The sequence below is a fragment of the Equus przewalskii genome, chromosome 6 (assembly GCF_037783145.1).
Source record: "Equus przewalskii isolate Varuska chromosome 6, EquPr2, whole genome shotgun sequence".
In the NCBI taxonomy this organism is placed as follows: Eukaryota; Metazoa; Chordata; class Mammalia; order Perissodactyla; family Equidae; genus Equus; species Equus przewalskii.
The window spans coordinates 69,047,099-69,116,700 of record NC_091836.1 but is presented as its reverse complement, the minus strand read 5'-3'; the positions used below and the strand labels follow the sequence as shown (position 1 = coordinate 69,116,700).

The 69,602-nt window shown below is 54.5% G+C and overlaps 2 protein-coding genes across 6 annotated transcripts; one reads left to right on the top strand and one right to left on the bottom strand.

The window, feature by feature from the left end:
• Window positions 1-1,346: 1,346 nt before the first annotated feature.
• On the bottom strand, window positions 1,347-2,401 carry LOC103554860 (olfactory receptor 2AT4-like). Its single transcript, XM_070624145.1, is given in 1 exon segment — window positions 1,347-2,401. A coding segment is annotated over 1 exon segment (945 nt). The 3' UTR covers window positions 1,347-1,456.
• Window positions 2,402-16,504: 14,103 nt separating this feature from the next.
• SLCO2B1 (solute carrier organic anion transporter family member 2B1) lies at window positions 16,505-66,673 on the top strand. 5 transcript variants are annotated; one of them, XM_070624141.1, is made up of 14 exons: window positions 16,505-17,201; window positions 29,653-29,783; window positions 30,939-31,076; window positions 32,519-32,681; window positions 35,639-35,872; window positions 36,108-36,206; window positions 38,532-38,722; window positions 50,486-50,588; window positions 54,918-55,275; window positions 58,203-58,368; window positions 61,577-61,740; window positions 63,134-63,198; window positions 63,532-63,652; window positions 64,752-66,673. In XM_070624141.1, exons 1-14 carry the CDS (start codon window positions 17,186-17,188, stop codon window positions 64,930-64,932), a joined length of 2,130 nt encoding a protein of 709 aa, XP_070480242.1. In that variant the 5' UTR covers window positions 16,505-17,185; the 3' UTR covers window positions 64,933-66,673. The 5 variants fall into 5 exon arrangements, with proteins under 5 accessions (XP_070480242.1, XP_070480241.1, XP_070480245.1 ...); XM_070624140.1 differs by having other exon boundaries at window positions 58,188-58,368; XM_070624144.1 differs by lacking the exon at window positions 16,505-17,201 and adding an exon at window positions 22,898-23,060.
• Window positions 66,674-69,602: the final 2,929 nt, after the last annotated feature.

The window sequence follows — 69,602 nt, the reverse complement described above, 5'->3', positions numbered from 1 at the left end:
CCCATATCTAGGGTGTATGTGTGTGAGCTGTTAGCAGCCAACGTGCAGCTGCTAGAGGGCAGGCCACCAACTGTGTCTGCTACAGTCTACCCCTTGAACCTCTCGGATTCATTCACTTATCATGAGAATGTCACTCCATTTGGACACAGAGCTTCTGATTACTCACAATTTGGGGGGAAATTTCTAAAAGAAGTGCGATTAATTACTGCCCCTGCTGCTACAGTCAGTCCCAAGGCTGCAAGTGACACTCATCAACCCTCTCCTCTGCCGCCCATTCTAGATGCCCTTCTCCTTTCCCTTCACGTTCCATCACTGCAGTGGTCTAGATGGATCCTCTTCCAGCATGACCCAGACCTCATCCCTGACGGTTCTGAGCCCCTGGTCACTATGCCTCACCAGGCTGTGGTTGCTTTAATTGTTCATTTACGGTTAAAGTTGGTCATGGAAGAAACAAGAAATGCTCCTGTGCCTGAGTGCCAACCTTCCAGCCCCCGTTACATAAGAGCAGTCTTACTTCCTCTGGAAGATCAGGGTCAGCTACCCTTGAGAGCATGGTGACTCCTTTTTCTGACTGCTGGTCTACCTCCCTGATGGGCTGACAATGACCAGGTAACAACTGTAGCTTTAAATTTAGTGAGACTTACTGTGTCTCTTGCGGAGTCAGAACTGCTTAATCTACACAGGCTAAAATCATCGAGACTGGGGGCACAGATTCCCCCAGGTGGGTCACTGCAGGTAACGGTGAGTAGAGCCACTCTAACTTCCGCCTCCTGGTTCTTGGCAGGAAGCATCACTTTTTAATGGGCATCCAAGCCCATTAATGCAATCCAGCTAAAAATAGATCCTCCTCATCGGACAGGAGCATGGACCCCGTTACCACTCCCTGATTGGAGCAGCTGGTGGATTTCTTACGCAGTCATTTCAAGCCTCCGGCCCACCCCTGACAATATTGCTGATAAACCAGTGCTTGGTAACAAACAAGTGATATCAACATCAAAAATATAAGGATTTCTGGAGAAAATATTAACATTAAATTAAATGCTAACTTCTTGGCTCCCACAGCCCCTTTGTGTCTCTCCATCCTATCACCCAATGTTGTTTCTCTGGGTCTGAAGCTCTCACTAGACTGTGGATACCTCAAGGGCAGCAACTGCGTCTGGTTCATTTCTGTCTCTAGCACCTAATAAAGACTGGTATGAGTGACTGAACGATCAAATTTTATTCATCACATTAACAATTGATGAAAACTGTGAAAACTACAATTATATAGTGAAAACTATAGCACCAGTGGGAAGCCTTCTTAATCCAGTATTTGAGGACCACGTTTGAGATGTCTGCTCAACAGAATTAAGCATATTTAGGCTGCTGTAATTCATTTAAAATATTTATTGTGTTTCTATTCTGTGCTAGGCATTGTCAATGGTGTCCAGGGAGCTGAATGAGTTGCATCTAAGGATCAAGGACCCCGAGAATGCCCTGGGTCCCGGGGACATGCTACTTTGATGATGACTGCTTTGATATCCTTGTTCCTCAGCGTGTAGATGAGAGGGTTGAGGATTGGTGTGAGAATAGCATACACCACCTTGCCCATGATATGGAAGTTGAGGGGCAAGTCAGCTCTATAGGCCACGCAGGCTATGGCAATGGATGAGTAGTAGGTGCCAACCACCAGGACGTGGGAGCTGCAGGTGGAGAAGGCTTTTGAGCATCCTTCTCGGGAGCTGATGTGCAGCACCGAGGCCAGGATGTGGGCATAGGAGAGAAGCACCAGGAGAAGGGGCAGGAAGGACACCACCATGGCGATACAGAAGCCCATGAAGGTCTGGGGCGTGGTGTCAGAGCAGGAGGCCTGGACCACAGCTAAGTGGTCACAGAAGCAGTGGTAGACCTGGGCCACAGGACTAAAAGCCATGTGGGAGGTCTGCACCACTGCCGGGATGGGCAGGAGGCCGGCTGCCAGGGCAGCGTTGGTCTGTGGGGCCATGAGAACAGGGTAGTGCAGTGGGCGGCAGATAGCTACATAGCGGTCATAGGCCATGACCACCAGGATGAAGGCTTCAGAGCAGGAGAAGCTGTGGAAGAGGTACATCTGCAGGAAGCAGGCAGGAAAGCTGAGGAGGCGGTCCCCAAGCAAGAGTAGGGACAGCATCTTGGGGACAGTGGTTGTAGTGGAGACGATGTCCAGGGCCTAGAGGTTGATCAGGAAGAAGTACACGGGCTTATGGAGGCTGGGCTCTATCACCACAGCCACAAAGATCAGTGAGTTCCCCACCAGGATGAACAGGTAGATTAAGAGGAAAATCAAGAAGACAGGGAAGAAGAGGGATTTGGGAAGAGAGGGGATGCCCACCAGGTAGAAGATGGGTGAGGAGTCCTCTGCTCCGTTACAGGTGGCTTCCATAGCGAGTCAGGGCTGAACGTCTGCAGACAGACACTGGGAACATCAGCACATACCTGGAAACCAGAACAACCAGGGAAACATTAACTAGAACATGCATCTTTTTCTCTCCAACCATGGTCTCAATCCCAACAGTTTCTTTGTTCTTGGAATTTCATAGCACAACCAAGATGCCCAGGATGGTGAGGTGTCTAATGAGCAATGGTCGAAATAGCTGGTCCTGTCTGGTGGGAAAGAGAGGTGGACACAAACACTGGACGGGCTGGCACAGGGCAGGAACACTTACAAAGAACTAGGGCCAGTATCAGTGGCTGCAGGGCCCGGAGATCATCCTCACATATGGAATAAGTTTCTTACGATTAAAACTATCCCATAAATGAAACGACTGGCTTGAAAAGTAGTGCGTTCCGTCTAACAAGAGGTATGCAATGCTGGGGCCTTTGGCTGAAACATTACAGGGGAGGTTTAATGTTTGGATAGGAGCTAGATTGAAAACCTTTAAGCAGCCTTCTAATCCTAGATCCCTTGCTTCTTAATAAAAAAAAAGTATCGTAAATGAACCACATCAATCAGACAGCAGGGTTTGGGGGCAAATTTATTCCACGTGAGAGAAAAAGTCTTGAGAAGCATCCATTTATGTTCAAATAATTAAAAAATCAAGTAGTTTTTTTATTATTTTAAGTAGCTCCTTTAAGGATGTCTCTTGTGGCAGCCTCGCTCCTGCTACCACAAGTGAAGGAAGATTCTGGGTGTGGTAACATTGATGAAACACTTACCAGCTTTCGCCCACTGTCAGCAGCAGAATCTTGACCGCAGTCATTCGGCGCAAGCCCATCCAGCCCATCAGCAGGTCCTGAGCGGAGTTCCTTCACCTGAGACCTTGTGAAGACAACAGGATCACTGGCCGAGAGTGACGAAGCTAAACCCTGGAGGGAAAACTTACCTACTTTACTCTAAGGTTCCCCCAACTCTACTTACATCCCTCTGAGCCTAGAGGATCGTCAATGGCCCCTGGGAAAGACTTCCAGCTCCTGAGCTCCAAGGAACTGGTGGGAACCCTTCTTCAGGGATGGCTGAAGGAACCGTTTCTGTACAGCTCTGGCTCCAATTCCTCTTCCATGACTCACTCCCTTCTCATCTCAGTCCATGTGGGCTGGGATGCTGTGTCTCCTGAATCAGTGTTCTTTGTCGCTACACTTCCACACACGGAGGATTCCCCTTCTGTGATATCGTGTCTCAGGACTGATAGGGAGAGCTGCTTCCTCCCAGGCGCGCTACGGAATGCCATCTGCTTGACCCGAGAATGGCTTCCCTTTCTGTGTAGCTGCTGCTGGGGCTCTCTGTTGCCTCCGTCTAACGTGGGTGCCCTGTGACCTATCTTTGTATCCTGTCTCTTGCTCAGACCCAGAGACCAACCATCCTGATTTGCCCAGAACTGCCTGGTTTTAGCACTGAGAGTCCCATGTCCCAGAGAATCCTTCAGTCCCAGGCAAACCTGGACGTTGATCACCCTATGAAGGCAGAGGCATGGCATATGCTTTGGCAGAAGGAGGCATTTCCCAAATGGAATCCAAGTTGAAGACAGATTCTCCCCCTGTTGGGAAAAAACAGACTCCAGGGTACTTCCTGGGTCACTCCACATGTCTTTTCTCCTCCTGGCTGCTGCAGCTCGGCAGGTGTCACTGTTTAGCATCTCATGTCCCCTGCCCTGGGAACCTGCTTTCCTTCCTTGGCCCCAGTTCAGAGGGCACCACAGAGAACTGAGAAGTCTCAGAAGCAGTGTCAGGGGAGAAGACCAAGTGCTCTGCAGACAGTAACTCTGCTCCACAGAGGCTGTCGAAAGAGGTCACGTGCATCTGTGGCAGCCCAAGCCCCGTGAAGTGAGACTTTCCAACCCACAGAACTGAGCTGAGGGAAGCGTTGGATCGCTCTCTACCTTGACTAAGTGATCCAGGCCCAGGTTATGTGGACATTCAGATCACTGCCCCTCTCCCCCATGACCCCTTGAGCAATTCCACTTGGTTTTCCAAAACCACCTCCAGCTTCTTCCTCTTCTGAAAAAACCCTTCTCACGTCGCAGAATATGTAAGAGTAGAAAGGTCCCTGCAGATCGCTGAGCTCCTGGTGCTTCTTCACAAACGAAGAATCGGGCTGAGACAGGGATGGGGAGCAGCCCAGCTCAACAGCAGCTCAGCGTCAGACCTGGTCCTGGAAAGCACGCCTCCTGCCTCTGGCCTTGGCCTCGTTCCACCAAGCAAGGCCACTTGGAGAATTCAGAAGCTCTGGTTTCCACATGGGGAAAAATTTGGACAAAGGTTTTATTTTCCTCTCTTCATTTCTTAGGCTAATGTCAGAGAAAACTATAAATTGCTGTTTTGTCCTGAGGGATTTTCAAAGAGTTTCAGATGGACTGCTTACTAAATAGAGGTTCTACACGGCTAGAAAAATGCTCTTTTCAAGAAATGACTTAAGGAAGAGGTGGATGGGGCCCATCTGAATGGGCAAAGGTCATGGCAGCTGGGCCCCGTGGAGCGTCGTACACCTGGTGCCCAAGAAAACCCAGCTCACAGGAAACCCTCAACAAATGTTGTTTAAGAAATGAATTAGTGAATGAAAGGGCTAAACTGAACTATTTCCCCATAACAGACTAGTCGGCAGGGATTTTTATTTTCTTTTATTTTGGCATCTAATTTACACAAACTGCATCTCCCTGAAAGTTGCTGCAATTCTGAGAGGCTGGTCCCTCTGCTGCTTAGACCCACGTGAGCTGGTTGTGTGAGGTTTGCTGGGCAATCACAGAACTTCAGAGCCAGAAGCGTCCTTAAAAGAACACAATGTAGTCCAATCCCCATTTCCCCCTCTTTTTTGAATAAAAAAGCCCAGAGAAGGGAGTGACTTGCTCAAGGTCACACAGGGAGTTGGTGGCAGAGCTGCCCTAGAAGCCAGACTCCCGCCTCCCTGCCCGGGGCTCCTCAGGGTCTGCCACAGGAGAGGCGCTGAAACGTCCATGTCTGGAGGCCGCGGAGGTCTGGCAGCCACCCAGATCATTCTGGGTATTGTTGTCCATGTTTCCCTCACCGGCCTGGGGGTTCCCTGGGACTGGAGATCGGCTCTGACTCCTCTCCTATAAAACCAGCATGTCGATCCAGTCCAGCACCTTCCTTCTTGGTGTGTCCACAGGCAGAGATTGGAACATGGCTGTGCTGACAACCTCAAGGCTTTCTCTCCAGCATTCCTGCAGAAGCAGACAACGCTTGACTCTATGAGAGCTTCTGGCCCTGCTCCCTTCTTGTTGCCAATGGGAAGGGGGAGGCCCAGAGAAGGACCGTGACCTGGCCAAAGTCACACGTTAGCAAACCAGCAGCAGAGCCAGCCAGCCCCGAATGCTACACATTGGGGCAGAAAAATTTTAGCCCATCTCCCTTCTCTTAGAGCCCCTCTCATGGTGGGGTGAGAGACCCTAACTGCTTGACCCCCTAACCCTGCTGTCCCAGAACCTTGTCCCTCCTTGGGTAATGACCGGCTCCTGGCACTTCCTTTGTAGCCTTCCCACCCACGACCTCTGCAGGACAGCCCAGCTCACCTGCAGCCCAGGCCACTCCAGCTGCTCCCTCCTCTCCATGGAACTGCGCTACCTCAATGGGGAGGACCCGGTTGGGGCTGAGTTTGGTCCCATTAAACCCCCAGATCCTGCCTGTTCGTAGCCTGCAGGGGCCCTGCTCCCTAAGGTCCCCTGCTACTGGGGCCCTGAGTAATGCTTTTCTGGGAACTCCCAAGTGGCTGATTAGCAGCTCCCACTGGTCTTTGCTCATATTAGAACGACAGGATTAATAGTCCTCACTGGGGCGCAGAACGCTGCGGTCTATGGAGGCTTTCCCACTCGCTGAGCAACAAGTGGTATCCCCACGCGACAGATGAGGAAACTGAGGCTCAAGGTGTAAGGGACTGCCCGAGTCACACAGAGAACCAAGGACAAGGCAGGATCTGAGGTCTCAGATTTGCTAATCCAGTCTAACCTCTGAGACAACTGACCCCACTAACGAGAAAAAGGTTGTGAAAATTCTCTTTGTAGATTAAAGTGCTGTGCTGTTGCCCAGGGGATGGGGAAGTGGCGGGAGCTTTGAGTGTTTTGAGGGTAGAGGATCAAGGATGACAGAGCAGAGAGCCAGTCAGTTCCCCAAATCTTCACACTCTCTCTCGCGCTTGCTCTCTCCTGCTGGCTCTGGCTCTTTCTTAGATGTCTTATAACTCGAAGTCCAGCCTCCTCCAGGGAGCCTCCTGTGACTTCATCTTCCTCCAGCCTCCAGTGCTCTTGCTTTGGATTAACCAGGCCTGGCTGCCTAGGCTGCCCATTTTAAAGATTAGGAGAACTGAGGCTCATCTTTCATTCCACATTGAATGAAGCTGCCTTTGCACTGGGTGCCTGATCCCAGTGAATTGACACAGCCTAGTGGGGGCAGCCAGTGAAAAAACTGACCAACAGTCATATCCAGTGATCTGTGCTCCTGTAGAGTTGAAGGCCTCAGAGGAGGGGACAAAGCAGGCTTGCATCGCAGAAGACATCTTTCAGCTGGATTGTGAATTATAAGCAGATGAGGAGAGCTCTCCAGGCCAATAAGGCAGGGACAAAGTCAGGAAAGGGTGAAAAAGCAGGCGGTGTGTTAGAGAGGCAGATAGAAGTGTGCAGTATAGAGGGAGAGACCAGGAATCTCAAAAAATCAGGCAAAAGAGGTCGGCAGGGACCAGAGCGAGAAAGGTCTTGAACTCTAGGCCAAGGAGTAAGAACTCAGCACAAGGACACTGGAAAGCAAGGGCCGGCCTTCAGGCAGGGGACTAACAGTCAGCTGCATGTTTTGGAAAGATCACACCCGCCACCACGTGGAGAACCGATTCCAGTGGGAGAGGCTAGAGGCAGGGCGGCCAGCCAGAGAGCTGGATGGCAAGAAGAGGACTGGGGAGAAGTAACAATGATACTGATGATGGAAGCCGCTGCCCTTTACTGAGCACTTACTTGTGCCAGTGACAGTGCCCAGGTGGTCACACACTTCATTTCAGTTCATCTGAGCAGAGGTTTTACTACCCTTGCTTTATAAATGAGGAAGCTCAGAGAGGTTAAGTAACTAAGCCTGCTTCAGTCCCTCCTCTCGGCCATCACTGAGCTGCTGTTAGAATCCCATCCTTCTCCAAGGCCCACATCTTTTAACTATCAAGGATTAGAGAAATCTTCAAGAGGCAGAATAGTCAGAAGATGATGCTCAGCATTCCGGCTCAGGTGATAAGGCAGATGGCAGTGATGTTGACTGAGCTGGAGAACATGGTGGTGGGTGGTGGGCAGGGTAGGTAGGAAGAAGGTTTTGGAGGAAGACAACGAGTTTAGTTTGGGACATGTTGCATTTGAGGAGCCCGTGGGACATCCAAGTGGGGGTGTCCACAGAGTTTTGAGGGTTTAAGTCTGGAGCTCAGGAGAGACAGAGCTGAACTGCAGATAAAGACTGGGAGGTCTCTGCTGTGTGGGGTTAGGGAGAGGGTGTAGAGTGGGAGAGACAGAACCTTGAAGGAAACCAGCATGACACTGAGGCAGAATACAAAGAGTCTGCAAAAGATGCTGAGAAAAAATCCCAGATGAGTGAAGCAAAGGCGGGAGAGTATAATATCACAGAGGAGCTCCAAAGGGCACGTGTGGCCAGCAGCAGTAAAAGCCGCTGATGAGACCAGAAGGATGAGAGGTGAAGGTGTCCAGCAGATCGAGGAAGGAAGAGGTCACTGGTGACCTCAGGGTGAACAGTCCAGCAGAAGAGAGGGCGTGGAAGGTTGTGGGCTGGGTAAGTGGAGAGAGAGTGGACAACATTTTCGAGATGTTTGCTGTGAAGAGAAGTGGAGGGCTGGAGGGCGAGGAGGGGTCAAGGAGGATTTTGTTGTATTTTTAAACTAGAGATATTTGAGCAGATTCCCCACCATTTGTTGGTGGGAATTAGCCAGGAGAGAGGGAGAGGCGGAAGGAATGGGAGAGGAAGGGATGGTCAACCGAGGAGGAGAAGAGGAGCCTCTGAGCCCAGGGTCTGGACTCCTAGTGAGTCAGGTGGGAGAGAAGGAGGTGAAAAGAAAAAAGAGAGAGAGAGAGTGGATAGAGGCAAGACTGCAGATTTATGGTGCAGGTAGTGGGACAAGTTGCATGTAAGACAAGTGTGGTGGGAGAATTTTCGGAAGACGTTGAGGTTGGGGAGAGTTTGTTCTCTACCGAATGCGACTGGGAGGCTGCATGGTGGATCCGTGCTCAGATCTTGGTGCTGGACCAGTTTGGATTCAAGCCTGGCTTTTAGCTCTGAGACTCTGTTTCCTCTTCTGCAGAACGGGGTTCGTTCATTGAGTAAGTACCTCTCGAGTGCAAGCTCTGTGCTAGTGTGCTGCACATAGAGAAGAGGTAAGGGTGCGAGCAGGTGTCGTTAGCATCTCCCCCTAGACTGCACAAGCCCTGCGCCTCTCTCCTGGGACAGGGGCAGGGAGGCCATAACGTTCACATTCCAGGTCTCTGCCTTCTCTCCTTAGAAAGTGGGGGGCGGGGAGGTGTCCAGAAACGTCTCCAGGAGGGGCCCGCGTATCTCAGGCACATGTTTGAGCTCAGAACATAAGCCGGCCCAAGGCAGTTCCCCGCAGAGCAGGGCCAGCCGCCCTGCGCCCTCCGCTCTGGAAAGTCGGCAGTGGCGTCTCTCTGTCTCACCCCCCTGCTCCTCACCCTCACGGTGCGAGGCTCCGACAGACGCGAGACTGGAAAGGGAAGGTGCCAAGGAAGAAAGGGAAGTTATAAATACGTCCAAGGAGAGCCTAGGCTGCCTTCCTGGCCAGGGCAGGAGGCCCATGGAGCTCTGGGGAGCAGAGTCCAGACTCAGGGCCCACTTTGGGGACCTCCAGCATGTTCATCACCATCACCATCCTTCCCGCCACCAGGAGGCAGTACGACATCAGCTTTGGAGACCAAATGCACTTGGGTTCAAATTCCAGCTCCTCCACTTACCGCTCCACGTGGGCAAGTGACTTCCCTTCCCTCTGCCTCTGTCTCCCTTTGTGAAGGGGGCTAGCAGCACCAGCAATATTGGCTGGAGTGCACGTTTAGTGAGAAACTAGGTGAGAGGAATTTGCAAACTGTGAAGTGCTGTGAAAAACTTTTCTATTGCCATCATCACCATAGTCACAGAAAGCCACCCCCTGGATATCTTCCCCTCTGAGGTTTCTCACCCTGGAAGACTGGAGGCAGAGGAACTGGCTGATGGAAAGTTCCCTGAGGGTATGCCCAGCCTGGTCAGTGCTCACTGACCGAGGTCATCTAGGGAACTAGGATATGATCCTGACCACATCCGTTTTCTCCTGGAGGGGTCAGGAAACACTTGGGATGGAGGGTTGGAGGTGGTCCTTGATGGATGACCGCTAATGCTGTGACAAAGGGAGGGAGGGCAATTGACCATGGGGAATCACACATACGAAGGCTTCAAGACATGAGCGTGAGGAGGAAGGGAGGCTGGTAAGGCAGGTTGTAGGTATGTGATGAGGAGCATCAAACGTTAGGCTAAGAAATAAACTGGGCTCTGAGGAGCAGGGTTAGCTTCCATACGGTTAGGGCTTAGAAAGACGACTCTGGTAGAATGTGGAGGATGGATTAGAACAGGGAAACTGGAGTCACAGCAGAGTAAGGAGATTTTCCGAAGGTCCAGGAGAAATGAGGAGTGGGCTCTGAATTAAGGGGGAGGGGGAGGGGGAGACAGAGGAATGTGAAGGACAGAAGAGGTGCCACACCGGCTACGGGGATGGAGAGGGAGGGAGGAAGGGTCAGGGAGGGGCCTGACTCCATTGAGAGCGGGGGCGCAGAGCAGGGACCTGGGAGGGGCAGGTTTCCAGGCCCATGAGGAGCTCCTTGCTGAGCCAGATTCGCCTGAGGGACCCCCAGGAAGAGGTGAACATCAAGAGGGCGTCTGGACTGGAGCAGAATCTAGGAGTCACCAGCTGGGGTTCAAGCCCTTCCTGATGTGGGAGGGAAACCTGAGATTTGAGGAGGAAAGTGACACACTCAAGGTCACTTGGACAGTCATTAGGAGAACAGGCCTGGAACCCAGCCAAAGGGGCTTAGCTCAGTTCTTGACAGATGACTGAGTCCTTGAACTCGCCCTTGGAGGCAGTCATGTGACATGGTTCAGGATGTGAGTTCTGGGGCCAGACTGTCTAGGTTAAATCCCGGTGCTGCCTCTTCCCAGCTGTGTAACCTTGGTTAGGTCTCCTAATCTCTTTGTGCCTCAGCTTCCTCATCTGTAAACAGGAGGTTACAGTGGGTAGCTGGGAACATGAACTGAGTCAACGCAAGTAAAGGACTTAGAACAGTGCTTGGCATGTAATGAATGCTGCTCATAATTGTCACGTCCACTTTATAGTTCAGGAAACTGAGGCTTAGAAAAACGAAGTAACTGCCCAAGCCCGCACAGCTGGATGTTAGCAGGCTCAGGCACAGGGGACTCCAAAGACGGGGTTGGTTTGCTGAACCTTCCCCTGTGGCTATTTCTGGAAGATGGTTGATGTTTTGTAACTAAAGAGACAGGAGTGCCCCTCCTGAGGACCCTTAGGAGGAGGTGCTGTGGCCCTCCAGGCTCCCTGTGTGGGCCCAGCTCTGGTTCTGACAGCACCATGCAGCCCGTCTGCTGGAGAGCTCCACCCTGCCCTCACCGGACCCAGGCCAGATCCCTCCGCTGCCCCAGGCAGATACATCTGCGTCCCACCCAGAGGACAGAAAAAGGACAGACATTTAAATAAGGACGGCACCACTTGGTTGGTGACAGAATTTTAGACTTGAGTGTCGGGAACAGTTGGAGGGAGGGAGTCTAGGAAAAGTGTGTGTGGAGTGGAGGGAGTAGGTGTGTTTGGGGTGGAATGTGAGAAGGAGAGAACCAAGCAAAATGCAAACCGACGTCGCTCTGAATAAACAGCAGTGATGAAAACCAGGGAACCTGTTCCAGCCCTTCCCGGGACAGCTGGAACAGAGGCAAGCGGGGCGTCCTACTCTGGCCCAGACTGGCCCTGATGCCAGACAGAATTCCCCTTGCCTGTGCACTTCCCACAGGAGCATCTCTGGAGGGCCAGCCTGGCCGGGAAGCCGATGGCCGAGCTCACTCTGCTCCCTGCCCTCCCGTCTCCAGGCTCATAACCCGTCAGGAGAGGAAGTGACTCATCTTCCTAGATGCAGCTCAGGCGAGCTTCCCCAGCAACTGTCACAAACTCTGCCCAAGTCACAGACATGAATCTGGGCCATAACGGGCCCGTGGGTTTCTGCAGATAACCCACACGGTGTGGCTGCTTTTACTTTCCAGAGCAGTTTCCTCAAGAGAAGAAAAGCATAGTAAGATTTGTTGAGTGCTTATGACCCACCTACCAGGCACCGTGCAGAGCAAGTGCATTTCTCAGCTCCATCCTACAGCTGAGAAAACAGAGGCGGAAAGAATTAAGTAACACATGGGCACGGAGTTTCAGTTTCAGAAGATGAAAAAGTTCTGGAGAGGGATGGTGGCGATGGTTGCACAACAATGTGAATGTGCTTTAATGCCACTGAACTGTACGCTTAAAATGGTAAATTTTGTCTTGTAGGTATTTTACCACAATAAAAAGAAAAACCAACCCACAAACAAAGAATTCAGTAACACAGCTTCCCAAGTGAAGAAGCCAGGAGTCACAGCCGTGCAGTCCTGCCCCAAAGCCTTGCTCTTGACCTCCCACTATTTCGTCTCACTTGCAAGTGGAGATACTGATCTGGCAGAAGACAGAGAGACAGGGGCACTCCACGTCAGGCTGAGAAAAGTGGGTTGATCCTGAGCATGCTCAGGGGGCAGGGTTTAAGCAAGGAGGGGCATGGTCAGATTTAACGCTTGGGAAGTTCTCTCCGGCTTACAAGAAGGTGGGCTGGAGGGTGAGGCTGGAGGTGGGAAGGAGCGGCCCAGACAAGAACTGCTGGTGGCCTAGACCGGGGCAGTGACTGCACCCATGGGATCCTTCTGGCCGGTCTATTTCAACCTCCTCTGACAGTGGTCCTTCCAGCCCCCTTTCCCTGACTGCTGTCTTGGAGGACAAGCAGGTGGCCCAGACCTCCTCTCTGGTCCCCAGGGGGCAGTGTTGCAAAGCCTTCAGAGAGTTGAGGCCCAGGTCCCAACTACCTGCCGCTGAGTGGGCGGATGCTCGCTCCCCTCTGTGTCCTCTCCCAGCCTTCACCGCACCCCCTCCCCCACATCCTCTCTCCCAGGAGCCAAATTATTAATAACTGTAATCTCTCATGCCCCACACTTGACGCTTTACAAAGGCAGTGGTACATCCATTAGCTCACATGGTCCTTCCCCAAAGACAGGGGCACCGCAGAATGAGATCCTTCCTCTTACCCCCCAACATCATTTTACAGTAAGGAAACCAAGGGTCAGGCAGGAAATGGGACCAGTGTGTTGGTGGCAGAGCCAGGCTGGGGACCGTGGGCCAGCCAGTGCTCAGCCTGGACCTCCTGAGAGGGCACAGCCCTGCGGCACTCACGGACAGCAGCTGCTAACGACAGCACCTGCCTGCCGAGCCCCGATTTTGCCCTTGAGCTCCCTCCCACCTCAGGGGGCCCTCCCACTGATTTATTCCCACAGCGTTGTCAGTCAGGTCAGACGGAACTGGTACACACCTAATTTAGTTCCTCCTCATCCTTTGCCTCCAGAATTATGAGAGTCATTGCCATTGCCATCATCACCATATCAATAATGGCTCGTGTGTGCTCAGCTGTCTGAATTTAGCAAGCAATAATCCATCCATCAGCTCATCTGAGCCTCATGATAGCCCTCGGAAGGTATTTCACAGACAAGGGCACTGAGGATCAGAGAGGGCAAGTGACTAGCCTCAGGTCACCCAGCTAGGCCTCAGGGAAGTTTACAGTCTCCCGGGAGAGAGAACTACGCATATACCGACTTGAAGACAGGGCGAGGTGATCCAGTTTAGCGCAGCCCCACCAGGAGGATTCCTGTCACCTCAATTTTACAGATGAGGAAACAGTCTCAGAGATTTTCTTACTGGGTCAGGATTGAACTGTCTGACCCCCAAGCTCATGCTCTTTCTAGGGCACAGGGCTGCCACTGTCAGGGGGCGATGCAGAGTTTCTGGCAGAGTAGTTTTCTCTCCGGACTGGAGGTTGAGGCTGGTGGGAGGTGGAGGCAGCTGGACTCAGAGGAAGGCTGCTGTCGGGCAAAAAGGCTTCCCGAGGATGAGGCTCCAGGTGGAGTTTAAGCTGTAGAGAAAGTGCAGCACGGACCATGCGAGGCTGGGTGGGCTGGGGGAGACAGGGGCTGTGCTGAGGCCAAGTGAGTGGGGCTGAGAAGCCAGGCACACTCCCAGCTGCCTGCAGACCTGTGCTTCTCCTCGCTGGTGGGGAAATTTGCTGTATTTTGGCCCAGGAGCTACGCCAACAAAGAAAGGGAAAGTCCTGAACCCTTGGCAGGATGAAGTCTGTTTCTCATCTACCAACGAGAGAAACTACAGCCCAGGGAGAGACAGTGACTTCCCTCTGGTCATGACACAGCAGAGCCTGCCCCTCTCCCAGCTCAGTCTCCTAATCTGGAAAAGGGAAGGGTTGAATTAAATGAGCCCCAAGTTCCTTCCCGCTCTGACCTTCTGAGGATCAGGCGTCCATCTTTGCCATCCTTGGCTCAGATCCCAGCCCTTGCTGTATACTCGACACATAGCCCTGGGCAAGTCACGTGGCCTCTCTGAATGTCTGCATCAGTGTCAGTGTCATGGGGGAAATAAGTATGACACGTCTTCCTTGGGCAGATTAAATGGGCCCCGCATGGGAGCATGTCTGCACAGCTTGGGGTCTGGCCCCCAGGCAGCATCTGGGGATGGAGACGGCTGCGGCTCTGCCCAAGGCCCTTGCTTGACTGCCTGGCCTAGCGCTCATTTATAGATATCCGCTCCCCAGCTGCCAGGCCAAAGGGAAGTGGGAGCAAAGGTGCTGAGGTGGCGGTTTGGAGCCTCGCTCAGGAACGAGCCTCTGTGCCACTCTTCCCCTTCGCGCCCCTGCCCCCTCTCCTGGGCATCCTCACAGCGGTCCTCCCGACAGTCCTGAAGGGGTGCGGGTTGACGTCACAATCTCCATTTAACAGATGAGAAGACTGAGACTCAGGGAGGAGAAAACACTTGCTCGAGGTCCCAGAGCAAGGTCACAACAGAACTGGCACCAGAACTGAGGTCGTTAGTCTGGAGCCCAAGACTTCCCTTGTACCCAAACTCAGAGAGTTCTATAAAATGAAGTCTCCAATTTTGCCTGGTTTGCAAAAAGGCATTTCCCTACGTGGTTTGACATAAAGAGGGGGAGGAGGGCTTGGCTTCTGCAAACAGCCCCAGGTTCTACGAACAGCGCCAGGCTCGGCATGAGACTCAGGACTGTGTGAACAACTTGCAGCCTGGAAGCTACAGAGCGCTGCAAACCGTGCCAGGCTTGCCGACAGCATGGGACTCTCCAAAAGAAGTCAGGTTTCGCACACTGCGGGAATCCACAGATGGGGATGCGATCCACACACATTGTGGGACTGTGTAAAATGCACAGGGCCCAGCAAACACCACGCTGGCAAGTGGCAAGGATGCTTGCAGACTGGGTTGGTCGAACCTCCAGCCTGGGCCACCTGGACCTCACGGCAGGATTAGCCCAAGCATTAGCCTAAGTCCCAGGGCTCCCAGGTACCTGGCCCCTGCTCCAATTCCACAGCTGAGTTCCGGAATATTCTTGGACCAGGTTCTGTCAGCCTAGGGAGGCTGAGGTGATAAATGAGGACCACTCCTGCCTGAGGTTCCTGTTTGTTCCATGCCCTGTGGGGTGTTGTGCGTTGTTGCACTCAAAGATTGATGAGATGAACTTAGCCAGCAAGCTGGTCCTAGCACGTACCCAGACCAATCTAGGTGTAGAACTTCTTCAGCCTCTGAGGCCAAGATGGAGGCAACTGAGCTTCCAGAAGGTCTAAAGGGACCTTCCCTGTCTCAGCCGTGCACCTGCACTCTGGAAGTTTGCAGCTCTGCCAACCTCTGTGAGGATGTGCCGTGCTGACTTCAGTCTGAAGGATTTAGAGAGACTCCATTTGATTTTCTCAAGCAGGATCAGGGGCTGGTCTTTCCATCAACCCAAGCCAACCATTGACCTTCCCCAGGGCGGTGTTCACGCATTCACACATCTGATTTCTCAAAGACTCATTCGCCCAAAAGCATCTATTGAGTGCCTACCCTGTGCCAGCCTGGTCTGCGATTGTTTCAGATACTACCCGCTTCCTACTAACACCATCACACAGCCATGAGAGCCAAGTGGGGCTGATGCGTATTTCTCTAGCACAGCACCCCAAAAGTGGGACCTCAAACCCACACCCCCGTTGCATGCGAAGACCCTAGTCCTGGATCTGGGTCAGGTTCACTTCTGTGTCTTGGATTTGGGGAAATCCAGAGGTCTTCCTCAGAAAATACAGCCTGGTTGGAGGAAAAAACCTGATTCTAGTATCAGAGGTTCAAAGTTCATCATGGTCCCACCTAGGACGAGCTGGGTGAGCTCTGGGCAGTTTCCAAGAATCAACGCTTTATCTGTGAAATGGCATAAATAACTCACCTAGGGGCCAGCAGGAGGGCCTCAGGTGGGAAAGCGCTGGGGCAGCTGGGCTTTCTCTCCTGCTGCCCTGTTTGGAGCCCCGCCTCAGCCGCTCCCTTCTCGGAACCCCAGGCCTTCAGGCTTGGCTTCTGTCTCGCTCACTGAACTCACACAGCAGCCCCGCAGGTGAGGAATGTTGTCCTTCTTTGTAGATGAGGGAACTGACTTTCAGAGAGGTGCAGGGACCTGCCTCAGGTCACTCGGCCAGTGATTGACAGGGCTGAGATGGGATCTAGGTCTGTCTGGCTCCAAGGCCTCCATCCTCAGTCCTCAGTCCAGAAAACTGCGAATTTCATGTTTGCTCTTCTGCACTCCCCTCCCCATCACCGAGATGGAGTCTCCCCAAGGAGGGCTGGCCTTTGTGATTCCCAGTAGTCAGAGTCCCTCTTTGCTCTGGATCCTTGGAGCTCAAAGAGGAGACGAGGTTCAGTGAGAGAAGATGAGAGCTCAAGAGGGACAGTGGTTCAGTGAAGGATGGCAGTGGGGGAACAGGGACTCTCCATGGGGCTCATGGAAGGTGACAAAAGTTCTGTGAGGGGACAAGAGCTTAGTGGAAGAGGAGCTCAGATCAAGAATGGGAACACAGTGAGGAGACTGGAGAATCAGGACTGAATGATCCCAGGGCTTGAGGAGACCCAAGACATTCCCTCTGCTCCGGCCTCTCCACTGCCAACAGAGCAGGAGAAAATATCCCAGCCAAGAGGCTGGAAGGAACTGGCTGAGCGGGGGAGACAGCAGCCTCCTCCCATCAGTGGGGCTGGATCTAAACAAACCCAGCCTCCTATTCAACTCTGCCCCAGCTGCCCCCGCCAGAGATCAGAGGGATTCACAGAGAGGGAAGGAACAAGTGACTGAGGGAGACAGGCGCTTGGAGAGTGGGGTCAAGTTGAACAGGACTTCCTAACCCAAACCTGGGAGAGGTGGCTGCTATCCAGCGTGGCCCAAGAGGCACCAGCCTAGCGCGTGGAGTCCCCAGGTTCGCACAGCCCTGCGCTGTGGCTCGCGGCTGCTGTCTCCAGGAGCGCCCGATAAGGTCTCACTCCATTTCTCCTGCTCAGCTCCTGTCTTGAAACTGCAATAGGGGCTGGAACTCACTGCACGCAGTGGTCATGGGACCCAGGATAGGTAAGTGTGGATGAAGTAAGGGAGGGGTGTTGGGAGGGAGTCTGGGGACCATGTTCCCAGCGTAGAGGGAGAGGCTTCAGAGCCAAAATGGGTGTCTTGGGTGGAGAAGGGGGTCCCCCAGTGTCCTACACAGAGTCAGGAATATGGCCGGACCCAGTGAAGGTACATTGCATGAATGAGTGAATGACCTGAGGGGCAGGAAGGGACGCTGTTTACTCAGCTGGAGGCAAGGAACCCAGCCTAACCTCTCCGATGAGACAGAGAGGGTGATGGAAAGGGAGGCTCCCGAGCCCCTCACCACCCCTGTTCCCCCTCTCTGAAGACAGCAGATAGAGACAGACAAAGTAGAGAAAAACAGAGAGAGAGAGAAGAATAGTCAGAGACAGAGCAAGTCCGGAGACGTGCAGAGTCAGACAAAGGCCTGGATGGAAGGAGGAAACAGTGAGAAGACGAGGACCAACAGGTGTCTGCAGGAGCGTGCTGGAGAAGGGAAGGAGAGCAGCCCAGAGAGAGGGCTGCAGGAGAGACCGGGAGCGCTAAAGAGAAGCAGAGACAGTGCGAGAGAGAACCAGGCAGAGACAGAGAAGGAGAAAGACAGACAGACAGACCTGCAGACGGAGAAACAGGAACATCAGCACAGAAGAGAAGTGGAGTCAGAGAGAGACCTGCAGAGACCTCTGTGCATGCATTGGCCGTGGGGTGGAGAGGAGGCCAGAGGGGAAATGTCTTAAAGTCTTGAGGAGCCAGGCCTGGAGCCTGGCCAAAGCACCATGTGGAGAGGGCGGTGGTTCTGGGAGCGGAGCGCCCAGCTGAGCATTTCTTGGGCAGGCGGAGGGAGGTAGAAGAAACAAAGGGTGTTTAGACAGAGTGGCCTTCTGGGCTGGACACCCTGCGGCCATCACCTCTGGCCTTCCTCCAGCTGCCTGTCCTCCGCTGCCTGTGTTAGACTCACACCCACTCAGACAGGGCCAGACTTGCACCCCTGCGCGTGGCAGTCAGGGCTTCATGGGCGGAGCAGGCAGACACAGCTGTGTTGCAGCCACAACTTGGGGATGGTGACATGGCAGGAAAGGTGGGGTGGATGCTTCCTCTGGGGGCCTAGCAGGAGAGATGACAATGAGGTCAGATTTGGGTGGGTTGATTTGGAGATTCACCACTGACAAACCAAATTCCGGATCCACCTTGGCTTGCTACAGGATGGGAGGGTTGATGATCCTATGGGTATGGAAGAAACTAGACTTTGGCTGTACTGCATCTGCCCCCTGTCTCCTGTCCCCAAGACTGTTATTCTGACCTCTGCAGAGCTCAGCTCTGCAATATTCTCTAGCTGCCCCCTTACTCCCATACACACAGCAGGAGGCTGACCCCAGTGTCTGCCCACCAGCCACCAGAAGCCACCTCTGGTCTGGCTTCCTGAGCCCTGCCCTGAGCGGTGGCCAGGTTTCCCCTGTTCTCCCTTTCTGGTGTGAGGGCACTCTGAGGAATGTGGGAACTCAGTCAGGCAGGATACAGAGCCCGGAGCCTGGGAAGAGTCCTGGGCTCAGCTCCCACCCCCAGAGAGAGGGGCCAGCTGTCCCAGCCCGGGGGCAGTCTGATCTGGCACCCAGCGGGGCCCCACCGTCAACTCACCACGTGCCCTTGGGCAACAGGCAGAGCTTCCTTGTCTGTGGGGGAGGGGCTGGAGAAAATGGTTTCCCAAGGCCCTTCTCATCCCCTTTGGTGATTCCGAGCAGCTGCTCTCCCACCTCAGCACCTTTGCTCAGCTTTATCTCCACCAGGAAAGCACCTGCCCACATCCCCTTCTGGGGAAATTTGCCCTGTTTTCCAACTCTTCCGAACACCAGCTCCTCCAGGAAGCCTTCCAGAGGGATTCTCCAAACTGAAAGTCACCTCTCCCCCATATGCTATTTGACCCCTATTTGTGGCTCATCCTTCCTTGTTCCTGGTGTTGCCTCTATTGTTCTCTCCGGCCTTTCTGGGTTCAAATGTGAGCCCATCCAGGTGGGGCGAGGGAAAGAACCAACAGTGCTAGGTTCAAATTTCGGCTCTGCATCACTGGCTTTAGGAGAATGCAGTGACAAGCTCTAACACTTTATAAAAGGTGAGGAAACATGCTTAGAGGGCAAGTGACTCAGCGAGGTCACCGAGCAAACAAGCAGGAGAGTGGGGGCCAGAATCCAGATCTGCCTGATGGCGAAGCTCTTCCTCTTTGTGCCATTGCCCTCGGGGCTTCCCCTTTCCTTCCGCAGACCTCACACTGGTGAGGGGCCACCTGCCTTGGGTGCTTCTCCACTGGCTCCAGGCAAAGCAAGCTGTTCTCTGGGTGTTACAACTGGGGAGTGGGCAGGGGGAGGCTGAGTTATTTTCTCCCAGCTGGGCCTTGCCGGCTGGGCCAGAACACAGGCAGCTGTGAACCAGTTGGTGAGCTTGCCTAGACCCCACAGTTGGGTGCCAGGCATCCACTCCCCAGTCCACTTCTGTCCCTTCCTGGGTCTCCCTTTCTCCATCTGTGCAGTAGATGGACAGGTTGGCCAAGGCAGTCACTTGGTCCCTTTCAGTGCTGAGAAGCCCTGTCTTCTGTCTCTAGAGGGAGCCGTGGAGCAGAGGCCTCTCTGTAGGGGTAGGGCCGGGTCTCCTCATCAGTGTTACGGGGCCTTGGCTATCTCCAGCTGCCAGCCTGGGCCTCAGCCACACCCTGGGGGTGCGGAAGAAGTAAACTTGGTCCCTGCCACCCCTCAGGGGCTGCAGCCCAGAGCCCGAAGCACTAATGCTTGAAAGGATGGAGAGAGAACAATGCCCGCCTCACCAGCCTGGGAGCTCCCTGGGAGCAGGGCTTGATTTGATCCATTCCTGAGGCCCCAGAACTCACACAGGCTGGGCAGAGGTGGCGCATTGAGTGCATAAGTCCTCCTTCCTCTCCAAGCCCCCCATGACATTCCTTCCCTCCCTCCAGCTGTTTTGGAAGCCTCTAATCTAGGACTGGAGACTCCTGATATGGCGTGAGGAGATGGGGCCCTTAGGGAGTAAACGTGAGCACAGAGCAGATGAGCTGGGACTAGTGGCTGGGGGAGGTGACACGGCCTTGGCCAATGCCTCCTATCTCTGAGCCTCAGGCTCCACATTTAGGCCTAAGGACACTGGCCTGCATCCCTTATGGGCTCAGGGCTCACCCTCCCCCCAGGTTCTCATCATTTTTTAGGGTCATCTTGGGTCTAGATGGGGTGACTGGGGCCAGAACCAGGAACAGAAAGTCCCAGCACAGGGTCCCTGACCCAGCCTGGAAACCACCAGAAAGTGCTTGGCCTCCTCCTCCCCCCTACACACATCTCCCTCAAGAAGCAGCGCCTGGGAGGCCTGCAACAGCTGGCCCTCAAGCATGCGACTGTCTTCCCAAGAGACCACCCAAGGGTCCTGCCAGGAGGAATTTCCCAAAGATGACAGCCAAGCCCAAGACCGGAGACACCCCCCCCCCCCACCCCCCTGCCTTCTCTTCTCCCTCATTCCGTTTAGCTCAGTTCAACAATCGTGTTTCTAAGCTGGGTCAGGCCCTGAAAGATGAGAAGTGGTTTGCTGGAAGGATGGACGCTCCAGGCGGAGAGAACAACATGTGCACAGGCTGAGGGTGGAAAAGAACAGGATGAATTTGGGGAATGGCGAGCATCTACTGGGGCCAGAGAATAACGTTTAGTAGGGGTGGGCGTGACCTCCTTGAGGTGTCTAGCAGGGGTGGCAGGAGGCCTGCTGGGGTGGAGTGCTGCAGGGTGGGGCCAAGTGCTCCCGTTCCCAGAGTGGCCTGGAGGGGCTTCTGGAGGAGGAAGAGTCAAATGTAGGCAGGGGGGTCTCCGGTCTTGGGCTTGGCTGTCATCTTTGGGAAATTCCTCCTGGCAGGACCCTTGGGTGGTCTCTTGGGAAGACAGTCACATGCTCCCAGGCGCTGCTTCTTGAGGGAGATGTGGTTAACCATTGTGGAGGACTGAAGTGTACTGGGCAGGGCATTTCCTCTAATCCTGCCAAAAACGCTGTGAGACGGCCCTCTTCTCCCACTTCCAGAGAAGGAAGCTGAGGCTCAGAGAGGCTAAACAAGCTGGCCAAGGTCACACAGCTACAATATGGCAAAACAAACATTTGAATCCAAACTCCTCTGGCCTAGAGGGTTTCAAGCAGGGACCTGACATGGTCCATCCAACACAGGACCAGGCAGCCTCTGCCCCGGGGCATTCGTGCCCGAATCGGGCAGATAAGAGGGGGACATAAATGATGCAGGAGAGTAACCAGCCCTGTGGCCCAGGGAAAGGGCTGAGGGAACTGACCTAGTAGGGGGTTACGGAGGGATAGACAGTGGGCATGGGCCACAGGAGCTGGGCAGGGAGACCAGCAGGCTGAGGGAACCCTGGGCAATCCAGGAGGTAGGAGGTGCTCAAGGCAGAGTTGGCCATGCCGAGGCTGGCCTCCTCCCACCGCAGCACCTCCAGAGAGAGGTGCGTGCCATCACCATGAGGGGCGCCTTGCCCAATATCTGCTGCTGGGAATATTGCCCTTCCCAGGCTCGGGCTGTGGGTGTGTTAGTGCCTGAGTCTGGTGGGTTTTCCAGAAACATCTTGACTCCTTTGTGACACTGCCCCCACCCCACCTACCGTGGCACCTGAACACGGTTCCAGGGTGAGTTCCCCTTTCGCTCTGTTCTACTCAGCTGGTGCTCACGGTGGGGCTTCTCACTCCCGCTGGGCAAGTCTGCCCACTTGTGGCTTCTGTTACCTTCTCTCCACACATGTCTCCCAGATGCCCACAGGCCGGGCTCCACCCCACAGCCTCTCGTGGGCTCTCCTGGAGCCCACAGCCTCCTAGGAATCTCCCCTTGGCTGCCCCGCTGCCACCCCAAACTCACCACATCGAAGGCTGACCTCACCACACCATACGATCCTGGCCCTCGATGGTGGGACACCTAGACAGAAAACTGGGCCTCTCCCAACTCCCTTCCCCTGCCTCCAGGACCCCCGGCCTCCTGCACTCCCCACAGCTGGTTTTTCACTAAGCCCTGTTGATCCCCGCTCCCTACAGTGGTATATCTGCTCATTCCTCTCCATCCCTACTCCCCACTGGGCCCCATTATCACTCTCTCCCCTGGACCCCACTCCTGCCTTCTCCCTGGTCTCTGTCTGCAGCCTGACTTCTCCACTCTCCCCTCATAGGCATGGAGGTCTTCTCAGAAGGCCAGATTGGACCTTGCCGCTGGGCTCAGACAGAGCCCAGCTCTTCAGCCTGGCATTCAAGGCTCCTAGCCCCTCCAACCACTGAAGCCTCACCCTCGACCTTGACCCCAGCACTCCAGCCTTTCTAGACTGTTTGCTCCCTGAGCGTTCTCTGCTCTTTCATACTTTTGCCCTTCTCTCTGATGTTCCTTCCTCTAGGAAGCCTTCCAGAACCTTCTGATCTAGACTAGGGCCTCTCCACTGTGTTTCTATAGTCTTGAAACTTCTTGTATCACAGAGTGAGCACATGTTATTGTGAATCTGTGTTAGATGTTTGCCCCACCGCGCGCGCACACACACACACACACACACTCACATACACAGTCACACACAAATGGGAGCTCCCTGAGAGCAGGGACTGGGGCTAATTGCCTCTGGGGCCCCAGCAGCCTGCCTCGAAGAGCTGTCAGTGTGTGGAACTAATCTTCGTTCTCATTCCCAAACCAGCAGAGACCAGCTCTGACCCGCTGTGGTGACCCTGGGCAAGTCACAGCCTCTCTGGCCCTGTTTCCTCACGCCTCAAAGGGTTAACCAGCCCTGGCTTCCTGTCCAGTGGGCTCCCCAGGCCCAGTGTTGCTGTGGGATTGCAGACAGGGAAGCCTACAGGCAGGTGAGGAGGGTCCATGAAGTGGGCCAGGCACGCTCCCCCAAAGAGCCTTCAACATGGCAAATGGCCACGTGCAGGCCAGCGTCCCGGACCAGCTGAGTGTTACCGTATGGGAACGCAGGCCTAGTGTTGCTGGATCTGCTAATCTGTCAAGAAAAAACAAAAATCTGGAGTTTTATGTGATAGTTCCCAATTTTTAAATAGTAGCAGCTAACTTAAAAACTCTCTGGGAGCCAGCATTGTGCAGGCCCCCAAAAATGTCTAGGAGTCAGATGTGCCCCCACGCAGGACTACCATGCAGTGCACAACTCCAGGGGGCGCCATTCACCTCATGGTGCACAGCCCATGCAGCTGCGCATGGTGTCTTGGGCCAGGGCCTCTCAGCCATAACCTCTACCTCATATTCCATCTCTGCCTTATGCTCTGTCCTTTGATGGCCTCGGCAAGGTGTGTGTGGTAGCAGGTGTGAGGGGAAGGCCTTCCCTTCTCTTGCACAGGGAAATTATTAGGAGAAAAAAAAAAAAACCCCAAGGCCTTGGAACGTACAGGCCTTTTTGGCCTGTGGTGGGTGAGGAGGGTGGTGGGGGGGGTGGGACAAGAGAGCAGAGGGAGGCATCCAGAGGGATCTGAGCCACTTCAGGGATCAGGAGGAAGGGAGAGAGCAATGCTGGGGCTGAGTCTCCCACAGGAGGGAAAACAAGTTATTCTGAGGCCTGGTGGTCAGACCTCAAATAGACTCCCTCCCTGGCGAGGTGGGATGGAAAGCTGACAAAACTGACTCTTGTGAGGCATCTTGTGGTGGACAAAGGACATCGTCCTGTGTGATTCATGCAAGCTTGAGAAGAGAGTCTTATTATTCCTCTTTTGCAGAGGCTCAGGTCCAATTGCTGGCCCAAGGCCACACCAGGTCTAAGTGGTCCTACATCTTGTTCTCTCTGCCAAGGGACAGGCCGGAACATTCTGAAGAGAAAGTGTCGTTGCCTTGCCCCTCCTTGGGCCAGGTACTCCTCTTCTGCCCTCAGGACGCGAGAACTCTCCCAGGCCCTCTCGGGCGTTTCTCAGCACATCCCTCCTGAAAGTTCAAATCTGGGCCTTGGTTATGAGTCCTGAACTCTCACCACACTCATGTCCTCTGGACTGGGGGCCACATGTCCTTCTCGCCGCATTTCTCTTTCCAGCCTTGCCTGCCCCGACTTGGCGCTCTCTGAGGCCATCAGAGGAGGGTGTTGACTGAACAATGAACTGACTGACTGACTGGTTAGCTAAAGAATCAGCTGGTGGAATGCTAGACTGTCCCCATATAACCACCTTTGACAATTCACAGGCGGCCAGGCCAGAATAAGAAATGGCTACGTGGGGATTATTTTTCATTTGTTCTAAGGCCATCAATGCAGCCGCCATCTTGTGGCTGCTGTTGGGGGCTCAGGAGTCAGACAGATCTGGGTTCCAGCCCATGCTTTGCCATTTACCAGCTCCTGGACCCTAGATAAGTCACCTCTACTCTCTGTGCCTCAGTTTCCTCATCTGTCAGAGTCACAGCACCTACCTCAAAAGGTTGCTAGGAGGACCAGTGAGTGTGCCCAGCCCAGCACGTAGTGTTGTTGGGTCTATAGTAGCCCCTAGGACAAACTCCTCCATCTGGGCCACTTCCTGTAGTGGGGGAGGGTGACCCAGAGCTGGGTGTCCCAGCCCCCTGACCTCCCCAGCCCTCTGGGGTTGAGCTTTCTCCAGATTCTCAGGTTCTAGGTGTGGCAATGCTCCTTCCTGTCACAAAGTAAGTATGGAGGCAGGCGGGGTGTTTGTGGAAGGACAGACAGCTGACAGAAAGACTGGCAGGCTGATAGGGAAGGAAACACCGTTCATTGCACTCGGGCTACGCATTGTGTCGTGCTGCCTCCCCACACATTACTGACACAGCCTGTTGATAAGACGAAGTGTATTGTCTACCACGAGATGGGACAACACCTCTTCTCAAAGCTCTGGCAGTGTCTCAGAGCAGGGAGAAAAGGTCAATATTTGTTGAGAATTGAGTGTGTTTTGAGGCCGGCCGTTCAGTGAGGAGAGGGGGTGGGTGAGAGAGGCTGGACTAGGATTGGGTGAGAATCATGACCCCACAGTCCAGATTTGTTGGTGGAAACAGCAAGGGGGAGGATTTGGGGGTGCAGAGAGTCAAAGAATCGAGGGCGCACCCTCTGTCGATGGTTCCCCCTGAAGAGTCGATCCATCTTTCAGGAAGTTCCCATAAGAACAATCAAGCCATTGGCTTGGGCTGGTTAGTCTGGGAAGAGTAAAAAGAAAAAAGCCTAACGAAGACAGTGGAATTGCAGAGTCAAGCGAATGTAGACGGTAAGGTGTGGTTTGGGGCTTTTAGCATCCAGGCCGCCCGTGGGGTGGAGGTTCTGGTCCTCTGCGCTGGAAAGCAGGGATTTCCGTCCTGCCATTGCCGATGAGGACACAGCAGGCTACTGGTCTAAGGCCACGCAGAGGACTGCAGCTGGGGGCGCTCAGACCGGGGCAAGTGCCGCCAAAGCTAGTGAGTGTGCACGGAGGGAAGGGATCCAGGCCCTCAGGTCTGTGGTTGGCTGAGGCTTGGATGACAGGGCGAGAGATAACCCAGAGTCGGAAGGATGGTGCTGTCAGAGGGAGAAGTGACCTTGGAGGAGCCAGGTGTGCGTGGAAGGGGCTGGGTTCAGCTGGGCCTTGTAGCCTCGGAGGTACTTGAAGGTTCTTCAGGAAAGGGGAGGGCAGTGGTCCTCAGTGGGGCCAACTGGGAGCCAGGCCTGGGCCAGGCACCCTACATGCCTTTCTTCCTTGAGGTAGCTGCTGTATCCTCACCTTACAGATGAGGAAACAGGCTCAGAAAGACGGAGGGGCATGTCTAGGCTCACACAGCAGATGTAGGGAGCCAGGGTTCAGACCCGGCTCTGAGGACTTTGAAACCTACACTCAGCCCCACAGCTGTCTGGGATTTGCTGTTTGCAGCTGGGAGGTGGCTGGAGGAGGCAGGAGCCTTTCCAGCAAATAACAGGCAGAGAAAGGCGGCCCTCACTGTCAGGCTGCTCTCTGAAACCTTGGCCTTCATCACCCTGGATGCAGCTGGTGTGGGGAAGGCCGACTCCTGCCCGTGGAGGGGTAGCTAGAGGCATACCCTCTGCCTCTCAGGCCTCCAGCGTCTCTGACTGAACTGGTAAACAAGGTCTCTAGCTGGGCGGACTTTCAGGGTGACTGGCCCACTTGCTGAGCAGCTGCAGGGCACGTGGCCAACCAAAAGCCACAACAGACAGGTCTCCTGAAAGACAGCCAGACCAACGACTTACCAGCTGCTGGACATGAGAGCATCTGTGTGAATCACTAGCCACGTAACCCACTGACGGGCACACAGACCCCTTGCCTGCCAGCTCTGGAGCTGTGGGCTCCCAGCCCTTGGAACCATCTGGTCTACCTGGGGCCCTAAAACTTGGTTGCCCACCTGGGAGAGAAAGGGGCTAAGAGGCTGGGATTTTTTCCTGGGGCCTGGCGCCCTGCCCCTCCTCTCACTCCCACAGGCCACCCAAGCCCCAGTCTACTCCCACAGCGGCCCCCTCTGCTGTCAGGACCAGAAGGATGGTAAGGGCCTCAGAGGCATCCTGTGAGGAGGGCACACAGCCCTGGACTCAGGACCCTGCTTCTAGGGGGAGTGCTATCACCAATCAGGGAGTCAGACTGTTTGCTGCCAGCCCCTCAGCAGAGGCCTCAGCCCACAGGAAGGGCTCAGGGAACTGACAAGCTGCCTGACCAGCCCCGGTCAGTGACCCACTCACCACCCAATGCACTGACAGCTGCTCTCAGAGCCCTGGGGCATGGGGCCAGGGCTTCCCTCCTCCACACGAGGCTGAGGCTGACGACTGGGCCATGGGAAGGTAGGAGGTTCTGAGCTGATCCACCGACTTTCTGTCCCCCTCTCTCACCCATCCTCTGGGTTTCTTTCAGAGTTGGGGCTCCAAGTCAGTGACTTCTGCCCTTCTAGCCTCAGCTCCAGCCCCATCACCTGGCTGGCCTGTCCCCTAGGTGGGTGGGCACTGTTGCCCTTCAGGTGACCTGGGTAGGTTTGGTTGGGCCAAGGCAGAGAAGAGCACTGTGGTTCTTCCCCTCATCAAACCTGTGCAAGGAGCACGAAGTGATGCTGAGGTTAACGCCCAGGCTTGAAGTCCTGCACCCATGTCAACCAGTCCACTGGTCACCTCTGACCCTCAGTGTCTTCATCTGAAGCACAGGGATGATAAAATAAGTGCCAAATAAAGCACCAAAGGCATGGAGTTGTGGAGAGGTCATGGGCATGTAGAGGATGCGCAGAAAGGCTCACCTGCATAGACAGCATGTAGCCCGGCATCTATGCTACAGTATGTGACCCGTCTCTGCTGGTGAGGGGACCTGGGGCTCAGACTGTGTCCCGTCAATCTCCTCTGGGTGAGCTCCTTCCCCTCCTCTTCTCCCTCAAAGTGAGTCCGGCCCACGCCCTTTACTAGCCCAACCCCTTGCTAGGTCAACCTCCCCTCCATCAGATGTCGCTTTGGTTTCCATACCTCCTTGTTTCCTCTGAATGTTTATGCCCCCAAAAGGGACTCCTCGCCAGCCACACACACACTTGCATTTCCTCAGTCAAATTCCTCAAGCTATTTGAGTAGACAGTTCCACAAAGAAGATAGACAAATGGCCAATCAGCACACGAAAAGATGCTCAGCATCATTAGTTATTGGGGAAACCCAAGTCAAAACCACATGAGATATCACTTCACAGTCACTCTATGGCTATAACCAAAAAGACAGACAATAGGAAGTATTAGCAAGAATGGGGAGAAATTGGAACCATCATACACTGCTGGTGGGAGTATAAAGTGGTATAGCTGCTTTGGAAAACAGTTTGGCAGTTCCCCAAAAAGTTAAACATGGAGTTACCATATGACCCAGTTCCACTCCTGGCTGTCTACCCAAGAGAACTGAGAATGTATGTCTACATGAAACTTTGCATATGAATGTTCATAATGTCCATTAACAGATGAATGGATCAACAGAATGTGAGATATATATATGTATGTCCATCCATACAGTGGAATGCTATTCAGTCATAGAAAGCAGTGAAGTACTGAGACATGCTACCACATGGATGAACCTTCAAAACATTATGCTAAGTGAGAGAAGCCAGACACAAAAGGCCAAATTTGATTTGTATGAATTTATGTGAAATATCCAGAACAAGCAAACCCAGAGAGCCAGCAAAGAGATTAGTGGTTGCCAGGAGCTGGCGGAGGGAGGAGTGGGGAGTGACTGCCAATGGGTATAGGATTTCCAACTGGGGTGATGAAAGTGTTCTGGAATTAGAAAGGGGTGATGGTGTGTAACTTTTTGAATATACTAAAAATCCCTGAATTGTATACTTAAAAAGAGTGGATTTTATGGTATGTGCATTGTATCTCAACTGAAAAAAATCCCTCAGGCTCCCAGTTACCCTGTGTGAGGAGCACAAAACCTTCACTGTGGAGGCTCCAGGCCTCTTCAGCCCCTCCCAGAGTTTGCCTTCCAGGTCTGGAGATGGAGGGCGAGTCCCCACCCCCCTCCCTGGGTCAGAAGTGTCCTCAGGTCAGTTTTTAGGCTCCAGAAGGATCTTGTTGAATGGGGGGAAACTCCTGCCAGGTTGAGAGGCACACGAAACAATGGAGAAGGCTTCCGCAGGAAGCGGGGCCCCAGGAGGGGAGGAAGGCCAAGGAGATGCAGGTGGTTTCTAACTATGCAGAGGGGTGGAGACTCCCAAGGCTGGACTTTCAGGCTCCTCGCTCAGATTTGGTGTCAGGAGACCCTGGGAGATGCCTCTGAAGGGCCTCAGCTTTCCTCTCACTGCAGTGAGTGGCAGAGTGACATGGTTCCCGTGGTCACCATAGGAGAAAACCGGCAAGCGTAACTGGGGCCAAGGGTTCAGGTTCTGCCACAGCTCTGCCTCCTGAGTCATTGCCCAGCTTGGGACCTCAGTTTATCAGTGCAGGGAGTTAAATGGATGACCTCTGAGGGCCCTTTCTGTACTGACCAGCAACACAGCTTGATGGTGTGATTTGGGGCTTGGGCTGGTCGGCTCTGTGATTACACTCAGGGTGGTGCCGTTTGGGGTGTTGGTAGCTACCCCCGGGAAAAGCTTTTATGCCTGACGATAGACCAAGCCTTGACCCTGCACCTGGCCCCAGACCTCTGATCCTAGCCTAAGCCAGACAGACCCAGACTCAGCCTCCGGGAGCACAGATGTCTCACATGGACCCAGGGCTAAGGCTGTGCACCTTACCGCTGGGTCCACTGCTCAGAGTGTGTGTGACGGGTCAGCAGCTTCTGCCTAGGAGGAAGGAACAGAATGAAGGTGTGAAATAGGTGGTCCCCGTTAGGATCTGGCCAGCGTGGGCACATGGAGCACACACCCTCTTAGGAAGGACCCTTCTGCCGCCTGGGACTCAGGAAGGCTGAAGGTGCCTTGACTCAGATTCCCTCCAACCCCTGAAATACCCTAGGCTACCTGGGTCAGGACCATTCTCTGGGATTCCATCTCCGCTCTCACTCCCTGGCTGGCTGTCCCACAGGGCCGGTGAGTGAGGAGCCCCAGATGCCAGACAAGGACATCAAGGCCATGATGGGCACAGAAGACACACCTGGAGGCAAAGCCAGCCCAGACCCTCAGGACTCGCGGCCAAGTGTGTTCCACAGCATCAAGGTACCTCTGGGGTCTGGTAGAGGCAAGGCCATCCGAGTCCAGCAGAGCAGGATCTGCCACTTACTGGCTGTGTAACACCAAGCAAGTTGCTGCCTTTCTCTGAGCCTCAGTTTCCTCATCTGTAGAATGGGTGGCTCTGAGTGTCAAAGGACTTAGCTTGGTTTCTGGCACATGGAAGATGCCCAGCACATGTTCTCTCCCTCCAGAGAGGAAAAAGGGGCTGCCCTATGGTCAGTGGGAGACCAGTCTCCTTGCCTCCTGTTTCCATAGAAGGAAAGAGAAGGATCCCAGTGACCCTGCACCTGTATGAACACCAGGAGTTCTGGTTCTACCACAGGCAGCCCTAAACATCCCAGCACCCACTGGGTGCCAGGCCCTGGGCCAGGTGCTGTTCCCGCATGATCTTTTTTAATTCTACCAGTAACCCTGGGAGGTGGGGATGGGGACGTCATCCTTGTTGTCCAGATGAGCAAACGGAGACTCAGAAGAACAGAGTGAATGTTATTAAGCTCTGGCATAAACACTCTTTTTTAATTCCTTGAAGCAAGTTTTCCTTCTCTTAGGAAGTCTGCCCGTTTTTTAGGAGGAAGACTACAGGCGGGCGGGGATGTGTGGTTGGGAGGCCCAGTGGGGTGGCGTGGGCAGCCCGGAGATTCAGTCTGTGCAGGTGGTCTCCCAGAGAGCTCTAGGAGAAGACAAGGTTGGGGCTGGGAGGGAGAAGGATTTGGAATAGCTTCCTGGAGAAAGGGGAGGATGGTGGAACCGGGAGGGAGGTCCAGTCTAGCCCAGGGGAGCTCTGAGGGTCAGAGGGGCTCCTGCCATTTTCAGCCCCATGAAGACCCTGCTCTTAGTCATGTGGCTCTTGGGTAGCCCCCAGGCCCCAGAGTGTGCCCAAGACAGCTTTTCTAGCTTTTAGGCCTGTGGGAGAAGCCATGGGCTACTCTCATAACCTTCTCCCTCCCTCTGTCCCTCTCTCCTCTCCTTCCTCCCCTCTCTCTCCTCCTGTGCATCTGTCTCCTCTGACTCTGTTTCTCCATCTCTATTCCTTGCTCTTCTCGTGGCCTCACGCTCCCTCTCTTCCCCCAACTCCTGTCTGGCTCCCCGCCTGTCTCCCCGTCCCTCTGCCCACTGCCGTCCCCACGGCCCCTCCGACAGGTCTTCGTCCTGTGCCACAGCCTGCTGCAGCTGGCGCAGCTCATGATCTCCGGCTACCTCAAGGGTTCCATCTCCACAGTGGAGAAACGCTTCGGCCTCTCCAGTCAGACTTCTGGGCTGCTGGCCGCCTTCAACGAGGTACGGGCCCTGGGCGCCGTCACGGTGGGGGAACGTCGAGAGAGCCTCACACCCACCTCTGCCCATCCTCCTCTCTCACTACCCTTCCCCTCCCAGTGCCCTCAGGCAACTCCCATCGCAGCTCTGCAGGCGGTGTCCTGGCCAGAGGCTGACCAGCCCTGTGTTAGGACAAGGTCCAGAGGAGACCTCTCCCTCCCTGTGCTGTCAGAGCGCCAGGCGCTCCTGCCCTCGGGGCCACCCTGTTGAGGGTGGTGGGGTATTTTAGATATGGCCGGGTCCCCACAGCCACCCACTCTCCCATTGGTTCCTTTACTTTTTCGGGCACCTGGCCGTGGCCTGTCCCAGGACGGAATCAGAGGGAGTCACTTCAACAGCAGTGAGGGAGGTTCACACTAGATCAGAGGCGGAAAGCTCAGACCTTGGGGCGGCGGGGGAGGGAGCAATACCATGGCATGTGTCGTCCTCAGAGCTGCCCAGCCATCCGCAGGCCTCTGCCCCGGGCCAGCAGCCAAGCAGTGAGGAGTGGACAAGCCGCTTTGGGCGGATCTGGGGATCAGAGTCCAGCTACGTCCAGCCCCTCCCCCGCCAGATGTTTTCACCAGCCAAGAAGGCCACTGTCTAGAGAGCAGAGACCACCCTCCCCCACCCCCAGCAGATTTCTGTGAAGTTCTCTCCACCTTGGGTGATGTGTCACGTTGCTCCCAACCCAAGGCTTGCCAGCTACACAGAGTCCCCAGATGTTCCTCAGACCCCACCTCCAGAGCCCAGAGGTGGGAACGCAATGTCATTACCTAGCAAGTCACTCCCCATCCTCAGGCCTCGGTGCCCATCTATGAAATGGAGAGTGGCTGTTCTTCCCAGGGTCAGTCCTCCCACCGCCCCTCTGCTGGTCCTGCCCCACTCCACCAGCAGGGAGTCTGGGGCTCAGGGGTGAGGACTTGACTGGTCACCAGCCAGTAGGCACTGGAAAGGGGTGCACAGCCCAGCTTCTGACAGCAGAGCCTGCCCCTTCTCTGCAAGCCGTCAGGTCTCCTCCGAACCCAGCCCGGGATTTTGATTCTAAGTCTCAAAATTCCAAGCCTTAGTCCTCCGGCTTTAGAGTTTGTTCCTGTCATCCCTGCCATCCCAGAAACATTCATGCACCCCTTCCTTGATAGCCACCCCTCACGTTCTATCATGGGGTCCAACCCATGTTCCAGAATGAAATTGAACTTCTAGCCTTGTCTACTCTGCCTTCATTTCTCTCTCCTAAAGGGGTGGTGGAGCCCTTCCTAGGAGGACCCAGAATCTACATTTATAAGAGGGACCCAGATGATTCTTATTCAGCCAGCTTGTCCGTTATACAGATGGGAACACTGAGAGTGGTGATGGAGACAAGGATGAGGCAGGCCACCGGTCCTGGGCTCTGCTCCACTTTAACGGGTCCCCTTGTCCTTTTGCAGGTGGGGAACACAGCCCTGATTGTGTTTGTGAGCTATTTTGGCAGCCGGGTGCATCGGCCCCGACTGATCGGCTGTGGGGCTATCCTTGTAGCCCTGGCGGGCCTGCTCATGGCTCTCCCACACTTCATTTCGGAGCCATACCGCTTCGACAACACCAGTCCTGGTAAGAGCGGGAGGGCTGGGCTGGAGGCAGACATGATCTACTGCATTACTGGGCACCAGGGCCCATCCCCAGGCTTCCATCAGTCAGGGTGGGCCCAGCTTCCCAGGACACTTGCTGGTCTTCCCCACCCTAGCTCCACAGCCTCCCTCAGTCCCAGCCCGGGTGGCCTCTGGCTCCTGGGCAGTAACATAGGGTATCGTCCTGGGGCAGAGGGGTGACGCCCAGAGGGTCGCAGTGAGGGCCTGCTTGTGTGTCACTGCTTTTTTTTGAAGTGGAGGTGAATTTACAACACAGCCTATTTTAGGGCCTAGCATGTGTAGGTCCCCAGGAAATGTTTGTGCAATAATAATAATAGTGTCACACACCACTTACTACACACCAGACACTGTTCTAAGCACTTTATGTGCGTTGATGCATTTAATCCTCACAAGAAGACGGGACGATGAAGAAAGAAAGAACGAATGAGTGGATGAACAAAAAGAAAATGAAAGGATTCTAGACAGGAATAGTGAAGCCCCTGTTCAGCCCAGTGGGATTTTGTTGGGGCTTACTTGACAGATGGCTGCCTGTCCCTCAGAGAACAATGCAAGCAGCCTGAGCATTCACTTCATTCCTTCCATCTCCCATCCACCCATTTACCCATCTACCTACCCATAAACCTACTCACCCACTCATCTATCTACCTGTATACCCAGCCATCCACCCATATACCTACTCACCCACTCATCTATCCACCTATACACCCACCCACCCACCCATTCACCCACTCATCTACCCACCCATCCACCCATCCATCCATCCATCCATCCATCCATCTGGTGGTCCACCCAACAAACCCTTAGGGCTGCCCACTTTGTGCCAGACTCTCTCCAGGGGACTCAGTCCTTGCCTCCAGAGAGTTCCCAGTCTGGGAGACAGAGACAACAAAAACCCCCCAGTGAGTCAACTGTGTGAGGAGGGAAGCACAGGGGCCTAAGGAGCCCAGGGAAGGAGACCACGCCCTAGCCTGGCATCATAGAAGTCTTCCCATGGGGAGAGGGGTGTCAGAGAGCATCCTCCCTCCCTTCCACTCCCGTCAGCTAATACCCTGGAGCCCCCACTCCATGCCAGGACCAGGGGCGGAAAGATGGAGCAGATAGGACCAGCCCTGAGAAGCTCCCAGGGGAGTACAGGTTGGAGTGAGCATGGGCAACTCTGCCACAGGGTAGGGTAGAGTCCAGCACCTTGGGAGACGGCCAGAGGGAGCTGGTAGAGCCCGGAGTAGGGGAAGGACTCTCAAGGCTGGAGGGAGCTGGAGGAGGTGTCATCTGAGCAGCAGTGTAGGGAGAAGGTGGGCATTTCACGTGGAGGGAGCTGCATGGCAACGGTGGGGAAGTGGGGAGGTTTGGAGGGTGTGTGAAGGCGAGGTGGTTATCCAGGCTGAGTCAAGAGGCCTGACTGGAATGCTGAAAAACAATGCTTCCTCTCATTTCTGTGTCCAGAACGTTCACTTGAACAGAGGTTTTTCTGTGCAGGGTCACAAACGGTCTTCTCTATCCTCACTATCATACAACACCCTTCTGTCGTAGGCTCCCCGTGAAACCCTGGGCAAAGCCCTTCTCCTGGCTGAGCCTCAGTCTCCACATCTGAGCGATAAGTAGACTAGACTCGGTGCCTCCAAGCACCCATCCTGCTCTGACATTCCAGGCTATTTCACTCACTCATTCTCCGCCCAGTGTTAAATAATTTACTTATTAATGCTTGTGTGCCAGGCCCTCTGCTATGCACTGAGGACACGAGTGGAAAACGAAGCCAGAGCATTATAACAACCATCGCCTCTGATGTTGGGCAGGCGCCGTGTGCAGGCCCCACTCACCACTCTTCACGTCCATGACCCTATGAGGCAGGTGTCCTCATTATCCTATTTTACAAGTCAGGAAACTGAGGCTCAGAGAGGGAAGGCCTCCCCAAGGCCCACAGCTAGGGGAACCAGAACATGCCCGGGTGTTGTAGCTCTAGAACCGCTGCTCTGAACGACTGAACTATTTTGCTTCTGAATTCTGTACTTCTGGAGAACTTCCACCCTAGGGGACTTGTATGAGAGATGAGGAAACCGAGATGCAGAGGGGCTGAGGGCCTCTGTCAAAGCCTCACGGTCTTCAACCCAGGCCACCTCGGTTGAAGGTCCAGGTCCTTGACCTTGGGCCACATGGCTTTTTCCAGAGGGTGGACACGGGTCAGAGCCCTAGCTCCTGGAAAGGGCTGGGCGGGCCGCAGAAAGACGGCCACTTCTCCACCCGCATTTGGGATAATAATAGCGTGAGGGTCTCCTGAAGTTTGTTCACCAAATATTGGTGAGCTACGAGAACGAATGTCTGGCACTATATTAAGAAATTCCCCTTTGCTGCGCTCTGCAGCTGCGTCCTGAGCTGACACGGAGCACTCCCCAGAAGGAAGGCCAAGGGCACTATAGCACACCACAGGCCAGGCCCAGCAGCCCTCCCTGGCCCAGTCCTGTCCCTCCGACGCTGAACTTAGGCCCATGGGTTTGCACGTGCAGTGACCTCCCCCGGAACACGGCTCCCAGCCTCTTTCGGGAAAGTCTTGTTTGTTCTTCTAAACCCAGTTCAAACTCTACCTCCATGGACGGCCCCACCCCACCCAAGAGCCGCCGCGGCCATGGCACTTCCACATACCTCTGCCAGAAAGGTGGCATAGGGACCTTTAAGAGCGTGGACTCAAAGCTGGACCTCCTGGGTTCCCGTCCTAGCTCTACCCTCGCTAGCTGCTGCCTGAGCATCAGTTTTCTCACCTGTGAAGTGGGAGTAATGAGAGCACCCATCCCCTAGGTTTGTTGCAGTGGCGGGGGTGGGGAGGCTCCAAATGATTTATACACGCATCACGTAGAACAGTACTTCTCATCTGGTAAGTGCTACATAAGCTTAGCTATGGCCATAATATTTTTTATCCTCTCTCAGCGGACATGCCGCAGGATTCCGAGGCTTCCCTGTGCCTGCCCTCAACCTCTGCCCGGGCCCCAGCCTCCTCCAACAGCAGCTGCTCAAGCCACACGCAGGCCCAGCATCTGGTCGCGGTGGGGATCATGTTCACGGCACAGACCGTGCTCGGCGTGGGCGGGGTGCCCATTCAGCCCTTCGGCATCTCCTACATTGATGACTTTGCCCACAACAGCAACTCGCCCCTCTACCTTGGTGAGGACAGGTCCCAGCCCTCGGGCTCTGAGGGAGGGCCAGCCTCAGGTAGGAGGATGAGAGGCCCACGTCGGGGCTGGGCACAAGTCCCTGACCTCTGCCCCATGTGGCCAGTAGAGGTCTGGAGAAGCCCTGGAGGGGAGACGGCCTGCTCTTGCCCTTTGGAGACTGGGCAGGCACTGACCTGCGGGGGGAAGCCAGGGCAGAGGGGCCTGACCTCGGCTTTGTGTTGCAGGCATCCTGTTTGCAGTGACCATGTTGGGACCAGGCATGGCCTATGGGCTGGGCGGCCTCATGCTACGCCTTTATGTGGACATTAACCGAATGCCAGAAGGTGAGCCTCAAGAGCACACAGTTGTCCCAGGGGCGCACAGACTGTACTAACTGACCACTGGTCTCATGGGAGACATGGAGCCAGGGGACCTGGGTTCAAATCCCAGCAATCCCACTGAGCTTAGACACGCCTTTTAACCTCCCAGAGCCTTAACTTTCCCATCTTTGAGATGCACTCTGTCTTGTCCACCTCCCAAAGCTGCAATCTGCGTCCAATGAGATGATGGAGAGAAGCTGTAAAGCGCCATCTGATGGGAGCTGTGGTTGTTGTCACTGCCATTATTATGAGCCTTCATCTTGTTCCATCCCTGAGCCCCACCCAGACCCCCTGGTGCGTGCTCAGATACACTGTGGGGCAGACAGGGTCACATACTCTCTTGGCCTGTAGGGAATTCCCATCTTTAGGAGGATCAAGACCCAGGTGAAACAGGGAAGACACTGGCAGGCAGGAGAGAACTTTGGAGCAGGACTCAGTTACCTTGGGCCTCTCTCAGATGGGAAATCTACTGGGTGACCTCTAAGGACCCTTCTAGTGCTGACCACCTCAGAGTCTGGGAACCTGGGCTGAGAGCGCCATTTGGGAAACAGCGGTCTCTGATCCAGGTGGTGGTCACGGTAGGCCAAGGAGTAGGACTGAAGCTTGGTCCGAAGGCAGCCAGGAGGGAGGAACGTTGGAGGTCCCAGAGCTCTGGCGCCCTCTGGGGAGTCGGAGGGGATTCCTTTTAGACCAGGTCACTGTGGCATCTCAGCTTTCTGCTTGTCACACCTAGCAGCTCTGAGCCCCTATCTATGCCTTCGGCTTCCTGCTCCTCAGAAGTCCCATCCCTCACCTGGAGATTTTCCAGCCAGCCCTAGAAATCTCAGGTGACACCTGTACAGATAGATGGACATGCAGATTCTGCTTCTTGATCTCCGGTTTTTGGCCAAGGACAGGTCTGGGCAGCTCTGAACAAGAGTCACAAGGGACAGCCCTGCCCCAAGCATCCTTCCTTCTAGAAAGGTGGGCCCAGGAGCCCAGTGTGAGCTCTGGTTGCAGCTCCACTCTCCCTTGAAGGAAAAGTCCTGGCAGTCAGGGCTTCCCTAAGTAAGTTTCCCAGACACACCCAGCTAGGGGAAGGGATGTGTTTGGCTCTGTTGATATCATCCTGGCATATGTGACACCTCCACAGGCAGATGTGGCATCCTTATGGATCGATGTGCCACCACCCTAGTCCTTCTTTCTCTATGGGGAATTTCATGGGGTTGGCAGCTCATGTCCACTGCAGGTGCAGACTGGTATGAGAAGCGGGGGAGTTGGGGAGACACATGCGTGAGCTCTCCCCAGGCTGGCACAGAAGCAAGGGGAATAATAGGTGGGGGAGGGAATCAGTGCAAAAGCCAGCTCCACCCCAGCTTTACAGATACGTTTGCTGAGTGCCAACTGTGTACTCTGGCCCCTGGCCAGAAGGAGCTCAGGATCGAGCCTGGTAACTGGCCCCACCGGCTCCACTCTGGGTTGGTACCATTACGCATCTGAACTGTTACAAAGTGTTTGCAGTTGCCCTGGCGACTGAAGGAGGCGGTAGCCCCCTCAGCCTTGGGGTCAACAGGTTTGATGGGAGATGCAGGCCCTCCAGCCAGGAGGTACATCTGGGGTAATCTGGTTCTAATGACACCTGGTAGGGGACCAAAATCACCTAGGGAACTTGTGAAAGGTACAGATTCTTTGGTCACCTTCCCACCCCACCCTGTGTTGGTTCTAAGTTGGTCTTGGGTAAGGTCAGATATTTCCGACAAGCACCTCTGGTGATTTTAATCATCACGCAGGTCTGAGAACCACAAGGGTAGTCCCAACCATCAATTTAATAATAATCAGCACTACCATGACGGTAAATGAAGAAGAGCCAACGCCTAGACAGCAAGTTCCATGTGCCAGCACTATTGTAAGGGCTTTGCGTGGTCTAGTTTCTATGATTCTCACAACAACCCTCTGATGAATGTATACTAATATCTGTATTTTACAGAGGAAGAAGCTGAGGCACAAGGCGGTTAAGTAACTTGCCCAGGGTTAGGTTAGTAGTGGAATTCAGACCCAACAGTTCATTTCTAAAGTCCATGGCCTTGCCCACTACACACAGTTCATTAGTGGTTGAAAAAGCCAAGGCCCGGAAAGGGTTAGAGACTTGCCCAAGGTCACACAGGACATAACTGGCAGAGCCACGAGTGGAGCCCAGGTCTCCTGATTCCTGGCCCAGGCCATGTCATATCTCAGAGGCCAGCCCCAGAGTGGTGGCCAAGAAGTGATGACCCATCCTGATCCTAACATCCCCATGGTCTTCTCTTCCAGGAGGTATCAACCTGACATCGAAGGACCCCCGATGGGTGGGTGCCTGGTGGCTGGGCTTCCTCATCTCGGCTGGAGTCGTGGCCCTGGCTGCCATCCCCTACTTCTTCTTCCCCAGAGAGATGCCCAAGGAGAAACACGAGCTTCGCTTCCGGCGAAGGGTCTTGGCAGTTTCAGCCTCACCTGTCAGCAAAGTAAGCCCCCTCCAGGTCCTTATCCTAGTCCAGGCTCCAGCCCCCAACACTTGTCCTCCTCTGTGACGTTAACCCTCATCCCTCCGGGGCACTGCACTTCACAGCTTACAGAGCCATTGCCTCCCTCAACATCCCTGCACAGTGAGTATGTCCTGCCCCCTCCACAGCTGAGGGGATCCAGGCCCAGAGGTGGAAGTGACCTACCCAAGATCACAAGGCCAGCAAGGGCCGTGCTGGGACGAGAACCCAAGCCTGCCTGAGCCCATGCTCCTCGCTCTAACCACTACACTACTGCCTCTCTGCTTGTCACTTCAAGTTTTCCGTACGCTCTGAACACGCTGTAGCAATGTTGAGAAGTGGGAGGGGGAGGGTGTGCGGAGGGTCTGGGAAGAGCCGAGGAGGGGTTTAAGCTGGACTTTGCAGGATGTTGGGAAGCACAGAAAGCAGGTGGGGGCGCATTCTAGGTGTGAAAACAGCTTGGGTAAAGGATGTGGTTGTAGGAATGAATCTGGCCTTTTCAGGGACAGTGAGGGGACAAACAAGTACTGAGTGCCTCCCTGGCCAGCCATCGGGACACTGGAGCTCAGTACATCATCTCTACCCTTAAAACAGGCACAGCCTAGTGAGGACAAAGACTCATTGACAAGTAACAACTGGCGAGGTACTCACTGAATCCCCTGCTCGGCTCGTGGGGTAGGTGGTCTTTCCTCAAGGAGGACACTGTGGCCCAGCAGGTGCAGGGAGGTGCCCAAGGTCACAGCTGGCAAGAGAGGGCAAGACCATTTGAGCCACTGGGCAGGAGACATGGTCCTGGGCCAGGGGTCTCCAAGTTTTCCAGGGGCCCACAAAAACACGAGGCCTGAAAAACAATAAATTGGCTCTGAAATATAAAAGAAGATGACAAAATAGAAATGTTTTACACAAGTTCAATGTTATGTCAACTTCATTAATTTTTCTCTAACACTCATACACATTTTATTACATTATGAAAATTTACGCATTAGATTTTCTCTTCCCAAGTATGGGAGTGTAAAGGAAACATACTCTTGTGTTTCTCTTTTACTCACACACAGTATTTCACACCAGATGTGTGGGATTATTCCCACATTGAACAAGTCCCTGCAATGTGTCCTACAGTTTATCTCCCTTCTGATGCCATCGACACGGTGATAGCATCAGATCCAGAGGGTAAGGGCTCAGTCCTGCGAGACTGCCCCTGCTTCAGACGCCAATCACAAGTAATGGGTCCCCTGGTTACCCATAACTTCTGTCCAACTTGGCTACAAATCCGAGGTCCCCCAAACCACCTCCTTGGATTCCATTATTTGCTAGAAAAGCTCACAGAACTCAGGGAAACATTTGCTTATGTTTGCAAGTTAGCAATATAAGAAGGGATTTGATAAAGGTTACAGATGAAGAGATACATAGGGCGAGGTCTGGGAGAGTCCCAAGCACAGAAGCTTCTGTCCCCATGCAGTTGGGGTGCGTCATCCTCCTGGCACATGCATATGTTCACCAACCTGGAAGCTCCCCAAATCCCATACTATTGGGGTTCTTATGGAGGCTTCCTCACATAGGCATGATCGATCATTAACTCCATTCCAGCCCCTCTCCCCTCTCTGGAGAATGAGGGATGGGGCTGAAATCTCCAAGCATCTAATCATGGCTTGGTCTTTCTGGTGACTAGCCCCCATCCAGGAGGCACCCAGAGTCACCTCATTAGAACAAAAGATGTTCCTCTCACCCAGGAAATTCCAAGGGATTTAGGAGCTCAGTGTTAGACGCTCCTCCCACTCAGGAAATTACAAGGATCTTATGAGCCCTGTGTCAGGAACCGGCAGGAGACAGATATATACATATATAAATTTCTTATCATTTCACAAGGAGGTAATTGTTGAGAAATCACAGACAATCATAAATTAAGTAAGCTAGTTGTTGCTGAGTAATTCTAATTTCAAAGGGACAATTTATAAAAATCCTGTCGAATATTTTGCAGCAAGAATAATTCTATTTAACGGCAGGTTGGTGTATTTGAATATGTTTGCTATGATGTGAGAAAGGGCCTCCTTCTTAGAGCAAGAGAGTTTGGGCCTCGCAGGAAGGGCTGAAAATGTCTCTGCCTAGAAAAGCTGGGGTTTGAACCCATGTCTGTCTGACCCCAGACCCAGCTGCCTCACAAACCTCACCAGCCTATCTCCCCGCTGGAGCAGAGGAAATGTCCATGGGGGAACCAGAGAAAAATGATGTTGGAACAGCCAGCAGGGGCCAGAATAGGAAAAACTTGCCTGCCAGCCTCAAGAGCAGTGGGTAGCCCAGGAAGAAGGGTAAGAAGGGGGTCCCGGGGCTCTATCCCCAGGGGCTAGGCAGAGAAAGGACGGCGAGGGACAAGGGGAATGTGCAGAGAGCAGCTGGGGGCAGGGAGACCAATGTGGCAGGTATGGCTATGTCCAGGCAGGAGCCAGCACGTTGGCAGTGAGGCGGGGCGTTGGGATGAGTCCAGGAACCAGCCAGGAGGGGAAGCGCGCAGAACTGGGTGCTGCTCTGCTGTGGGATGTCCCAGAGACGGTGAAGGGCTGGGCTGATGCTGGCTCAGAGGCGGGAGGAGGGAGGCGCTGGAGAGGGACCAATTTCAGGGAAAGAAGAAGACAGCTTGGAACCACAGATGGTCCTTCCCGGTTCTGCCTATCTCAGGCCAAAATTTGAATGAGCTGGAATTCCTGGAACTTGGGGAAGAGTTCTTAGAAGTGGGGGTGATCATGGAGGAGGGGGAGAGCAACTGGGTTGCTGGTTATGGATAATCTCCAAGTCACGTCCTAAATTTGAACAGAGAAGAACAGCCACTTGGGCCTTGGAGTTCAATCAGTGGAAGAAGCCAGGATGAGACTTGTCTATGCTGAGCTCGGTCACATGTCAGCCGTGTGACCTTGAGCAAGTCACATCCCCATTCCATCCTGTTGTGCAAGATGCTGAGGTTAGATTCCTGGAGCAATGTGCTGTGTGCCTCAGATTCCGAGAATGCACAGTCCCTTGAGTTGAAGCTGCTGTGATGCAGAGATTCTGATTTTAAGACCTGTGTCTCTGTGATGCCTTGAAACCCTGGCTCCCCGGCTGTGAACCTGTCTGGCTGTCTGGATTCATTCTGTCAGCACACTGGGGATGAGGAGTGGGGAGGGAAGGGGGTGAGAGGTTCTTAAAAAAGAACTGAAGGCTGAGAACATGATGATCTGCTTCCAGCAGCTCTCAGGCAATAAATATTGATGTGGGAGGAACCGTTCCCCGCCTCCTTGAGGCCGCCTCGGCTGGGTCTGCCTGCAGTTATACTGGCTGGCCCATCCCATTGAGGCCACTCACGGGGAGGCGGATGGACCAGGAGGAAGAGCCAATTAGGCAGAAAGTCCAGGTGCCCAGACATGGGATGTGTATCTTCTGCAGGGAGAGGGAACGGGCAGGGGGAGAAAGGAAAGGGAGAGCTATTTCTGAAATCCCTTCCAACACCCCCTCCCAGCTCAGGGGTCCCCTAATACCCTCCTAGAAGTAAATGCAGTTTTTCATGGTATCCAGGAGATGGTGGTATGTAATACAAGGATTGTGTGACCCAGAGAAGGGCTCTGGCCTCAGTCTACCTTATCTGTACAATGGGCAGAAGGTTGGACAAGGTCTGTCAGCTCTTACAGGTTCAGTGATGCTTCTCTACATGGCTCCCCATCTCTGGAGCAGTACACAAGCACTTGCACTGGGGGACACAGGGGTGCATCCCACACCCCCGCCCCAAGGCACTCTCAGATGGTGAAGGAAGGTCAGAGGCAGGCGATGGAGGATGACTGAATAACAGCTCCGGTTTCTCCCGTGTCCAGTGCTTAGGATTCTCAGCCTGGTGCAGGTGGGGAGGGGGGCACGTTAACAGTCTCCACAGAGAAGATTCGGAGATGCGGATGGGGAGGCCATACCTGGCACAGGAGGGGCAGGAGCTCCGCTTTCCCGCCTTTGGCTCTGCCCTGTATCTGTGACCTCAGAGCTCAGAGGGCCACCCAGACATCCTTGCAGGAGTGAACAGGGCAGGTCTCACCTCTCTTTAGGCCTCAGTCTCCCCATCTACACTCAGCCGATCTCTAAGGTCCTGTCAGGCCCCAGGACTCCTGGCCAATGGCTCTGCAGAGCCCCTGGAGTAGTGATGGTCTCTTAGGGGCTCCCTAACCCGTCATCTGGCCCCAGCTGCCCTTGTGGTGCTGGGACCCCATTTAGCCGGCAACCCCCCGTGCCCTCCAAGCCTTCATGTCCTTCTTGGGGCTGGGCCAGGGCTGGGAAGGCCTCATCCATCCAGATCCCCCGTCCCTGCCCAGCTTCTGAGCACCACCGGCTCCTCTCCCCTCCCATGGTTCATGTTTCCCAGGAGTCCACGTGTCTCTTATTCTGGGGTGTCTGCTGGAGTCTGGGTTCTAAGATTATACAGTTTTAAAGTTCTGTGTTTCTGATAGTTGGAGATTCTCAAGTACTTGTGTTCTATGGTTCTAAGATTCTATGCCTGTGACTCCCAGAATTCACCTTTCTAAATGGTTACAATTTTGGCCTAAGAATCTATGAAATCCTGTCCAGCATTATCCTTGATGTGCTGCTTTGGGAGGATGGTCACAGATGGTGACAGGAGTGGGCAATGGCAGTGGCGCTTAAACCCAGGACTTGAGGCTGGTCTATTGGGGTCTGCCCAGCTGGCAGTTCCCCTGGGACTCTCTGCCCCCTCTGCAGTCCTGTGAAGTCGGAGGGGACACAGGTCCTCCTTACGCCCCGTGCCTCTCCCTCGCAGGCGCTGCCTCCAGTCCCCTCCTCGCAGGCTGGGAGCTCTCCTGTGTTCTTCCCTTTCCCCACAACCCAGGCCTTGTGACTCCACCCTCACCCCACCTCGACTCTCTAAGGTAGAAGGTCCTGAGTGATTATCTGGTTTACCCTCTCTCCAGCTTACAGGTGGAGGGATTGAGGCCCAGAGAGGGTCAAGGTTGTGCCCAGAGCTTGGCCAGCACCACTGGCCTCTGCACCAGTTTGCACAAGGCCAGGTCCTGGCCCCAAAGGGCTGACGAAAGTCTCCCCCTTCCCGGGGGTCAGGGAAAAGGGACCTAGTGCAGATCAGAGCTTCCTCAATCACCAGTGCTGAAGGACCCTTTGGGGTGAGCTGCTTGATTGATTTTCAAACTGGACCCCACAGAACCCCAAGGGTGCCACCACAGGGGGATCGAGGGGAAGTATCCCCCAGCAGGGCTAAGGCCCTTCCCCCCACAACACACACTTTAATCAGACTCCCCACCATGCACAAGCACAGACACACACACATACGCACACACACATGCACTTCAATCAGACCAGTTCTACTTTTACAGGTTTTTATACCAGTCTTTTGAGATTTCCATTGGGAAAAGGGTTCTGTTGCCAAAAACCAGTTTTAAAAACACTGATCCAGTCCAATATTCCCATTTAACAGAGGAGGAGACTGAGGCTAAAGAAGAGAGGGGATTGGTAGCTGATCTGTTCCAAGAGGCACCATGCACGGGTTTCCGGGTGTGTGTGGGTGCAGGCGGGGGGGAGGAGGGGGCGGCCCGCAGCAGCAGGGGTTGGACTCGCGGTGTCTGCACCATCCCAGCCTGGGTGTGAATCTCGGCTCTGCCAACTACTAGTTCTGAAATCTGTAAAATGGGTATAACCGTAACATCTATGTCTTGGGGTCTTTGTAAGAACGAAAAGAGGCCAAGCGGGGAGGTGCGTGGCTTAATGCCTGACATGCAGGATCAGTCACCGGGAGTGCTTGTTCTCAGCATCTTTCTCTGACCAGGCCAGCTCTTAAGAAGAAAAATAATGGAAAAATTACCTTTTTTCTAATATTCTTCTTATGTGCTTTTCTATATCCTACTTCCATTGTATTCCATAAAAGTTTCCAGGGAGCTCACACCAAGCACATGCACAGTGCTAGTCAAAGAGAGGAAATTAGGCTAAGGTTCATTGCTTACTCTGTTCCACGCACTGTTCCAGGCCCTTTGTATGCGTTAGCTCATTTAGTCTTCATAGCGCACCTGTGGAGTAGGGTCACTTACTACCCCCATTTCCACCTGAGGGCCTGAGTTACAGAGAAATAGCCCGATCATGTGGCTAGTGAGTGGTGGAGCCGGGATTCAGACCCAGGAAGGGCTGTTCCAGGAGTTGTTCAATCAAGATGAAGAAGCAGGAAAATGGAAAGAACAGCAAAAGGCTAATGCATGGACCATAAAGAAGAATTCTGTTGATGTAGTTGAACCGCTTGTTTGGTTCTGAGCTTCTGAGAGCCACAGGGAAAAGGCATGGCCAGTTGCATGAATTTCATTGTGAGAAAGCCAGAGCTTGGACTCACTCCTCACAGAGGCTCAGGTCTCCAAGCATGCTGCTAGAAAGCACCATCCCCCAGGAAAGGATGGGAAGTTCACAGATAACCCCCACCCCCCGCCCCCCTGGCTGCTTCCCCTGGCTATGTGTGGACAAGCTGAGGGCTGGCAGAGAGTTCCACCTCACCCAGCAGGGTCAGCGCTAGTTCCACGGGGCTGGGGACACAGCCCCGGGATGGTGCCTTCTAGGAACCCAGCTTGCTCTGAGGACAGCTCCTGGATCCCTGGAGGCCCCACAGATAGGGAGGCCTTTCGTGCACCAGACCACACACAGCGTCGGGTGTCCTGCGGGCCTGCTGCAGTCAGCACACAGCCCCGAGAGGGGAAGTGCTACCCAGCTCCCTCGGCCCAGGCCTGCTGACCTGGGCAAACCACAGCCCAGATGGGTCAAACTCTCTTCCTTGAGCTGAGCAGAGGAGTGATGTTTCCCGTTTCTGGAGCCCACTATTAGTCAGGAGTCCTCAAAACAGATCTGGGGAGAGAGGCGGAAGCCTGCGGAGATCACGGAGACAGGAGCTGGAGACGGTTAGTGCTCCCGGGGCCCACAGGATAAAGTCCAAGTCCCTTTGCCTGGCCCTCCGAACCGCCTAGTTCCTGCCTCGGAGGCCCTTGGCCACAGTCAGGCTGGTTTCCCCATAACGTCCCTGTTCACGACGGGCCCCTTCCCACCGCCACAGCTGCTGTACTGCACCCCTGCTTAAATCATCTCCCCCTTCCTGTGCACCCAAATCCCAAACTGCTTCTCCCTGGGGCCTTCCCTGCACCCCAGCCCCGAAGGCCTGTCTGTCCCCTCCCATCTCCAGTCTCCATGCTCTTTGTCACAGCAGGAGACAGGGGTGAGACGGGGCTCCTGGAGGACCTGGGCTTGAGAGCCTGCTCTCCCCATTACTCCCTGCATAACACTCCCTTTTGGGGGCCTCAGTTTCCCCCTCTGTGAAATAGGGGCAGTATAACTCCTGCCTCAGGCTGTTGTGGGAATTAGAGGATGCAGTGGATGTGACAGTGCAGAGTAGGCCATGTAGGGTTGTGCATGTGGCAGCAGATGACATTGCAGTGGTTTTTACTGTTCTCATGAGGACAAGGAGCCCCAGGCGAGGGACTCTCAAGACTCTGCCTGTCCAAAGAACGAGCCTGGCCCTCCCTGAAGAGGCACGCTAGAAGTTAGCAGTCTCTCCCCTCCTCCTACCGCCTTTCCTGGGCAGCACTCCCCTCCTTGTCCCCCTCCCCCAGGTACCCAGGATGCCCCCAGCATGCTGGGCTGTGCCCCCACACCACCTCCCAGAGCTCGGCTGGGTGGGGAAAGGAGCAAGGAGATTCTCTCATTCTCTGTAAGGCAGCCTGTCCGAAAGGAATATTCTGTGAGCCACGTATGTAATTCTAAACCTTCCCGTAGCCACGTTCAAAAGTAAAAGAAATTAATTTTAATAATATACTTTAACCCACTCTATCCAAAATATTCTCATTTTAGTATATCGTAAACATAAAGAACTAACAATGGGGTATTTTCCAGTCTTTTTTTTTCATACCAAATCTTTGAAATGCAACGTGTATTTTATCCTTTTGGCACATCCCATTCTACTGGCCCTACTTCCAGTGCTCAGTGGCCGCGTGTGGCTGGTGGCTGCTGCATCCCACAGCCCAGCTCTAAGGTCTAAACGAGCAATAGACACCCGGCGCCTCACCCAGAGAAATTAGTGCAGTGGTGGAATTTCAGGCCCCCTGCACGTCATACCGCAAAGGTGCCTCCTCATCCTGCCGGTCCCACACCAGGGCCTCTCGCTCACAGGGTTTAGTTGATAAAGCGTGAGTTTTCCCCTCGGGCAGGCTGGAACTCTGATCCTGGTCCTGCCACTTTCTAGTTGTGGATGTCAAGCAAGTTCCCTACCCTCACAGCTTGTTTGCTCGTGTGCGGAGTGTAAGTCCCCTGCCTTTGCAGGTCTCAGCGAGGATGGAGCAGGAGCACGCATGCGGAGCCAGCAGCCCACATAGCAGTGACCTGGCGTTCCTGGAATCTCCGAGCCGCGAGGCGCCCGGTGCTCAGTGTGGCCCAGTTGCCCACTCTGACCCAGCAGCAGTCTAAGAGCTTGTTTGCAGCGCGATAGCATCTCCTGTTGATGTTCTCATTTTCCTTCCAGGAGCCTGGCGCTGGCTGCACCCACTGCCTGTCGGAGCCATCTCTTGCACTCATCTGTTCATAGATATTTATCAAATACCTACTATTTTGCCCCAGGCCCCCTGCTAGGCACCAAAGTTTCGACAGAGAACAAGATAAATATGATCTCTGCTCTTACAGAGCTCAGTGACCAGCAGGGGATAGAGACACTGGACAAAGCATGACTCAGACCTAAATGTGTATAAGATAGATAGTTCCTTATTTTCTCTAAAACTCAACTTAACTTCTACTCAGAATGCCTGTCCTGCTGGGTCAGCAAGACATTCAACTTCAGCCTCTCTCAGGGCTCCCTCACCAAGGGGAAGCAAAGGTCCTGCAGTCTTACAGGGTGCCAAAATACTAGGGACATCCCTCCCCCACCCAACAGGCATCAGCCTCAATCCATTCTGGCCCATGTGGTGTCCCTTAACTTGCTCGGAGCAGAGGAGCTTTGTGTGTCTGGGAACATGGGAGCACGGCCGCCCTAGGTCAGCCTGCTGCCTGCCCCCCGGGGGGGACTGCTTCCTTGGGCACTGTCTCAGAGGCTGTGTGGCTCCTCTTGGAATCCCCAGGGCACTCAGTCCCCGTTCTCTTCCCCTCGTTCTCAGAGGCCTCCCTCTCTCCTCACAACCTCCACCCCCAATATCCAGCATGATCTTCTCAGTGGACTCAGGCTTTGGAAACAAAAGCCAGGAAGGAAAACATTACAGCCGATGACTGCTTTCTGCCCTGCCACAACCCTCCCCTGAGGCCAGGAAACCCAGAGCCCACTACCTGCTGGAATAAGAGAAGAGAGGAGAAAGGGAAAGACCTGGTGGTGTAGTGGTTAAGTTTATGTGCTCTGCTCTGGCGGTCTGGGGTTCGCAGATTTGGGTCCCGGGTGCAGACCTACACACTGCTCATCAAGCCATGCTGTGGCAGTGTCCCACATGTAAAATAGAGGAAGATTGGCACTGATGTTAGCTAAGGGACAATCTTCCTCAAGCAGAAAGAGAAAGATTGGCAACACAGTTTAGCTCAGGGCCACTCTTCCTCACCAAAAAAAAAATAATAATAATAATAATATTTGAATGAATTTCCCTCCTAGGGCAAGGCCAGCACTGAGCCAGCCAGCACCGGAGAGTGAACTGGAGGAAGCTTGGAACAGGGCACCCCTGGGGTGGGTGTGGGCGTGAAGGTTCTCAAAGGTGGGAAAATCCAGTATTTGACTTATGAGGCTCCCTAAAAAAAAAGAATCAGATAGGAGAGGAAAGAGAAGGTGTGAGACATTGACCAGAGGGTGAGGGGCCCATAGGGACCTCTCAGAGGCTCCACAGGCAGAGAAGAGGCAGAAGCAGAGGACCGCGGATGAGCTCTCGAGCCCAACCCACCCTCCCCCATGGCATACAGCACCCCAGAACCCAGGGGAGGCCAGCCCCTGCTTGCATGCTCCTAGTTTGGGGGAACTCACTCCCTCCTAGGGCAGCCTTGGCCAAACTGCTGGTTACATTGGGCTTCAGTCTTCCTCCACGGAACTTGTTGCTTCTAATCCTGGTCTTAGGCTGCATAGAAAAATGTAGTAAAATCAGACCCCACTCGATCACTTAAATTCAAATGACCCTATGCCAGTAGCAACTTGTCCAAGACTTAGTTCCTCATCTAAAAAATGTGCACAGTAATAGTACCTGCCTGAAAGCACTGTGGTATTAGAGCAAGGCAGGTAGAATACCCAGCACTTAGGGGCCGTGGTCCCCGTCCCTCAGGGTGAGCCAGCTAAGTGCACACAGGCTCTGGAGTCAAGCTATCTAGGTTCAAACCCTAGCCGGACCTCTTACCAGTCATGTGACAGGGCAAGCCACTTCATCTCCCTGGGTCTCAGGCGGTTTTTTTTTTTGAGGAAGATTAGCCCTGAGCTAACATCTGCTGCCCATCCTCTTTTTGCTGAGGAAGACTGGCCCTGAGCTAACATCCGTGCCCATCTTCCTCCACTTTAGTTGTGGGACGCCTACCTCAGCATGGCTTGCCAAGTGGTGCCATTTCTGCACCCGGGATCCAAACCGGCGAACCTCAGGCCGCCAAAGTGGAACGTGCGAACTTAACCACTGCGCCAGCAGGCCAGCCCCTGGGTCTCAGTTTTATCCCCTGAAAAACAGGGATTATAATGGCATCTACTTGAGAAAGTCACTGGGAGGTCGAGTTAGCGGATTAGTCATTAGAACGGCGCTGGGCTGGTAGTAAGTACTTAGTAACCAATAACCATTATTATCATGATTTCCTTCCTTCTCTCTGACAATCAGAAGACTGTGATTGTGCCCCCCCCCCAAGTCTTCTCTTTCCCGAGGTAAAAGGCCTTTCCTTCAGGAGTCGCACGTCGGCCTTCCTCACCCCGATGGGGGGACACACTCCAGAATGTCCGTGAGCTTCCTCCTCATGTGGTCGCAGAGCTGAGCTCCTCTCTGGGTGTGGCCTGACTTATCTGAAAGGAGGAGGGGTCTGTCGCCTTGGCCACCCCAGTTCCCTTCCTGTCATAGCAGACGGCACAGAACAAGAGTGGTCTGGAGGCCCACAGCACCCCAACCTCTAGGAAGGCCCAGCTCACTGAAGGCTCCTGCTCATGGCCGCCCCCACGTGATGACGGCCATGAGTGATTATAACTGAAGGTAGCAGTGTGGTGATGACCTCGGATAGAGATGGGGGATGCTGATGGTGGTGAAGACAGTGATAGAGATAACGAGGATGTTAGAGACAGTGATAATGGTTTTGGTGATTCTGATAACCGTGTTGTTTCTGGTGATCCTGAAGGGTCAGGTGTCACAGATGGTGATTACGATTGTGCTGGTGGTGGGTGACCATGACAGAGACAATGATGATAGTAAGGATATCAGTCATTTATTCACGATGATATTGGTGATGTGAGTGATGATATTTAAGGTGATGGGGATAATGATGATGGCAGCTATGGTGGTAATTTTCATGGTAATGTTGGTGATTATTATGATGTTAATGATGGTGATACAAAGTTTAACCACTGGAATTTCATCCATCCTTTCAAACCACTTGTTGAGTACCTATAGGGCCAAGAACAAATGAAACACTGCTGGCCCCTGTTCCTCCTGATGAAATGACAGACCCCCACCCTCTCCTCTCCCAGAGCTCCCCTCCCAGCCCACAGCATCTCCGAGCAGAATGTCTGGCACCCAGCTGACTGTCCTTGGTTGTGTGTCTTCCCAGGGTGAGGATTCCTCCTCTGAGCAGAGCACTGAGGCGTCCCCGGAAAAGAAGGCTGGCCTAGCCCAGATTGCACCAAACCTGACTGCGGTCCAGTTCATCAAAGGTAAGTGAGCTGCGGCCAGGCTATAGGGACATGGGGCCAGGAGGGCATTGGAAGCTGCACAGGATCCAGCCCCTTCCTGCCTTTCTTGATTCATCATCCCCACCTACAGGCCCCTCATGGGCACCATACGCTCCTTGTAAGTCTTCATTCATATGATCTCCTCCACCTGGCGCACCATTTTTTTTTTTTTGAGGAAGACTTAGCCCTGAGCTAACATCTGCTGCCAATCCTTCTCTTTTTGCTGAGGAAGACTGGCTCTGAGCTAACATCCATGCCCATCTCCCTCTACTTTATATGTGGGATGCCTACCACAGCATGGTTTGACAAGCGGTGCCATGTTCGCACCTGGGATCCGAACCGGCGAACCCGGGGCCACCGAAGCTGAACATGCGCACTTAACCACCTCACCACTGGGCCGGCCCCTGGCACACCATTTTTTATTGCTATCTATGAAAATCTTTCTTGTCCCTCTAGGCCAAGTTCAAGGGCCACTTCTCTCCTTCCTCAGAAGGCCTGGCTCTCCCTCCTCTCAGCTCTTCGAACCCTCAGGGCTTCTATGTTGATTCAGACCTGTGCCATGTTCTTGTCCAGCCCTTCCCTCAAGCAGAGGGCTCCTGAAGGCTGGCTCACCCGAGACCCTACTTCTTCCCCCATCCAGCTCCGGGCCTGCGAGCAGAGGCTCTCAGTAAATATTTACTAAATTACCAGGCGGTTGCCTGGGTGGAGGGAACTCTGGGCTGAAGTCCAGAAACCCAGGCTTTTGTCCTGAGTCCTTGCTCCTCTCTGGGCCTCAATTTCCCCGTCTGTACAGTGAGTAGACTCAATGAGCTAAGATCCTTGTCTCTCTGATCCGGAGACTATGAACTCAGTCGACCAGTAACCAGGGTCTATGTTGTGACCAGACTGTCCTTTCTGAAGATTCAGGTCCCATGAACATTGATTGAGGGCCTACTGTGTGCACAGGCGCTTGTAGAGCCTGGACAACAAGTCAGAGACCTGGGTGTGAATCCTGCCCCCGACATGACCAGCGTACAATCTTTTAGAAGTTATTTTCCTTCCTTGACCTGAGATTCCTCCTCTGAAAGACTAGGTCAGGGACCCTCGCTCCACCTCGCCAGAACTATTAGGAGAGTCAGATAGGGTGATGAGTGGAGAACCCTTTGTATGCTATCAAACACTGTACTGATATAAGGTACCATTTCTATTTCAATCGCTCCTGCCTTCCTGTTATCATTCTGACCATGTCCCGGGACAGTAAATTGAGCTGCCTGTGGTTTAGGAGGGTGATAGCCCCTCTAACCTTTCTCCCCCTGCACTGAGGACTTTTACAACAAGAAGTTAATTAGGTCCAATTCTTGGGAAGAGTTTCCTAAGACTTGATGCTGGGACACCAGTCTCTAGAGCCTGGTTCTCCAGCATCCTCAGGGAAAGGGGGGCCTGGACCCCATGGGGCTGGGCCTAGAGGCAGGGGCCTGGACTCCCTAACCTCAGGGGCCCCCAGCTGCTGGAAAGCCCCAGCACACTGCTCCATGGAGGAGCTTATTAATCACTGCTTTGGCTCCTGCCCAAAGGGAAGCTGGGGCCAGTTGCTGAATTGGATCCTGGAGCTGGAGTCCTGGGCCAGACTGTGTCAGTTTCTATATGAGCCTAGAAGAGACCAAGGCAGGGCTGGCCACAGGCCCTGTGGCTGGTCAGCCAACTTGGCTTCTGGGCTTTCTGCTGAGCACCAGAGGGACTAGCCTGCCCCTGAGGCTTGGCCTTGACCACTTGGGACCATGGGGGAGCAAGAGGGAGGAGGAGCCATGGGGCTTCAGCTGGAGGAGCCCTAAACTCTTAGGAGAAGACATCCCTGAGCTAAGGAAGGCCCCTGTCTGAGGGGGGAGACATAGCCCCTGAGCAGGGAGAGGCCCTGTTTGATGGGAGAGACCAGACTCTGTGCCGGGGGGAAGTCCCTGTCTGATGGAGGATAATAGTCTCTGAATGGAGGGAGAACCTGCCTTGTCTCATGGAGGAGACCTGGCCCCTGGGCTGCAGGAGGCCCCTGTCTGATGGGGGAGATATTGTCTTTGACTTAAGGGAGGTCCCTGTCACATGGAAGAAACATAGTCCCCGAACTGAGGGAGGACCTGTCCTATTGGAGGGAGGAGACCTGGCCTCTGAGCTGCACGAGGCCCCTGTCTGAGAAGGGAGACATAGTCTCTGAGTGGAGAGAGGCCTCAGCTTGTCTGATGGGGGAGACGTTGTGCGAAGCTAAGGGCAGCCCCTGTCTGATGGAGAAGACCTGCCTCTGAGCTAGAGACACGCCCTGGAGTTCCTGGTCAGTGATCCCTATCGAAGTGAAAGGCTTAACCCTGCCCTCCAGGAATTTTCCACCTGTTCTGGACACAGGCTGCAGACGCAGAAGAGGGAGAAAGGACAGAGGACGGGTACACATGCACTGCAGTGATGGGCACAGGAGAGAGGGTGCCCTCTGGAGTCAGGCAGCCAGAGGACCGGGATGCGGGGTGGGCCACACAGGGGGAATGGCCTTTACTAGGAGTCAGGAAACCCCTGGCAACTCCTGGCCTTGCCTTGGCCTCCGTGAATGAACTTGGGTGAGTCGCTGCCCCTCTTGGGACCCCACCTGTCCAATGAGGGCACCTGTACAGCTTGGGCCAAGGCCAGGCCAATCCTGGCCGGGGCAGCGCACGGAGGGAGGGAAGCTGGAGCAGCTACCTGGGGTGAAGGCCAGTGTCACACCTACCCACCCCCAATGCTGGCTGGATGCACTGCGTGTGTGGCAGGGGACTAGGGACAGGAGGCAGGCCTGGGACGTGAAGGAGGGGGAATTCCATAGCCCCGGCTCCCCCCACCCTGCCTGGATTATTTATCTTTATTTTCTGGCTTCCAAGGAAATAGCTTCTGGCCTGGCCCAGGGGGAGAGGGAACCAGCTGGCTTGGCTCTAGCCATGCTCTAGGGACACAGAGAAATCTCCCATGACAGAGGCCCTGGTCCTGCTTCTGCAGGAACAGAAGGGACCCCGCAGTTGGCCAGGAGGAGCCAACTCTCCCCACCAGCCCAGCCCGGCAGTGGTTTGCTCCTCTGAGCCTCCTCTTAGAAAGGCCTTTCCTCCCCTCTCCCCCACACCTTCTGCCTCACTGCCATCTTGCCTCCCACAGGCGGAAACATGTGTCTCTCTCTTTTGTCATTAGAGGAGAGAGCGCCACTCATGTCAGCACAGAAAGCATTCTTGGCCGTCACCTTGGCCACCCCTACTGAGGACGACCCTGAAGCCCAGAGCTCAGGACTGGCCCAATGTCACGTGCCCTTTGGTTTAGCAGACTTGCAGTGAGGGACCCCTGCCCACAGGCACCGGTTTAGGGGGCTGGCAGAGATTGGTGATCAAAGCCAGAACCCCAGAGCCGTCGCTTCCCTTCTGGTCTCGACACTTTTGCTCCTGCTCTGCCCTCCACCAGGAATTCCCTCTCCTCCCCACCCCTCCCTCAGGATCCTCCCGTTCTTCAGGCCCTGCCTCTGTCCGACCCCCAGGAAGCTGCCCAGCACCAAGCCTGCCCAGGTCTCACCATCTCCGGAGGCCTTAGATTCTGCCCCAACATTTGGGTATCTGATCATATATGAGTCTGTGTCTCCTCCTTCCTTCCTTCCTTCCTTCCTTCATTCCATAAATATTTAGTGAGTGCCTCCCATGCTCTGGGCTCTGGCGATTCAGCAATTAACACAACAGACAAACATCCCCGCTCCGAATGAAGCTCACCTTCGGGCAGGGTGACAATAAAATGGCTAAATGAGTAAGATGTGTAGTATTTAAGTAAAGTGCTCTGGAGAAACATAGACTAGAGATGAGGAGAGCAGGGGAGGGGACACTGTCCCATGTAGGGGACACAGAGGGAGGAGCAAGGCCTCGGTCAGCTTGGAAAGAGCTATAGCAGGACGGCAGGAGAGGGCTGAATGAAAAGAACAAAACGAGGTGAATAAGCAGAACAGAAGAAATGACATGAGATGGGATGGGATGAATGAAATAGAATCAAATCTGAAGTATGGAACAGAAGTTTATGGAATCAAGTTTTCAATAGAATTGAATGGAAAGAAACACAGTTGAATAAAATGCTATCTAACTCAATGGAATGGAAGGAAACAGAATTTCAAAAACAGAATGGAATTAAGTGGAAAGGAGTCAAATGTAATGAGGAGACTGAATGCAATAGAATTAAATGGAATGAGATGGGATGGAAGGGACGGAACAGTTTAGCCTGTTTAGGGCGGGATGGGACAAACTAATGCCATGGCTGCCCTGCCCACTCCGACCTTCTCCTCACTCACCCCAACAGTCTTCCCCAGGGTGCTGCTGCGGACCCTGCGCCACCCCATCTTCCTGTTGGTGGTCCTGTCCCAGGTGTGCACATCGTCCATGGTGGCGGGCATGGCCACCTTCCTGCCCAAGTTCTTGGAGCGCCAGTTTTCCGTCACAGCATCCTTTGCCAACCTGCTCATAGGCTGTGTCACCATCCCCTTGGCCATCATGGGCATCGTGATGGGGGGCTTCCTGGTCAAGCGCCTCCGCCTGGGCCCCATGCGCTGCAGCATCCTTTGCCTACTGGGGATGCTGTTCTGCCTCCTTCTCAGCCTGCCCCTCTTCTTCATGGGCTGCTCCACCCACCACATCGCAGGCATCATCCACCAGCCTGGGTAAGTGTATGCAAGAGCGCGTGAGCATGAGCATGGGGGGATGGAGGGGTGGGACAGGGCAAGGGGTGGCCCAGACAAGGCCAGGTCAATGGGGGCACCCACCTGTCTCAAATCTTACCTCCCCAAGAGCCCTATCTCCTTCCATCTCACTTGGCTCAGTTGTGACACTGGGACTTCTCTCTCCAGTGAAGGTGTCAGGCCACTGGAAGGGGCAGGGATGGAACCTCACGGACGGGGCAGCTCAGCCCTGGGGAGGGGCGGAGGCTGAGGCAGGGCAAAGCCACTTGTGGGGATGGCATCTGCAAAGTGACCAAGCCCTGTGTGCCCAGCAGAGGTGGCGCTGAGGCCTCACCATAGGAACAGGACCCAGCTCAGCCTGAGGACACTTTGCTCCCAGGCAGAGGAAAGCCCTTCCCAGGAGGGAGCGTGCTCTCCATCCCTGGGGGTGTGGGGGGGTGGGTGAGAGAGGGGATAACCAGGGCTGGCAAGCCCCTAACAGGGACACTACAGAGGGGACTGATGCCTTGGGAAGGGATTGGCCTGGAGACGTTGAGGATTCTTGGTTCTTAGAGCCTAGGAGCTAAAACTCTGTTGTTCCATGACCCTAAACTTCCAAAACTCTTTCCATGCCAGTGGGGCACCACCTGCCTCCACCCTCTAAGAGGAAAGTCTCTCACGCCCATTGCCACCCCCGCTGCTGCCATACCCTCTCCTCTTGGGAGACTTCTTGGAGAGCATGCTGGAAGTTACATGCCACCGCTTCTCCAGAGTGATTTCATTTTTCCTGGGAATGCTCCAGGTTGAGGCTGGCCCAACACCCAGCTAGAATTCCCCAGCTTTCTCATTCTGGCCTCTCCCTGGGCATCTTCTCCCTCCACCCAGGTGCCAGCTTTCCACAGCTGGAGCTCCCTCTGTGTGACATGGGGGCCTCATCTCAGGGCCCAGCCATGCTCATCCCTTACCCTCTCTGTCCCGGGCCCACCTCCCCTACCTCCCTCCAACTCCCCTCCTCCCCTCCTTCCTTGTCCCTTTTCCTTTCCCAACAGTGAGGCAACTCTGCTGTGCAGGGTGGGGCCGGGGTCTAGTCACAGCTGGTGAGGCTGCAGCCAGGCCCTCGAGAATCCCCTGGTCTGAGGACAGAGCCAGGGCCTTGAAATGATTTTTAGAGTAAAAAGTGCATGGATATTTTACCACAATCTTTTGAAAAAGCAAATGGAGAAAAAGTCAGCCTACGCCTTATGCCCTATTTCTCTTCTCTTCTGCCTCTCTCCGTGACTCTGCCATCCCATCTCACTCGTTCTCATCTCTATGCCTGCAATAGTGAGTGGTGGGTTCTAATCCATTGAAGAAACCTTTCTGGACCAAGTGAGCAAACTGAGAATTTCTCATCCTCCAGCACAGCTAACGATCCTGACAGCTGCCCAGAACCTAGGTCTCCCACTTGCCCAACACCGCGTCCCGCTCTTCCCATGTTCTGTCTCGTTGGACCCTCACGGGATCGCATTCCATAGATAAGGATAGCGAGGCTCAGAGAGGTGAAGTTGCTCGCCCAGGGTTGCCCAGCTGGGAGGACCAGAGCCTGGAGGCAGGGCTCTCCCCACAGAAGCAAGGGGCTGAGGAAGAGCCCCCAGCTCTCACCTGCTCAGCCTTCTAGCTGCTTTAGGGGGCCTCTGAGAGGTACCTCCCCGGCCAGAGGCCCCTGGCATAGCCTTCTGATGGGCCCTCAGCTCAGATTGTGCCAGCCTGTTCCCCCTCCTGCGGGAGACAGTGTCACATATACAGCTCTGCCCGGCAGGGGAGGAGAGGACTATGCTGGCCGACGACCTTCCTCCCCATCAGATGGAGACCCCCACCTTAGGGAAGGAGTGGAGCTCACCTCTGCCCCATACCCCACCTCCCCACCCCCAGCTCTGGCTGCACTTGTCCCTCCCACCTCCCCCACCCCTGCTAACCCTCTTCTCCAAGGAGCTGAGACTCACCAAGCTGGCCAGGCCTGCCACTCTGTCTGCCCCGCCCCCACCCGAAGCCCACAGGGCCTCCAGCTTCCCCCTCTGGCCTCCTCTGCAGCCTGGCCGTGGCTGCCTGGCAGGTTTTCTTTCCTAGCTATGAAGCCCGGTCTTACTCTGAGTCTCAGGGGCCACCTGCGCCCTCGGACTCAGCCTCTCTTTTGATCTCCTGGCCCTGTCCACCCCATCTTGCCCTGGCAGACTAGAATGGGGACATTCCTGGGACTTGGGGACAGGTCCTCAGGAGGGAGATAGGTGGGACTAAAATGTGCCCTAGACACAGAGAGCAAGCAGTGTAGTGAGAGTGAGTGAGAGGTCATGAGACTGCAGGATGGCAACGGGGAGAGGGAACCCCAGCCGAGCTGACAGACAGGGAAACTGAGGCCCAGAGAGAGGCGTGAACAGGTGGGAGATCCCACAGCTAGTCAGGCTTCCTGACTGGGTCCCACACGCCTAGCTTGAATTTTCTAAGAAAAGGAAGCAAACCAGCTCATTAAGAAAAAGGCAGTTTTCATTGGAGTGCCTCACTAAATTCTGGGAGGAATTTATCTTGTGTTCCCTAAAGGAGGGCCATTGAGAACAGAGACGTTTGCAGAAGTGGCTCAAAGACTCGTAGGGTCTTAGGGCTGGAAGGGGTCTCAGAGGCCTCTGATCCAGACTCCACTCCCCACTCCCACGTCTCCCATTGGGGGGCCTCCTGCAGTTTCCAGCCCATCTCCCTGCTTGCACACCTCCACTGCAAGGAGCTCACCACTGCACCATCACAGAGCAGCCCTGACAGTGAAAAACTCCTGTATGGAGCTGAACTCTCTGGCCACTGCTCTCAGGGGTAGAGAGCCGGGCTAAGGGCAGAGCTGGCCCCGGCTCGCGGCCTGAGGGACAGAAAGCCAAGTCAACCCTCCCAAGCTTCTCTCTCGTCAGCGCGCAGCCTGGGCTGGAGCGGTTTCCAGGCTGCATGGAGCCCTGCTCCTGCCCATCGGACGACTTTAACCCTGTCTGCGAGCCCAGCAGCCGTGTGGAGTACCTCACGCCCTGCCACGCGGGCTGCACAAGCCGGATGGTCCAGGAAGCTCTGGACAAAAGCCAGGTGGGTGAGGCCTCTGGCTTCCTCCTCTGCCTCTCACTTCTCTGCCCTTCCCTGTCTCAGTGCCTGTGTCTCTCACCCTCTCCACCTCTGAACGTTCTCACTGTCTGGCTCTGCTCTGTCTCCTTCTGTTGGCAGATGTAGAACATTATTCTTTCCATAAACTTTTGTTGCCAGCCAGGGCCCAGCCACATGTGAAGGCCCAGGGCACAGAGGTGAACCAGATCTGGCCCCGCTGTCCATGCAGGGGAGATGCAGAAGGAAACAGCTCCAGAGGTCCACGGGTGGTGATAAGTGGGAGAAGTGGTCCCCACAAGTACAGACAAGGATGGAAGGAGATGCATCCCACCTGGGAGGGCCCCAAAAGGCTTCACAGGATGTGGTATTTGTGCTGGATCTTCAAGAGTGAATAGGCACATTGCGGGAGGGCCTTCCAGGCAGGGGGAAGGGCAGAAGCAGAGAATCCAGAAGCAAGCACCTGCACATGACACACACACACACACACAGTGTTTCAAGAAACTGCAAAGAACTTGTTGGAGAAGAAGCACAAGGGTTCATGGAGGGAAAGCAAGGCCTAGACAAGGAAGAGCCTTGAATGTCAGGCTGTGAGTGGGGACTTTATCTAGAGAGCAACGGGGAGTCTTGGATGGGTTATAGGCAGGGGAGTGACAGGGTCAGATCTGTGTTTAATCACACTTGAGGCCATAGTGTGGAGGAAGGTGAGCAAAGTGCAGGCAAGAGGCAGGGACACCAGTGAGGAGGTTGACGCGATGAGACCACTCAGTCAGTCAGTCAACAAACCTTCACAGAGCACCTCCTCTGTGCCAGGCCCTGTGCTGGGGGCTGAGGACCCAGATCCAAGGGACCTTGCCCTCAAGGAACTCCTAGAGGGGAAATGAGGGCAGCGTGACTAGCGGCAGTGCATTCTGTGTCAACCTTGGAAAGGCCACCGAGAACAGCTAGTTCCTCCTCCACTGTCTCCTCAGTACCCCCAAATGACAAATGGGGACAGTACCCGCCTTCCTCAGGCTCCTAGGTTGTAGTAAAGCATGTGAGGTGGGGGTGTGGTGTCAGGCTGGTTGTTATGACAGCACCTGCCTCTCTCCAGAGTCCCCTGCTGCCATGGAATTAGATGCACGTGAATGAAGGGCTGGGAAAACCCCCGAGAAAGGCCTCTGGCTTTCATGTCCATCCCAGCGAGCTCGTGCCCTCAGGAAAGCAACAGGAGCAGCAGGTTTCTCTTCCAGGAAGCTGGCCTCGCAGACAGGACTTCTCCCCCAACCTGTCCCTCCTCAGTATCTCCACCCCAGCGGGTTGCACAGCCTGCAGGTGAGGGTCCAGGTGGTGTGTGCTCAGGGGGTCACACACAGGTGGCAGCACCACCTTGTCAGGCACAGGCACTGCGCACACACGACAGAGCTCAGGGCAATGGAAAGAGCGCCTGGTCACCCGAGCCCCTCACGCTGTCAGCTCTCTCTCTCCGTGCTGCCAATCTTTCCAAGGCTCCCGGCATCCCCCTCAGGGCTTCCCAACCCTTGTCACATTGGAAAGCTTCCGAGGCTGCCAGGCAGGGCTGGAGGTGAGAGTTCCAGAACATTCCAGCTGCTCCAGGGCTGCCAGGCCACCTCGAGGGCTGATGGGACCCATCCCTGCACACCTGTCTCTCAGCCGAGGCGGGGTCCCTGGGGCACACTGGTCAGGGAGACTCTCCTCTACAGAGAAGAAAAGCAAAGCCTGGGCTTCCTGGCCTGGCTTTGTTCCTGCAGGCGCCCGAGGGCACTGACTTCTGGAGCACCTCTGAAAGAACCCTCTGCAGGAGGTTTTCCAGGTCACTTAGGGGATGGCAATGCGGCAATCAAACACACTCCGGGGCCAGCCGGGGGGCATTTCCCTGCAGTTTGGAAACAGCTCAGCTTTTACTCAGACTTCCGCCTTTGGAGGGGCCCCAGTTTTCTGGGGTCTCCTGTTAGACTTTTCACCAGGCAGAAGGGAGGGCTAGGACTTGTCCGCTGGCCCTGTAGCCTCTGAACCTCTGAAAGCTGTACTCCATTGTGCGAGTTTCTGTGAACACCCAGGGCCAAAGCTTGCTCCAGACCCTGCTCTCCACCCTCCGTTCCACCTCGCTTAGTACTGAAGCTGAGTACTTTTTACTTTCTGCCAACACGTGGGTGCATTCAGAACAGTTTTCAGTACTTTATCCAGCATTTTAAGTTGTTGTCAGCAAGATGATTGGCAGGGCGCCTGGTCCACCGAGTTTCTGGAAACAGCAGTCCAGGTTCTTCTTTCGTGCCCAAGGCTCTTCACGATGTTGCCCCCGCGTACGCCTAAAGTGCCTCCCTCTGCCCCTCGCGAGTGCACTCTCTGCCCTGGGCAGGAGGAAGGGTTTGCTGGGTTCTTTCATGCCACTGTGGTTTTACATTTGACGCTCCCTCTGCTCATTCCAGTTTTCCTCTTGGCAAACTCCTATTCATTCCTCAAGACCCAAATCCAACACCCCTCTCTGGTGAAGCCTTCCTTGCCCCTCACCTGCCGAATCAGGTCTCCTCTAGTGCTGTCTGCATCTCTCCATCCTGTGCTTGAATCTCTCCTTGAGAGTCCCTTCTAGAATCCAATGCCCTGAAAGACTGCAGGGAAGTGGAAGGCAAGGACACTAGGCTGGAGAATCCAGTTCCTTCCCCAAAACACTCTTTGTTGCTTTGATTCCTTGCACAGACGTTCAGGAATTCGGAGCACTCTGACATCACCATGTGAAAGAACGAGTGAGTGTGTGGTGTGTGAGTGTGTGGTATGTATGAGCATGTGTGTGGATGTGTGGTGTGTGTGAGTGTGTTGGTTGTGTGTGCGAGTGCATATATATGTGAGTGTGCGTATATGTGAGTGTGCGGTGTGTGTGGGTGTGTATGTGTGTGTGAGCATGTGTGCATGTGGTGCATTATAGGGGTCATGCTCTTCTAGGCTCCTCTCCTTTTTCCCCACTTCCCTCTCTCCGCACAGCCTCGACCTGGGCTCAGCCCATTTGTGTGCAAACAGCCTGTGTCCAGGTACCCGCCTGGCTGTTCGAGCCGTCGGGCGAGCCAGCATGCAGCCAGCTCTGCCCAGCTGCTTTGAGCCCTTGGGTGTCTCACAAGCCTTCCTCCTGGAGCCTCAGGCCCTTGGCCAGCTGCTTGCCTTTGGAGGTTCCTGAAGGCTCTTCTCCTTGCCCACCCCCCAGGTTTTCTACACCAACTGCAGCTGCGTGGCAGGGGGCAGCCCTGTGCTGGCGGGCTCCTGCGACTCAGCCTGCAGCCACCTGGTGCTGCCCTTCATGATCCTGGTCGGCCTGGGTGCAACACTGGCCAGTGTCACCCACACACCCTCCTTCATGCTCATCCTAAGGTGAAAGCAGAGGCGGGCCAGAACTGGTGGATACCAAGAGGTCCTTAACCCCAGGCAGGACAAGGAATCCTGAGGGAGGAGTTCAAAGAAGGAGGCCACTCGGGTGTCCTGGGCCCCCACAACAGACCATGCTCTCCCTGTCCTGTCTTCATGGCAACCTGCTGAGATGAAGTTTTCTCCCCATCTTGCAGATAAGAGAAGTTTTCTTGTAGATAAGAGAAGTTTTCTCCCCATCTTGCAGAGAAATTCAGGAGCTGACCCCAGGTCACACAGCAAATGTTGGGTGGAACAGTACTGACCGAGAGCCCATGACCCGACCTGCCCCAGGGGAGGGGAGGCCACTCCTAAGGCCCTTCCCTGGCCTTGCAATCACTGTGAGGAGTGTCACCTGACTCCCCGCCCCCGCCCCACCTGCAGTGGGCGGGCCACAGCAGGTGCGCCCAGAAACCCAAATCCTCTCAGTGTGGCCCATGATTCCGAATGCCACTTCAAGCACTTATTAAGTGCCAACTGTGGACCCAGCCCGTGCTGAGCACTGCCTCCTGGTCCAAGATCTTTCTGGCCATTGTCCTGAGGTGCCTGCTGGGACTGATAATTGTCACCTGAGGCCAAAGTCAGCATCTCTTGGGGTGGTGGCTTGAATAAAGAGACCTCAGAGCAGAATCATTCCAATATTTTATTACACCGGGATTATTTTATTGCCTATTTTCCAGAAAATTAGAAGAGGGGTGGAGCCCCTCACAAATATTAGAAGACACGTAGATCTGTAAGACAGGCCGGCCACAAGAGGGAAAGCAGAGGAATCAGATCCCCAGCGGGCAGCCTGATGAGGAGGCCTCGCGCAGGCCGTGTGCCGCGCGAATTCTGGCTCTTGATGCCCGGTGGCCTGGGACCTTAGCCGAGGCACCTAACCTGTCTCGGCGTCCGTCAGTCTCACCTGCAGAATGGGGCTAAGGACATGCCTGCCTCATGGGGTGAGGTGGGGCTTGTAGTGCAGAAGGACAGAGCCCGCAGTAAGCGCTCCATGAGGGCTGGGTGCTGGTGTTCCCCAGGACGGGGAGCAGGGCGCCCCAGGCTGTGGCAGCACAGTGCTTGGGGAAGTTAGAAGGAGCATCTGGCTGCTCACCTTCAGGTTGTGCCAAATATAGGAGGAAGGGAGAGAGGGGAGGGGTCTGTGACCAGGAGCACAGGGAAGCCAGCATGGGACCCTGATGGGCAGTGGGTGCACCTGGTGCATGGGGACCAGGCTCTGCAGGGTGAAGGGAAATGGGGTGTGGGGCCTGAGCTCCCCGCCCCCAAGGACCTGCAGACTCAGGGAAGAGGAGGGGAGGACCAGAGCCCCTGCGGGGCTGGAACCCTCTCAGTCCTCATGTCACTCGTGTCCCTGCTTTAGGGGAGTGAAGAAAGAAGACAAGACTTTGGCTGTGGGGATCCAGTTCATGCTCCAGAGAGTTTTGGGTAAAGAACCTGTTTGGGACCGCTGGTCCAGATAGCCACTGTGTGCTGGGCCCAGGGGGGCACAGGGGTGTGTGGGTCCCAGTTCCTTACCTTAGGGTTCACAGGTCCCTGTGGCAACAGATCCAACCTAGGTGCCCTGGGGGTGGGTGTGAAGAGGCTGAACAGCCCGGCAGGGAGGCCACAGCTGCCCCCAGGGAAAGGGTGGCCTTGGGAGCCAAAGACTTACAGACCAAGAGGCCCCAATTGCTAAGGGGTTGTGTAAGGCAGGGAGTAAAGTGGGGACGGGCGCGGGAATGCCAGGCGCCGTTGTCCCCTGAGCACCTCCTCCTCCAGCCTGGATGCCCAGCCCTGTGATCCACGGCACTGCCATTGACACCACCTGTGTGCACTGGGCCCAGAGCTGCGGGCGTCGGGCCGTCTGCCGCTACTATGACAACGACCTGCTCCGAAACCGGTGAGACCTGGGGTGGGGGCCGCCAGGGGGGTGTGGGAAGGGTGCTAGAAATACCCTCGGGGTCCTAGGAGGGAATGGGGGGGGGGCCGGGGGGGCAGATCCATTTACATCCACTGACAGGTGACAGGTGCCATATCCTGTCCTGAACTCACCAGGCCTGTGAGCAAGATACCGTCTCCCCCTTTTAGGGGTGAGGAACGTGAGAGAGAAAGAGAGAGGCCCAAGGTCACAGAGCTGGTGCCTGGCAAAGCTGGGCCTTGAACCCAAGCTGTCTGACTGCAGCCTTTGCAGGAACACGTGTCTCCACAGCTGAGCGTGGGGGGATTCGGGAGCAGCCCAACTGTGAGAGAGACGGGGAGGCGAGGTGGAGTGGGGAAGAGGCCCTGTCTAGGACACAGGAGGCCTGGGCTCCTGGCCCAGCTCTGCCTCCCTCGTCATGAGAGCTGCCTGTTCTGGGACTCAATCCTCCCTTGTGTACAATAGGGAGCCCCAAAGAATTTGGAGGCAGAGAGGCTGCTGGCCTGGACGGATGGGGAGGCTGGGAGGGACTTGCTGGCAGGGCTGGGAGCAGGAGCTGATCACTTCCAGCTCTGAGGAGGGCGTGGTCCCTGTGGGCTGGGACCCCCCGGGGGGCTTCCTGGAAGAGGAAAAGTCAAACAAGAGCTTTGGTGAGTCAGACAAAAGGAGAGAGGGAATCCTCTTTTCTTCGTGGTGGGTGGGGCGATCCATAGTTGCCATGGTCAGGCCCCCTGAGTCCTTAGCAAGACCTGGAGAGAGGCAGGGCTGGCCCAGGCCACAGGCAGTCAGGGACAGGGTGGGGAGCATGCCCAGGCTTCTGTGTCCACCCCCCACCCCACCACCAGGGCTCCTTCTGCAGAGGCTCTCCCCCTCTTCCAGGGATGTGGCCCCATGTGGGTCAACTCCAGGGGTTCCCCCATCTCCCCAGCCGAGGCCATGGTGACAGGGTACACTGCCCTGGGGCTGGAGGCCTCTCCTCCCCCCAAGAACTCAGTGTCTTGGACTGCACGAGTGATGATCGCTGACGCCTGAGCCCTGGATGGGGAGCTCCTGAGTTCAAGGGTCCCGTGTTCTTTCCCAGGTTTATCGGCCTCCAGTTCTTCTTCAAGACGAGCTCCCTGGCCTGCTTCGCCTTGATTTTGGCCATCCTAAGGCAGCAGAACAAAGAGGAGGGGACTAAGGCGACGGTATCCAGCCCTGGCCTACAGCAGCAGCTGTTAGCATCAGGGCGAGAGAAGAAGCCTGAAGAATCGAGAGTGTGAGCTGTCCCAGGGCCCCACCCTAGGCAAGAGTGATGGCCACAGCGAGGATCTCCTCTGGTCCCTTTGCCCGAGATTGGGTGTTGGGAGCCCTGTTTCCCAATTTTGACTCCTCCACTAACTTGCTGTGTGACTTCGGGCAAGTCACTGACCCTCTCTGGGCCTTTGCTCATCTGAACCAAGGAGTTCCTTGGGGTCTGCTGTGTTGGCTACTTCTAAAGCAAGAGGGTCTTCCCCCTTCCTTCCTCAGCCAGACGGGCTGACCCGAAACCAGGCTTTCCTGGGTGGAAGGACCACGTATCTTTCTCCCGGGCCCAGGGATAGAGAAGTGGACAAGAGTAGGCCACACTGCCCTGCACACAGGATCCTATCCCGGCTCTGCCGTTCTCCTGGAGCACCCTCTCTGAGCCTCAGCCACCATCTCTGTTAGGGGGAAGTGGACTTGCCAGCATTGCGGCCCCTTCCAGCTGTGACCATCTGTGTGGTCGGGATGGACTCAGGCCTCGTCCCAGCCCCGCTCAGCCTGGAGGTGGGGCCAGGACAGCCTCTGTCAAGAAGTGTCCATTTGGCGCCCCCTGGAGGCAGAGTCCTGAGCTCTGAGGGAGGAGGAAAGGGAGGTGGCGTCACTCTCAGGACATCCAGGCTGGGCAGGGCCTTCGGGAAAGCTGGTGTGACAGCCCAAGGGCCTTAGCTGAGGCAGGAGGCTCACTCTCTGGGCTCAGGAAGTCCAGCCCTTGCCCTCGGGGAGCCACGGTCTGGGAGAGGCCTAGTGTCTGCCGTAGGGGCTCTGGTGGGGAGGAAGACCCAGGTCCCACACTTAGACACCGTCTAACCCCAAAGACCAAACACGCTCAGCACACACTCCCTGGGACCTGTGCATCGCCACGATTTCACACGTTTGACCAGGGCCCACCAAACTCACTGTGACTTTCGGGACTAAAATTATAATTTCACCATTTGCTCTTAAAGTGCCTGAAATTTTGTCACCTGGGGCTATGTAGATAATCTAGCTCCTTGACACTCAAGTTTTGGAGGTAACATCTGGTTCTCCGTGATGCCTGGGTTGGTCTAAGGACCTGTTCTTTGTAATGCCCGGGCCTGTTACACTGGGAGCAGTAACGCCTGGCTCTGTGGAATGAGTGGGTCTGTGGGACGCTTGGATCTGAACAAACCGGTCCTTGTCTACATCAGGCCTTGTCTTGTTTTGTGGCCAGTCTTATCTGGCTTGGTTGTCTCCCTGGGATGGGGAGAGAGTTTCCTGATCTGCTCCCAGCCCATTCTGCTGCCACCACATACCCCACCTGGCTGGGATCTGCTGCTCAGGAGGCAGGAGATGGAGCCAACAGTAGTGGTTTCCCAAGCCCTGTGTCCAGCCCTGTGCTGGGGGCCAGGGGAGAAGCTGGTGGGGTGGGGGGGGCACACGCGGCTCTGGCCCTCTGAGCAGCTCCCAAGGGCAGGGCTTTGAGGCCAGCCCACATGAAAGAAGCGGGTACAGAAGTTCTAACTCCCATTTTTATTCCACTGGCTGATACCTTTAAACATTTAACAACTATCTGAGCCTGTATTGGTCAATGCCAAGAATTTCAAAGTGTCCTGCAACAAGATGATGCTGTTCACATGTTTATATTCCTTCTCCTTCCATTCGTATGTTTATATTCCTTCTCCTTCCCTCCTGTTTCCCAGGTTGTGCAGAAATAATCTGGAATTATAGATACAGCTTATTATTAAATTTGTTCTTGCATAATGTCTCTTCTATTACAAAAATCCTTTCTTACAAACTGCATTAGAGTTTGCGACAACCGCATTATTTCCAGTTATTGAGATTTAAGTTTTACTGGATTCGTTGCTCACCATTATTTCTTGTATATTACATCTTTCCCTATCTGTATATTCTGGTCTAATTTTCATTTGGCTGGGCTACTTCCTCTAGTAATGGTTTCAGAAATGGAATAAGGTCACAAGGCTTTCTGAGTCCTCACCTGTCCAAACTGTCATGTATGTTTCATAGAAGACAAAACAGTTCAGAACGGATAAGCAACTTGCCCAAGATCACACAGAAAATAAAGGGTAGAGCCAGGGTGAGAGCCAGATTTTGTGGGAACTGAAGCTTATACAATTTGGGGAGGCCTCTTTAAGGAAAAGACCTCAAAATTAGGTAAGGAAGTAAATATTTACGCATAATGAGAAGTCGAAACAAATACACCACACAATTCAGAAAAACAACATAATATTTTTTACCAACTGCTGCGCATGCCTCTAAAATGTTTTTCCCCTGATGATCGGAAGTATTTTCCTCAGACTAGCTTCTGGTTCTGTACATTTCAGATCTGTTTCTGCTGTTTCTCCTCTGTTGCCTATTCACTTCCAGGACCAGGCAGCATAAAACACATTCATGTCACGAGGTGCCCTCTGGATGTGACAGCTTGATGTCACAATGCCGAAGAAGTTGGACAGTGAGTAGGAAGATTTCTACCAGTCATTCTCTACACAGAGGTGGCCAGCAATGATTTATCTATACTCAGAGGTGACTCAGAACCGCATAAATATGTCCCACTGAACCCAAAGCAAATTGATCCCGAACTCAACTTCCCCATAGCCGGATCCCAGAAATACCCATGGCGCCTCCAACCACCTCACATAAACGGAAACTGGGACACAAGGGAAGTTGGAGTAGAAAGAACTAGCAATCTTAACTGATTGTGGATAAAACATCTTACCTTCGCAAATTTCCCAAGAACATGAAGAGATGAACACACTGCAGAGGCCCCTCCCTGGGCCTGAGGAGAGGCCCTGATGCTCAGGCAGCTTTAGCTTCATGCTGAGTCTGCCTCTGCATTGAGCTGAGATTTGAAGAGAAGATCAGATTCTTGTGCTTAAAACCTCCCAGGCTGGTCAGGGCCAGGAGATTCCAGGAGTCATCACAAGGGATTAATGAGGTTGAGAGCCAGGGGCAGAGCAGGTAAGGGCCAGAGGGGTTCCCAGGGACTGAGGGGGTCCCGGGAGCGGCCCTCTTCCCTAACATGGCATCTGGCCAATGAGGAGCCGCGAGCTATTGCATCTGTGAGCTTACCATCTTCTCATCCTGTACCCGCTGTACCCTGGAGCGGGGAGGAGAAGGCGTCGGGTCTCCCTGCTGGATTCTACCGGTGGTAAAACCCAGCAGAGTACAAGACTGGGACCAGAATGGACATCCCGATGCCTGGCCCGGAGTTCTTTTGGCCTGTAGACTCAGGCAGATGCCCCTGAGGAGACGGGAGCCAGGAGCCATGACTGGGGCACAAATAAATGAACCCACGGCACCCTCACTGTTCTTAGGATGTGTTGAATCCTTTCCCCCACCAGGCCCCTGTGTGTTCACTTCCCTCTATCCAGCTAGCCTTCTTCATCCCCAGCTCGCTGCTTGCCCCTCCATCCCACATCCTGAAGTCCTACCTAGTCTTCCAGACCCAGCTCAAAGGCCACCACGTCTAGGGAGGCAGCATGGTTTAGGCAATGGGAGTGGAGGACAACTACCTCAGGGAATCTGACAAAATATACAAATTCTCCGTAAAAGATGCACACCTACATACACACAATTGTGCACCTGTTTTCTAAGGTTGGGGACCGTCTGAAGCCTGGCTGTAGACCTCCAGTGGAGTGGAGTGAAAAGAACAGAGTTTTAGAGTCAGGCAGATTTGGGTTCAAATCTTGACTCTGTCACCTTACAGCGTGACCCTGGACAAGTGATTTTACTTCTCTGAGATCTGTTTCTTCATCTGTCTCCCAAAAGTTGTGAAGATCGAATAATAACATACTCTCTCACAGGCAGTGCACCTGACGATCAGTGTCTGTAAGCGCCCTTCCCTTGCCCTGGCCCTGAAAGGAGCACAGAGAGCATGTGGACCGGGCGGCGGTGGAGGCAGAGGGAGGAGGCACCACTGAGGGCAGACCCACTCTTTGCCCTGCCCCGGCTGCAGCTCCTCTCGCCCCTAATCTCTCTTCCACTGTCAGCCAGGGCTCAGTCAGGCCAGTCTTATCTCTCCCCACAGCCAGCCTGGGACAGCTTTTCTCAACCAGATTTACATTTTTATTGATTTTCTTTCTCCCTTCCAGAGCAGTCCCCTCCTTCTGCTTCCCCTTTTGCTATAAAATGGGCTTACCCTGGGAAATAGCAGTTCTGGGGCTGGCCAAGAAGTGATGGTTCGAGGATGGATTCATTCACCATTCATTCATTGATTCATTCATCAACCTCCCAACCAACCAACAAATCCTACATGGCTGCCCTATGCCCCTGTGCTGGTGCTGCTGGGGACAGAGCCAAGTATCAGACTAAGGAAGCTCCCGGTGTAAGCAGACAAGCTGACAGACAGCAACTAAAGATGAGCAGTCATACAGGAGAGAGAAGAAGAGAAAGCCACGGACTCATCCTGGGGCCACCAGGGGAAGGCTTTCCATAAGAGGTTAAATCAGAGCTGGCCTTAAAGATTAGGTAGGAAGTTCCCAGGTGGAGAACACGGGAATGGGCCCAAGAAACAATGGGGTGAGCAAAGATTGGAAGGCATGAGAAAGCGAGGTGTACAAGATATGGGACAAGAGCAATGTGGCTGGGGTGTATCACATGTGCAGAGTGATCAGGAGAGAGAGAAGAGCTGAGGCTGGAGACACCAGTGGGGACAATGCCTTGAGTTCCAGCT

Excerpts from the sequence above, each read along its gene's own strand:
- SLCO2B1 (XM_070624140.1), top strand. Across the intron at positions 35,873-36,107 it reads CAACTCGCCCCTCTACCTTG|GCATCCTGTTTGCAGTGACC; the intron begins GTGAGGACAGGT and ends TTTGTGTTGCAG. Across the intron at positions 63,653-64,751 it reads AACGACCTGCTCCGAAACCG|GTTTATCGGCCTCCAGTTCT; the intron begins GTGAGACCTGGG and ends GTTCTTTCCCAG.